The sequence below is a fragment of the Sparus aurata genome, unplaced genomic scaffold (genome assembly GCF_900880675.1).
Source record: "Sparus aurata unplaced genomic scaffold, fSpaAur1.1, whole genome shotgun sequence".
Lineage (NCBI taxonomy): Eukaryota > Metazoa > Chordata > Actinopteri > Spariformes > Sparidae > Sparus > Sparus aurata.
In genome coordinates, this window is record NW_022045148.1 from 1,531 (window position 1) to 73,619 (window position 72,089).

Sequence of the window (72,089 nt, forward strand, 5' to 3'; positions counted from 1 at the left end):
AGTGTCAAGCTTGTTTTGCATCGCCATGGGCTGAGAGGCTGCCATGCAAATAAGAAGCCCCTCGCTCCAGAAAGTTTTGAGCACCTTAAAGCTCGACTGTAGTTTGCTGCTGATCACATGGACAAAGAAAAACCTTCTGGAGGAAAACTCTGTGGTCGGATGAAACAAAAACTGAGTTATCTGGCCGCAATGAGCAGCAATATGAAGGAAGGTCCAAGAAGGACCTGGGTTCATGCTGGGCCAGGGCCTTTCTGTGCACAGTTTGCATGTTCTCCCCGTGCCTGCGTGGGTTCTCTCCAGGCACTCCGGCTTCCGCCCGAGACTTCCTCCAAAGACATGCAAAAAGTTGATCGGTTACTCTAAACTGTCCGTAGGTGTGATAGCACTTTTCCAGTACTCAAAGCACTTTACAGCACTTACCACATTCACACACACATTCATACACTGATGGCAGAGGCTGCCATGCAAGGTGCCAACTGCACATCTGAGCAATTTGGGGTTCAGTATCTTGCTCAAGGACACAGCTCAGCTCAGCCCGGGGGAGCCGGGAATCGAACCAGCGACCTTCCGAAAAATACTAACTACTCATTTCTACATCTGGATAAGTGATAGCGAAGTACTTTTTTGCTATTGTTCGCTTTTAACAATACATAAATACTTCTGTATTTACAGTGTGGTGTGGCTACTTTAACTTCAGGATCTGAATGCCTCCATCACTGATTCGGGCACATAGTAGGACTGTTGACTTCCTACAATGTGACTGACTGTGAAGTAGCTTGGTGGGTGAATGATTAGATTATAAAGGAAACAAACTGTACAATGTCTGTAACTGTTTTCCATGTGTTTATTCGGTTAAAATGGTTGTCTTAAATGCAACAGTCATGCAGTCAGTCAGTCATGCGTCCCACATGTGTCTTCATCTTGGATTTGGGGAAAGGGAACACATTTTACAGTGTAGGAAAAGGGAAAAAAATGTACCGTGATTCATTGGCATAACATTCAGATTAACACACACACACACACACACACACCCATGCATTCTGATATCTTGCAGGTAAACTTTTTCTGATGCCTTACCACATAAAAAACACACTCAGTCAAATAAAGTACACACCAATAGAAAAACTATTAAAAGCTTTTGAAGCCATTTGGCTGTCTCTCTCCATCCCACATTCCAGGGGAGTTCTCTAGCTTGGGGTGAAAAGACACACCCTGTAAGAAAGGAGGACGGGGGAGGGAGGGAGGGAGGGAGGAGGTGCACATGCTCAGTCCTCTACTCAAACACTTCAGTTTGGCTGATGACTGAATCGCTTTCCTCATGTGAACTGAAGAGGAGGAGCGAGGGCTGTAAAATTTGCTCTTTGTCTTTTTGTCTGTTCCCCTTTTGAAATCAACTGTTTTTAATTCATCTCTACAACACAACATGAAACTGTGACAAGTCAGCAGTACACCATCTGCTCCCCTCGTTAGATTCTCCATCTTTATCTTTGGTAATGGTGGAAATACCATTTTCACCATTAAGCCTTTAAGGATAAATCTTTATCTTCTGTTGCCTTTGGGGTTCAGTGTCTTGCTGAAGGTCACGTCAAGAGCAAGGAACCACTAACCATTTAATTATTGCTCCACCTGCTGTACTACTACAGCTACAGCAACGGTTGGATTTTGTGGCTGACAAATATGGATTACTATGCATTTGAGGTAATGCTGTAGCAGTGCAACAAATCTTATGTTTAAAGGAAATTATACTAATTTTCAGGTGTGTAACTTTATTTTTGGTTACTTCTAGAATAGGTTTACAAGTTTTAATGCTCAGTTGTCTCATACTGTCCGTTGCTGCAGCACTGTATTCCTCATTTGTCTGAAATGCTCGGTTTTAACTCCTGTCACTTTAAGGCCCTCCTACTGATAATCAGTCTGCTCTGATTGGTCAGCTCATACACGCCTGAACAAGCACTGCTAAGGGAAAAACAAATAAAGGCAAAATAGGTCTCCTTTGTAACAAAAACAACTTAAACAATGGAACAAGTAGATAGAAAGTTCATGTGTAATAATGTCATTGACAGTGCAGTTACAAAACATATTTTTGGTTTTGTTTTGTATATCAAAACTATTTTAAGCTGCTTTAATAATATTTTCATTTTAACAATCAAATTAATATGTATAATTTGAAAACCTTTCTTGTAAAGACAGAATAATTTGTACAAAATCTTTCATAATATATGAAAAAACAAGGTTTTTTTTGCTGTCTGAAATACACTCCCACACTTAATGACCTCACTTCCAGCATCTTTATTGAAAAACTTACACCCTACATTTTAGTGTTGTCAGCAGTGCTGGAAAGAAAGTTTAATTGCAGTGTAGCTTTTAAAGAGGCGCTTTGTAGTTTGGGAGAAGAAATTCAATATAAGAAGTTTATATAACAATAACAATAGGTAATGATACAAGATAGAGAATATTATATATACACAGTACCAGTCAAAAGTTTGGACATACGTTCTTATTCAATGGTTTTTCTTTATTTGCATTATTTTTTACATTGTGGATTAATACTGAAGACTACTAAACTAAGAAAAACACATATACACATATAAGAACACACATAATATTTATGTATATATATTATATACATATATATATAATATATATTATATATATATATATAATAGATATATATATATATATATATAATATGTATATATATATGTATATATATATACATATATATATTATGTGTGTTCTTTATGTGTATATGTGTTTTTTCTTAGTTTAGTAGTCTTCAGTATTAATCCACAATGTAAAAAATAATGCAAAATAAAGAAAAACCATTGAATAAGAACGTATGTCCAAACTTTTGACTGGTACTGTGTATATATAATATTCTCTATCTTGTATCATTACCTATTGTTATTGTTATATAAACTTCTTATATTGAATTTCTTCTCCCAAACTACAAAGCGCCTCTTTAAAAGCTACACTGCAATTAAACTTCTTTCCAGCACTGCCTGACAACACTAAAAATGTAGGGTGTAAGTTTTTTCAATAAAGATGCTGGAAGTGAGGTCATTAAGTGTGGGGAGGTATTTCAGACAGCAAAAAAAAAAAACACCTTGTTTTTTCATATTATTATGAAGATTTTGTACAAATTATTCTGTCTTTACAAGAAAGGTTTTCAAATTATACATTTAATTTGATTGTTAAAAATGAAAATATTTAGTAAAGCAGCTTAAAATAGTTTGATATACAAAACAAACCAAAAAATATGTTTTGTAACTGCACTGTCAATGACATTATTACACATGAACTTTCTATCTACTTGTTCCATTGTTTAAGTTGTTTTGTTACAAAGGAGACCTATTTTGGCCTTTATTTGTTTTTCCCTTAGCAGTGCTTGTTCAGGCGGGTATGAGCTGACCAATCAGAGCAGACTGATTATTCAGTAGGAGGGCCTTAAAGTGACAGGAGTTAAAACCGAGCATTTCAGACAAATGAGGAATACAGTGCTGCAAGCAACGGACAGTATGAGACAACTGAGCATTAAAACTTGTAAACCTATTCTAGAAGTAACCAAAAATAAAGTTACACACCTGAAAATTAGTATAATTTCCTTGAAACATAAGATTTGTTGCACTGCTACAGCATTACCTCAAATGCATAGTAATCCATATTTGTCAGCCACAAAATCCAACCGTTGCTGTAGCTGTAGTAGTACAGCAGGTGGAGCAATAATTAAATGGTTAGTGGTTCCTTGCTCTTGACGTGACCTTCAGCAAGACACTGAACCCCAAAGGCAACAGAAGATAAAGATTTTATCCTTAAAGGCTTAATGGTGAAAATGGTATTTCCACCATTACCAAAGATAAAGATGGAGAATCTAACGAGGGGAAGCAGATGGTGTACTGCTGACTTGTCACAGTTTCATGTTGTGTTGTAGAGATGAATTAAAAACAGTTGATTTCAAAAGGGGAACAGACAAAAAGACAAAGAGCAAATTTTACAGCCCTCGCTCCTCCTCTTCAGTTCACATGAGGAAAGCGATTCAGTCATCAGCCAACTGAAGTGTTTGAGTAGAGGACTGAAGCATGTGCACCTCCTCCCTCCCTCCCTCCCTCCCCCGTCCTCCTTTCTTACAGGGTGTGTCTTTTCACCCCAAGCTAGAGAACTCCCCTGGAATGTTGGGATGGAGAGAGACAGCCAAATGGCTTCAAAAGCTTTTAATAGTTTTTCTATTGGTGTGTACTTTATTTGACTGAGTGTGTTTTTTTATGTGGTAAGGCATCAGAAAAGTTTACCTGCAAGATATCAGAATGCATGGGTGTGTGTGTGTGTGTGTGTGTGTGTTAATCTGAATGTTATGCCAAATGAATCACGGTACATTTTTTTCCCTTTTTCCTCACACTGTAAAAATGTGTTCCCTTTCCCCAAATCCAAGATGAAGACACATGTGGGACGCATGACTGACTGACTGCATGACTGTTGCATTTAAGACAACCATTTTAACCGAATAAACACATGGAAAACAGTTACAGACATTGTACAGTTTGTTTCCTTTATAATCTAATCATTCACCCACCAAGCTACTTCACAGTCAGTCACATTGTAGGAAGTCAACAGTCCTACTATGTGCCCGAATCAGTGATGGAGGCATTCAGATCCTGAAGTTAAAGTAGCCACACCACACTGTAAATACAGAAGTATTTATGTATTGTTAAAGCGAACAATAGCAAAAAGTACTTCGCTATCACTTATCCAGATGTAGAAATGAGTAGTTAGTATTTTTCGGAAGGTCGCTGGTTCGATTCCCGGCTCCCCCGGGCTGAGCTGAGCTGTGTCCTTGAGCAAGATACTGAACCCCAAATTGCTCAGATGTGCAGTTGGCACCTTGCATGGCAGCCTCTGCCATCAGTGTAGAATGTGTGTGTGAATGTGGTAAGTGCTGTAAGTGCTTTGAGTACTGGAAAAGTGCTATCACAACCTACGGACAGTTTAGAGTAACCGATCAACTTTTTGCATGTCTTTGGAGGAAGTCTCGGGCGGAAGCCGGAGTGCCTGGAGAGAACCCACGCAGGCACGGGGAGAACATGCAAACTGTGCACAGAAAGGCCCTGGCCCAGCATGAACCCAGGTCCTTCTTGGACCTTCCTTCATATTGCTGCTCATTGCGGCCAGGATAACTCAGTTTTTGTTTCATCCGACCACAGAGTTTTCCTCCAGAAGGTTTTTCTTTGTCCATGTGATCAGCAGCAAACTACAGTCGAGCTTTAAGGTGCTCAAAACTTTCTGGAGCGAGGGGCTTCTTATTTGCATGGCAGCCTCTCAGCCCATGGCGATGCAAAAACAAGCTTGACACTGACGCCTGTCTTCCAGCAGCTTCTAACTTGCTTTCTGGTGTTTTTTTGTTGACCATCCTGACCAGTGTTCTCTCAGCAGCAGGTGATAGTTAGTGTTCTCTTCCTGATCGTGTGCAGTGACACAACTGGGCCATGCACTTATACTTACATACTGTTGATTTAGTACCTGTCACTGCTTTGAAATGGCTCCAGGCGACGTTCCTGGCTTGGTCAAATCAGTGATGCACTCTTTCAGATCAATGCTGAGCTGCTCAGACTTTCCCACTGTAGTGTCTGTGGCTGAGTCTAATGGCTGAATCAAACAAGCCTCATTAGAATGGGCCTGGAATAGTCAGCAGCTGTTCAATCAGAATCACTCAAAAGAAGTTAATCAGACATTTTGTCTTTTTATTGTCACATTTAAACGTGTTTCTTCTGTTACTTCAAACAGTTCCAACATTCTATATCCATTGTGAGGCATTTCATCTCGACACGCCTACTCAGAGTAGGCTGTGCGACATGCGGCATGCTTTGTTGTTGTCTGCCACTGGCAGGTTCAGCAGCAGCTAGCTCGCCTATCAAGTGGACATTTGGCTCCTTAAGTTGGATTGAGATACTGTCTCTTACCAGCTGATGCTTCCTATAGAAGATCTGGGAATAAGTAAGGGATAATGCCCGACGAGGTGTCCATAAACAGGAGTTAATGGACGACGCGGAGGCCTAAGAACCGTCCGACGCGCAGCGGAGGACGGTTGCCTCCGCGAAGTCCCACTTATACCATGGTCACTTGCCAAAGAAACGAAATTTGGACCATTACTTTACATTTTCTTGCGTTTTACAGTCAAAATATTAAGTTTTTTACAAGCCGGAACTTAGTTTCCCTGGTAACGCCTGAGGGTTTGACTAATACCTGAAACAATCATTACCCTCCATAAGGTTCTTATGCAACGGAGACGTTGTTCACTCCTCCAGTAAATAGGACGGATCATAGATACGACTTGGCAACGGGAGATATTCTAGTCCGCTCAGCGATGAGCCAGCAAGCTAACGCTATGCTAGCAAGATTCAAAGTCAATAACATTGCGCACGGTTGACAAACAGTAAATATAATGTGACAGTATGCTAGCTAACACGATTAGCTCACTAACCAGTCATGTCATTGTCCCCAAATCAATAGCAAGATTTTCACGAACAAATGACCGGCCGTGTGTAACGTTACTGTGGCCGCAGCCTGAAGTAGAGAGCTGAACAGCGTATTCGCGTAGCAGTAATTTAGAGGGAAGTGAACTTTCTGCAGCTTGTGTGTTACAGTCGCCACCCTGTGGTGTTCAGAGGATAAGACACTGAAGGACTGACAGTCAGACTGCACTCAGTGCTGGAAATAAAATATTAAGATTTGATACGCCAGCTAGCGCATTAATTTACAGCGGTGAACAGTCAATTTGACTGGAACTACTTAGTAGGTGTCCATATATCAGGGGTTAATGGACACCCTGCAGCCAATCAGAATCGAGTATTCCCCCAGACCATGGTATAAAGAAAGATAACTCCCGTTAATAAAATGTGTCTGATGTGATTCACTAAAATAGAATTCAAATAAAGTAATTTTTGATATTGATGTGATTTTTTATTTAAATGCACTCTAGATTCAGACTGCTGCTTCTGTTTCTTTCCTGAACACCCCCCCTTTCTCTCTCTCTCTCTCTCTCATTTGTTTCTTCAATGTCTCTCTGCCTTTCTCAGTCAGCCTGTCTGTGCCTGCCTCCAACATACCTCATACAAGTTCCAGCCCCCTTCTTCTAATAGTTTTCCCCTCTGTCGCTTCCTCTGTTTCGCTGCTCATTTTCTTCCCGTTGGAGTTTAAATGTCTCTCCTGGCTTCATCCAATTCACGAGCAAGTTAAAATGCCACAGCACTCTACAACATTGTCGTGTTAATTTAAATTTGCCTTGAAGACAGACTGGCCACCCAAGCTTTAAAAACTACACACACACCTGTGGGCCCATTGAGTTACACTGGTCTGACCTCTACGTATACAAACACATAGGGACAAGCCTGGACAGGCATGCGCGTCTTGGGTATACGATTACGCACATGCACACCCTTATGCAGGACGTCCTGACACACAGCAGGTTGTCTTCGATATGGAAAAGAGAGAGGTGTGACTGCTTCTTTGAATTGAAAACAACTAGTTAAGATGGCACCAGTCATGACTTCTCCACGCGCTCCTCTTATCATCATCGGTGCTACCCCCGTTTTATATTACTCTGTTAAAGAAGGACACACAATGCCTTCTTAGTCCAAACAGAGCTGTTTGACAAACCGTGCACTCTCCATGTCACACTAGCATTGACACAGTGACTGAGTGGTCGATTATGTTTGGTGTTGACATTTTTATTTCTTGGACTAAGCATAATTGAGTCTTTTAGTTACGCTTATACTCATCAAAGCAGGAAACGCACTGGTGGAATTTATAATATTAATGATTGCTGAATTTCATTGAGCTGAGCTAGTTCTAGGGCTCTGGTACTGAGCATGCCCACTCACTGCTCTCGTCGTCTCCTGAATCCACACACTTTACATATATTATGAACTGTATCAACTTGTAAGTTGTGATTTTGTCGTTCTGTTCTGTGCATGTGACATCTATTGGATGCCTGTCCGTCCTGGGAGAGAGCTCCCTCCTCTGTGGCTCTTCCTGAGGTTTCTTCCACTTTTTTAAAGCTTTTTTTTTTGTCAACATGGCAAGTTTTTCCTCACTCTAACCAAGGTCCTAAGGACAGAGGATGTCCTTCACTGTACAGATTGTAAAGCCCAGTGAGGCGATGTGATTGTGATTTACATGTATTTGATTTGGTTTGAATGAAGCCCTCGTTAACATCATTAGTCACACCTGTGCTTTCCCTGCTTTGACAACTCAAAGTGTCTGCCATGAAAAGGCTGTTTGTCTGTGGCGGTACAAAGCAAAGGAATCAGCGGCAGTGCCCCGGCAAAACAGTGTCGGGAATGATTTGTTTTTGCACACGGGGACTCAAGCCCTGGCATTTAAATGGCTTAATCGCTGCAAAAGAAAAGTTGAGAGCTGCTAGCTTGTTTACTTCGTACCAACACGACCATGTGTGTGGACCGTAGATTTTGAAGAGGCTAACACACAGATAGCAGAAGGAAAAATGTTGTTTCCGTATTATATAAAAAGAGTAATAGCTGAGTATTTAACCAAAAACCTTGTTTAGAAAGTCTGTTGGGGATTTATTACATCCATTAATGGAAATGGGAAAATTCACTCAGTTATTTTTGAAGTTTATTCGCCTAAGTCTTGCCCCCATGGCTTGGATGGGTACCAGTGTCACCTGTCACATCACCTGAAATGCTTGTTATCAGATGTACCAATATGATTGTGCATCCTTAAACGTTGCATTATACATGACAAACTGATCTCCTTTGGTATAACTGTCCTGTTTGTAGGATAGGAAACTCCCCGTACAAGATCATCTGGAACTGGTTTTTGCTTCCTGTTCCCATCTGCAGCTCCATGTAGTCACCGTCCATCCATATCTGTGGAGCAAACAGAACAGATTTAAAGCTTTTTCTTCCTGCTTTGTTTTAAATATCGTAATTTCTGTGCCTTCATTACTTATTCTTTCTTTTTCATGTGAGTCAATGTTTGTTTCTTATAAAAATATTTCTTCTGTGACCAGTTTGAGTTTTTCTGTGCTCCACAGATAAACTTAACTCCTCAACTGTGTTGTTTCACACCTGTGTTTTCCATTGTCTGAGTATAGTTGTTGAGGCGATATAAGCCTTTCTCTGAATGGGCGTTTCTTTGAGACTGGATTTAGCAGCTGGGTCCCTCACAATGTAAAGCTCCCTCTAGTGGATCATCGCGTACACCAACTGGTTATACACGTGTACTGTTTTCTCCAGTTGTGAAGCAGAAAGCTGTAGACTTGGCAAACTAGTCGCCTAGTCACCACAGAAAGGGAGTGCTGTGCATTATGGGAGCTCTCAGCAGTGCGTGGGCCAGACTCTGACCAATCAGGTCACTTGGCTAAAGCTTCAACAGTGTTCTAACTGGATGTGCTGTTGACCTCAGTCATATAAACCCATCCAACAGCAGACCAGCCTCGTGTAATTCTATGTTGCAGTAATCACACACACAGAGAGGTCTACTTTCAGTATTGTGGTTTTTCCGCAAACGGTCGAGTTTTAACTCTTAACTCTGTCTTTCGAGCTTTATTATGCATCCAAACCAAACGAGGCAAAGGGGCACTCACACTGCATGTTATTTCGGATTTCCTTTTCCGTGATCAAATAGATTTTACTCTTCCCTCTGCGAGTTTTATGCATTTCAAAAGAGAGCTTAACATTGCTGTTCCCGATCCAATCTGTGCTCTAAATCGAGATATAATTGCTACAGTACAGCATTACACATATCATTAAAAGACTATGATAAAACCCAGGTTGAACAGCAAGAATTAAACATTCAAATGGAAATCTTCCATGGTGAATGAGCTTATTTCTCATTTGACAACTGAGAATAACCTTGTATAATCCACCACATTGCCTACATTGAGATGTCACATATAACAGCTTATAGTCTATTTCTGAAAAATATTTGTGGCAGTTTTAATTAGCATGGCCATGTGTGGCCATTCACTTAAAAATATCGTTTTGAGTGAATACATTTTCATTTCTTAATCTTCTTAATCTGTTTAATTAGTTAATTCTCAGGACAAAAACATCCATTTTACTGAGATTACCTCAAAAAGGTAAGCATAACTAACTGAACTGTTGGTCAGCAGTGGCAGAAATGCACACGTACATGCAGAGATCTGTGGGAAATACCTCAGATATCAATCTGTCCCATACATTCAGGCATAGGCAGGGCCAGAGAAGTGGCCAAGTCCACCTGAACTCTCCGATGCCCCCACCAACAAGAGTGGAAAGGAAGATAGTTGGCTTATGAGTATCAGAACCTCTGTACGAAGAGATTTCGAGAGACAAAATGAAAAACAAAAATGCAAAAATTAATTATCGGTCTGTTGTCTCAAGTGACAAATAACAGCTAATAATTGATATTAGTTCATATTTGCATATCTAAAGTTGCTAATTTGGTATTCATTTATTACCCTGCATAACTATTATTACCATTGCAATAATCTGTTTATTATTTCCAAGAAGGAGGGCTCAAATGTGAGCTTCAACACATTGTTACTCACAAAAAACAAAACACATTAAATAATGTTTGGTGGTTAGACTAGTGATATAAGTGGATTTTATTGATCCCTGAAGGCAGGCCAAACTGAGGAACTGTGTCTCGAAGCTGTAGGTGATGGAATCTCCACTGAGCAGAAACCACTCTGAGGCAGGAAAAACTGTCATTCCATTGATGGATGATTTGCTGAAGCATCCTAGCGCCTCCTGGCGGCCATGTTGGTAGGTTACAATGCCTCCGTTTGTTTTTTTTAAACCCAAAAGCCTTAATAATTCTCTAATGTCAAAAATTGCAATTGTTGGTGTTGGAGATACCAGACAAGGAAAAATGTCTAACTTGGTGATAATCTTCCGTTTTATTGACTTTGATCCATAAATAAAACTGGATTCATAACATCACATTTCATGAGATCAGAGCAAAAGCATACGGAAAGTATAGTGGAATGTCTAATAAATGCTTAATTTATAGAACATTTATATAGTATGATTTTGTTCTCAACATGTAAATAAAGATCAAAAAAGTTTCATTAAAAGATTTTAATTGATTTACATATTCTAATTTACGTTGGTTCAACATTTCCAAAACACTGAGGGATCAATTTAAATTTACATCATGTTTACTGACAAAATTATTAAATTAGCCATGGAGTATTTATAAAACTACATGCATAAATCAAATATATAATGTGAAATATTGTAGTTGTTACTTAGTCATGGAGCTTGTCATTTTTTCATTGACTTATTTTCCCAAATTCATACATTTTGCAATGTGTTAAAGATTTTTCTTTTTAAAGTAGAGAAAATGTAAACACAGACGCCAAAATGCTGTTTTAAAACTCTCTAAACTTTTTGCATGCTTTTGCACGCATGTTCTCTGCAGCAGAAACATGATCCTGTCCACTCAATAGCTCTCTTTCAGTTGTGTTTACCACAGACGTAAGATATTCACATGTTTTCTTCTGTGACATAAAATACATCATTGAATGTCCTACAATTGAATTATAAAGCGTCTTAAAAACAGCGGTTGCTATCAACCGGCTAAATCAGACTACAGAACTTGTCAGGGACATTAAAGTTTGTTATACCAAACACAGAAACTCATCTACTCACTCGTCCATTACAGGTGGACATTAGTTGCAACCTGTTCTCTAACTCTAACTTTACAACTTGTGGATTGATCAGTTTATATAAAACATGTATAGTAACTGTGTAGTAAGTTAAGTCATGAGCAATGAGCAACAGTTAGCGGTTATCAGTGGCGGTTCTAGACCATTTTTAATAGGGGGGGCCAGGTTGGGGCCGGCTTTTTTGTTAGGGGGCATATAAAACCCGGAAAAAAGGATAAATCCCTCATTCAGACAAAGCAGTGTTTACAATTTCAGCAATTTTGATTGGGTAGTAAACTGCTGAGACACTTTATTTCTGCCTTTCCCTTCAGAATAAAATCATTGCAAGAAATCTGTCATTGTATTATTGATGCAGACTCCCTGTCAGGGGGGCCACAGGGGGGTCCAGACTCAGAGTTACGGGGGCACTGGCCCCTGTTGGCCCCCCCCCCTAGAACCGCTCCTGGCCGTTATGCTAACCAGTTTTCGACCTACCTTGTAATTCTATCCATTTCTTACTAATCAAACAATTTAGAACACATTTGTACTTGATATATGATTCTGGCTCTAGTTTATAGAAGAAAATATGAGCTAAGTTTATAGACATTTATTCTCATCTAAACTTTTGTCTAGTGCTTAACAGTTCACTTAAGAAATATTGCAAAAATTACAGAATCGAAACATGAAACAGGGTGGAAGAAGTGGAGTTTTTGGATGCATGAGATTCAGTGGAAAGATGTGTTTAAGGCTTCTTGTAACAGAGGAAGCTCCTTCGTTTCGTACAGTCTCTTGTTGCGAAAGGTTTGGTGCTGTTCTTCACCAGCGTGCCACAGTGGTCCTTAGGGCATCTGCTCATATTCTCGTAAAGCACTTCTTCTCCACCGACCCACACCCACTGACCAGCCAGGAAGCGTAGGCCTGTCCACACCTGCAAACATTTAGCAGAAAGATGTAAACACAGAGAGGGACAGTAACACATATAACCTGTAGAAAACAGCCATACCGATTGACTGTCAGTCTCTTGCGCCTTCTCTCGAGCAAAGATGTGGTCATCTTCAGTGATCAGGGTGGCCAGGTCATATCGGTGGTTTTGGTAGGCATTGGCTGGCTGGCTTGGGTCCACCGCCTTCAGACCCCTGCAGTGGTGTAACGCCCCCTCCCACGTCTTTCTCTCCTTCACCAGAACCAGCTTCTCATTGTAGCACATGAAAGTATGTTCTTCATCACATGTTTTGCTGCGCCATTCTTCTTCAGACTTGAAAGCACAGTTTTCACCATAGTCGGGATCATCTGCAGTAAGTAGTAGAAGTCTTTTTACATTCATCGGTGCATATTTATGTTTTGTCTGAAGAGACAGTTGAGGATTGAACAGAAATGAGGAGAAAGGGATGGAGGATGATAGCCTGATTTGAACTGGTGAGTCCGACCTTATCCTTTATATCAAGGAATACATGTTAACAACACTGTGTTCCAAATTATCATGGAATTCAATTAAACAAACATTTGATTTTCAGTTGTTCAATGAACGTTTTCAAAATGCTGTTTAGATCACTGACATCAATCTCAGAGTTGTTTGGTAATAAGTTTGCCAGCTGAGCCTAATTAAAGGGAAACTAAGGAGGTTGTTCCACATGAAGTCCCAGGTTTCATGCAATAGGGGGGAAAAAGAAAGATTTTTCGGCAGATGAAAAGCATGCAATAGTGCAGTATCTTGCAAATGGTAATAAAGATTTCACAAAGAATTAAGAGCGAGCATTGTAATGTGAAAAAAGGTGTGTGTGTGTGATTCAGAACGCAGAAGGGTTTGTTCAGATAAAGGTGTATTAAGGAAAGTTTCTGCAAGGCAAATTCATCGTATTAACAGAGCAGCTGTGAAAAAGCCACAGAGAGTCCACCTCTCGATGCCTCCTCCAGAGGCTTGCTGATGTGCATAAAGCTGTATCTCGGCCATCCTTAACTAATGCCCACAAGGAGAAACGATTGCAGTGGGCTCAGGCGGAGTGATGTTATGGGCTGGAATCATGAGAAATTAGTTGGTAGGCCATGGTGTGGCCACCATCATCACCTGACCTCAACCCTATTCAGAACCTGTGGAGCATCCTTAAAAGGAAGCCCTATGCATGTGGGTGGCAGTTTACCATCCTCAAAGCAAGTACAGGCAGAGACTTATATGTACAATAGATGGGAGAGTTGTTAAGGTGATATCAAAGAAGGGCTCCTATGTTAATATGTAACTTGATCTGTAACGATGCTTTTGATTGAAATAGCTTTGATTTTAGAAAAATTACCTCCTATTGCAAACAAAATGTTTCTTTTGCCTGACCAAACCAAGGGGTTTTGAGTACTTTGCCAGGTAGTTATACAGGTATGTCAGTCTGTGGACAGTTCTTGCGAAGGCAATAGCATACACAAGATGGGGCTGAGTTCAAATTTAGGTGTGGTCCAACCCATGAGTAGTCAGTATTTATGGAGTAATGTTAGCCTGTTTCACCCCCAATGCTTAAAGCAACAGTTGTCCTAGGATTGTTTTTTTTTGTTTGTTTGTTTTTTTGATAGGACAGCTCTAAATCAGTTGATGTATATGTTAACGTACATGAATGCCATACATTACGGCACTTAGATTTTCTGAACCAACCAAACCATGACTGTTGGGCCAGTATGGGCGTTTTTGTGCTGGCCATGATAAAAAAATACAAATCAGACATGAATGGTTTCAACATATTTGCTTATGCAAACTAATTGCTATTTGTATGAAGGGATTTTTTTGCAGTTGTGGACAACACTGAACATAAGCCTGCTTTTCTGACGAAAAAATATGTTGTTTTCAATATATTCATCCTGTAAAAAGTAAACCACACATTAAATGAGTGGCAAAAATATTAATATTTTATGATCATCAAGATCAGTCCAACATAAAGTGAGTAATATGAAGAATACTTTTTGTCTGTGATTACCTAGATACAGGGGTGTAGCTCACTTTACGCAATGTCTTGACATACCGTCTTTCCACGTGGTGAAGTTGGCCTTCTCATCTCCTCTGGACCATTTCCAGTCTGAGGTTGAATCGTCTCGGTACAAACCGAGCCAGCCGTGGAAAAAGTCCAAATTCTCTGTCGCATCTCTGATGGTGATCAGGTCAGTGTGGTTCTCCCTGCAGACGGCCTGTGCATCTTCCCAGGACTTCGCTGTATCGTAATATATAAAGGTCTGAGCTCTCAGGTCTCTAAGCTTCACAGGAGGAAGGAGGAGCAGTAGGGGTACGAGAATGCAGACTTTCTTCATCATGTTTTCTACAGGTTGGTGTCCATTCACCTGCAGTCACATGCACATTTTTAATGAGCATTTGATTTTAGTTGAAATACACAGCATTTTCTAAATGGGAATCAAGTGATCCAGCTGGGTTGTGACGTTGGACAGACTGCTGTGATGGACGCAGTGAGGCAGATTGATGCATGTCACTGGTGACAGTGAAGCATGAATATTCACCACATTCCCACTCCCGACTTGGGGAAAAAATGACAGTTTGGTCAGTGGCCTCAATCTTCAGACTATGATGCTCTAACTACTGCTTTGCATGTGAAGGGCTCCACTGTCAAGTTATCAATATGCAACATGTGGTAACACTTTCAAAACAAAGCCTGCTGACTAACAGTTAACACATTCTGACTTTTCAATGTTATTTACGCTGTCACAAAGTCGCAGCTTGGTTAGGGTTTAGGCACCAAAACTGCTTGCATCAAGCTTAGAAGTGTAGGGCCACTGACCAGGCTGCTGTAGTCGGTGTGTTGGGAGTGAGAACAGGCCGGCATATTTCAGCACAAGTACAGAAAATAACAATTATTTTACTTTAGAATTATTTTGTCCAAGAATAATACCTAACACCATTCACAGTCAATAAATTTGAAAATGTAGTTAGGCAAACGACTAAACTGACCTCACCTTTATTCAATGGATGACAGAGCTGATGGGGTTTCTGCACCTGGAGACAATTAAATACACAAAGTTTGGTAACCATTCTGATTTCATTGCATCTCTTTGAGACCAGGTAAGTTGTTCTCTGCATGAGATTGTACTGTTTATATTATTTCTTAATGATATGTTTGGCTTTGTTTCTTTAAAAGCCTCTGACATACAAACATACATGCATACATACATACATACATACATACATACATACATACTTACATACATACATACATACATACATACATACATACATGTATCCCGAGCAGTGTCAATGTCCTGCTGTACTCAACTTGCCAGCCCTGTTTCTACAGACACTCACCTTTGGACCACAGCAGCTGGAAAGCAAACCTCGAACAGCAGGCCAACTTTCTCAGCCAAGGCATAAAGACTCAATGCACAGACCGACTTAACCAATCACAGCTCTGATGGACTCCAAGTGGACCAATCGCAATGATGTGAAAACATCATTACACAGAGTAATCAGTACCACTGATGACATTCACAAGGTCATGAGACACCCATCCATCGTGATCTAACCTGCAGTCCCTGCAGCAGCCATGCAAAGCAGAGCTAATTACGCATTACCTTTTACTCACTGTGAAATTAATTATGTTACTTATTACTAAGCACAAAAAGTGTTTATTTATAAGTTAGTTCACTGTTGTGACTCGGCGCAACTCTGTAATGTAGTAAAACTGGAACGGTGCTCCGTAGAGTGCATACCTGCATCAAAGCCCAACATACCCCTTTAAAACAGGCTACACCGATATCTAACTACATAGCCCTGCATCACATCAGCTTTAAAGCACCAATAGCTGCAAGGTAGGACAGCGCTGTCAGATACAAAAGGAACACAGTATTTAAAATCACAATACATCATTTAGATATACAATTCTTTGCTTAAGGTGTTTAGTATACTGAACCCGTGGGTGAAGAACTACAAAAGCTTCTACAAGGTTTTACTGCTGCAACCAAGCAATAATCAGCCTCTGCCCTTGAACGCACAAAATTGCGAGTTAGCAGTTCCACAAAGTCACATTGAGACTGATGAGAATGTCTGTAACAAAGTTAAACTGCGTCCAATAATTGATGTGTTTCATTCTGAACCAAAAGGATTAACCTTCTGGTGCTGGATGAGAAGTTAGAGTATAATCAAAGTCATTTAAATGAGAGATCATTTAAGTGTAAATCTATATTAATTGGCAATAGCAACACAGAAAGGTATTAATCTTAAGCATCTTCATTAAGTGAAAGACTAAGTAAATAGGTGATGGATCCACTGGGGATTAGGTGTTAGTGGTTGTAAAGTCAGCAGATTCTTGCAGTTCAACCTCTCGGAGCATCCAGAAGGTTCAACTGAGATTGCCATGGTGTCGTCAATGTTTGTTATGGAAAGGAACTTTGAGTGCAAGACATAATAATTGTAATCAAAATCCGACATGTATTCTGTCCTTAAGATCTACCAGATGTACCTGCCTATAACACAGACTGCTGTTTAAACGCACCCACACATTTCCATTCCTCCACGCTTCAGTGATAGACAAAACATTGTATTTAATTAACAAATGTTTTCACTCACCTTGTCTTGTCCTCTGACGGAATGTGAATCTTTTTTGTGTTTGTGTGTGTAACAGTAAGACTGTGAAGGCAGAATGCAACCTGCCTGTCTATGGATGAGGTGTTTGAAACCCATGACAATAACCTGCAAAAACTTTTACTTCTTCAGTGTTTAGTAATTTTGCTTGCTATAACAAACCAGTATCCTCTCAGCAGTTGTCTCAGCACTGCTTGAGGAACCTTCTCACTAAATGGCAGCTTCTTTCCTCAGGCCGTGAGGCTACTGAACTCACCCTCAACACTCCACCATGAATAGTTTCGTGACTTGATCATTTAATCATTAGTTAGTATATTTTCGTTTTTTGAGCGGAGCCTTAGAAACTACAACGGTAGTATTGTAATGTGCAATTTTGTGTCGTGTAGTGACAATGAAATTATTTTCAAATGATTAAATGCAGCAGTGGGTGATCCAACCTCAATGTATATCACTGTATTATTATTTTGTATTTATTCCATAATGGTATTACAAACATAAAAGGTGTGGTTCTCCTTCACTCTATTGGCAGTGTATGGAATTATATATCTTAAGAAATGAAAAAATATTTGATAAGTAGTAATATATTTAAAAGAAAAGCTCAATTTGCATTATGAACCATCACTGGAAACTTTATTATTTTCATACACAGAATTGCTTGCCTGAAGAGAAATTTCACATTCGCACACGTCCTGCAGACCTGCGGTGCAATGTTCCACTGACTTTCCAGGAAAGATTACATGTCATTTGAATTAAATGGAAACACACAATCAAAATGTACAAGGTCATTAACAGATGTTTATATATTTCGAAACAGAAATTGTGAAACATCCCACGCCAGCACTTCAGTCACCGCACAGTCCATGGGAATCAAACATAAGCCCTCCCCCTCAGCCTGTTTCAGAGAGGAGGCAGTCCAGGAAGGTTCATGGTCAGTGTCATCAGGAGTTGGCTCCGGTCCGTGGCCCTCTCATGATGTGGATCTTGGCTTCATCATCCAGCTCCTCCATGATTCTCTCCTGTTTGACAGACAGGATGGTGTAGCTGACTGGACAACTACGTTAAAGGAAAATACGATAACACTTTAAAAACAATGTGTGTTCTTAACTTTTTTGGTTTATAGATGCAAATTGTATTCTATTTTTTATTTCATTCACTGAATCCAAGACTGGAAACTTGACTGAGGTTATAATTCTACATTATGGAAACCATTCCTCTGGAGACAGACCTGTGTTTGTTAAATAATCATATCCTTTTTGGGACCAGATACACAGCCGTGCCGTGGCTGCCTGCAGAGGCGATTTACCAAGACTGATTGAAAACTTTTGTGAAGTATGAATCATTTACACATCAAAACATGTCAATGTCAGGCCGAAGTTTGAAGCAGAATTCTTCTCATCAGAATACCAATGAAATGTGGTGATAGATTACCACAATAACTGTGCAACAAAGCAAATTCAGCACACCCAGTATGTCTTATCTGCACTACCACACTAAGCAGTCCCACGAAACTGGTCATCATCTGAGTCAACCCTAGTTTCAGTGCTCCAACTATAAAACTGAGAAAAATTGAAGTTTTTGACTGTCAAGCCAAATGTGTTATAAATACAGGGTTACAGGATGAACATAAGCTCTGACTGTATGTGCCCGCTGATGAATCTTCCAGAATGATATACATACAGTGTACATGATGGTGATGGACGCGGGCCATTCCAGAATTGAGGATACAGTTTAAGTATAGAAGAAAACTAAAAAAAAATGATAGATTTTTTTCTTGAAACTTTTTAAATCTCATAGAACACACTATGTTCAGTATTTGCCGATCTTAAACATGTGTGGGATTTAAAATATTTCATCTGAATAACAATGTAGAAACTGAAACATCTGTCAACTCTGTTAGAGGCAAATTTCGCCAAATATATTTAATCAACAAATGTACTACAATTCAAAACCCTGTCTTCCCCGAGAGAACTTCTGTCTCTTCATCCATTAATTCAACTTTTAGACTTTTTGTTTTGGCGTACACAAAGTTGCCAAGACAGTGAGCATTTTAACTTAACATTGCATCAAAAATGTATTAAATGCTTTGAAATGAACAACATACTTCTAGGTGCTGTATCATGGACAACTGGGTGATCTGAATGTTGTCACCTGTCTGTGGAGGGCACTCAGTGCTGCAGTGTAGGTTGGTGATGGGTAACAGACAGTAACATCCTGATGAGCCTGCGTCAGTTATAGTAACAGAACTGTAATAATACACCGAAATAACGTTGCTACATTGACTCCAACACACTGCTTCCTGTCTCTGAGCGCCTGAGTGACGGACACTGACACCTTGTGAAGGATACACATGCCCACCACGAACGCTCCGATGGCCAGGCCCGTCAGCAGGTTCCGGCGGCCGAGCCGCGCTGAGTTGTTCTTCCAGTAGTCGAGCTCCTGTCGGCGGCGGCGGAGCAGCTGCTTCTCTGCCGCTGTCGGCAGCGGTTTGCCAGATCCTCCTGCTCCTGTCTCCGCCATGACTTGTTTGGATAATCAGCTGCCTGAACTCTTGAACTGCCCCCGAACCGGAAGAAAAAGTACAAGAAAGAGCACAGCGCCACCTGCTGTACGGGGTGTGTTGAGCTGTTGCATGAAAACCCGAGAGTACAGATCTTATACTGTAGGTCTTACAGGCCCGTGTTACTGATACTATCATTTTTTATTTTTTTTTTAGCCATTATTACTTTGGTAACAGAGCAGGTCATGTTCAGCTCAGCTCTTTGTTTCCCTGTGGCTGGCTGATCTTCTCGTCTGTGGCAGCCCACAGGTCTACGCTTCTATAGCTTCTCAGAACTGCAGCCGCCCACATTTTATCATCATGGCTTTGGGGGAAAATTAGAACAACTACTTACTCGTTTTATAACCTTAAGATAGACACATACCGTGTACGATGCTTATATGTGCAGTCAGACTTTTAAACTTCATCTTTCTGTATTCTTCCTTCTTTGACTGCTCTTATTTTATTCATGTTATCAACTCCTCTCGTGATCTCCATGTATACTTTTCATACTTATGCAATTTAGTCTGATAATTTGTTTCTCTTTAATTGCATTGTTATTTTATGTACATTGTACATACTGTGTATTATCCATTAAATAAGACTGGAAAATATTACACCCGGTTTCCTCTTGTTTAAAGGTTCCCTGCTGAGATTTATTGCAAACTAACCATGTGTATCCTTGAGTTCTCCCGAATGTGTTGAATGCATTTCCTCCCTCATTAAACACTTAAGCGCTCCCACATGCTCGGCCAGCCCCGTCCTGCTCTGCGCTCATTCTCTCTCACTTGGACCTTGTCCACGCGCCTTTGCTTTGGTTTGGTTTTTTACGCTAAACGGCGCACACCTCATAATGCTCTCACATTCACATTTACACCACCGGTAATGCTAAATTACACAAGTTTGTGGTGATTTATTCTTAGTATTTGCTTTATAATAAATCATTTCATTTTCAGTCAATTATTGCGTCCATCTCGTATTTGTCATGGCCTATGAGCCAGGTTATGACAAATTGGGGTCTGGTTCTGGTCGCTTTTCCCAGTTGTTCCACGACTTCGAGGTAAGATTTGTGCACGTGTGATTTATACTTTTGGTATGTTGTACCTGCTAGGGCAGTTTGAACTTGTTTGGCAGGTTAACTGACTTGTGCTTGGCTGTTTTGCAGAGTTTGTAAAGTTGTTTCTTACCTGTATGTTTCTTCAAGAGATTTCTTGTAAGTATTCATGGCCCAGATGACACTCGTGTTTTACCTTGTGCATGATCTTTATAAAGTAATGCAGAGTTTTCACTGGTAGGCTGTAGCGGTGGTCCCCTCTGGTTGCGGCAAGCTGATTTTGGGTAATGTTGTGCCGAACGTGGTCAAAGCATTTGGTTAGTCAGTGAGTTTTATAGGTACATAGCAGGGAAACCATCTAAATACTTGAAATGTCTGATGTTGATCATCGTGCTCCATCACAGGAGGCTCTGGATACGTGCACAAAAGTGCAGTTGCCCATGCTTGCTGATCAATTTTCAGTAGAGGTTGTTGGAGACAGGCATCTCAATATCATCCATAACATCATTGGTTGAACCTGGTGTAATAGCTTCTCTTCCGTGTGGTGTGCCTTGTCTTTTCACACACATGAACTAACTTTCGAACAGTGAAAAGACATATTGATGTTGCAGTTGGAACATGACAGAAATGATTTTGGACAAAATTGACTTGTTTCAAATCAAGTGGATATCTTTTTCATATAAATATCTACAGTATGTATGTTTTACCGGAGAGCTGTTGAGCTGCACCTAAGGAGCAGTAGCAAAAAGAATGACATTTAAATGAGAATTTCACTCGTCAACACATATGGCATGTCATGACAACCAATGGAGGCGCTTAAAGCTTGTAATACAAATTAATCAAATAACGCAGAATACCAAGTACCTTAATATTTTCTCATCTAAAAGCGCAGAATTACACGACCGTAGAGCACTTCTGAAATAACAAATGATAATAGCACTGGTTAATATCAAATACACTCAATTAAGGACACACAACCGCAAATCACAAACCACAACTGCAAACAGGAATACACAACAGCAAAAGCAGAAAGCGTGACATGACGTCTATCAGAAAAAAAGTAGGTGCTTTCTGTTGACAAGGATCGTTTGCTGATTGGACGGACACACTGTTCATCTTTCTAACAGGAAGGAAAGACACCATTTGCACATGCATTATTATGGCAGCCACTGCATTTCTCACATGACCCATCCTACTATGCATGTGATAGGTTGGCTTCTGTGGTTGCATTCCAGTATATCCGCACATCTGTCCTATCCACTTTACCTAACGAGTTCAGAGAGACTCTTGCAGTGAAGGGCGGCTCAGGAGGATGAGTGACCTTGAGAAGAGCAGCAAAAGACCGTCAGAGAGGCTGAAGAGGTCATTGTGTTTACCCACATGACCCTGTATAAGTCATCAAGTCAGAACCGCAAGAAATAGAGACATCACACCCACTGTGTAAGTTAACAGTTTGAGTCATTCCAAGAGAATGCAACCACCAAAGCCAATCAGTCACAGGCGGACGGCTGGTCTTGTGAGAAATTCGATGGGAGCCATAATAGAACATGTGTCAGCATTGTGTCGCACTCTCACCTTCCACCCTCTATATCCTCCTCCTCTCCTCCTCATATCAAAATCAAATAAATTTTATTTATATAGCCCAAAATCACAATCACATTGCCTCAGTGGGCTTTACAATCTGTACAGTGAACAACATCCTCTGTCCTCAGACCCTCGATTCCAGTGAGGAAAAACTTCACATGTTCATGGAAAAAAAAAAACCTTTTAACAGGGTAAAAAAAAACAATGGAAGAAACCTCAGGAAGAGCCACAGAGGAGGGATCCCTCTTCCAGGACGGACAGACATGCAATAGATGTTGCGTGTACAGAAAATCTGATACAAGTTATGTAAAGTTAGTGGATCCAGGAGACGATCGAGCAGGACGAGGCATCACCAAGCGGAGCCCGAGCCAGACGACCTCCTGTCCACCATGATGACCTGGAAGAGGGCAGGACACACAAGATAATTAGTAATAGACAGAGAGAGGCATCAAGGTTAACAGAAATATAGATATGAGGAGATAGTGAAGCAGAGGAGAGCAATGATCCAGCAGAGCCCGGGTTGTGACGATCCAGATCAGTCAGTATTTCAAGGCAGCAGGAGCCCGGAAATGGTAGATGGTCCCAGGGGGCCGTGGTCCATCAGAAGGGAGCCTGAAAGAAAGAGGGGAGGAGGAGAAAGAGAAGGAGGAGAGAGAGGAGGAGGAGGGGGAGGAGAAAGTTATAGAGAGTGACACAGCTTGCAGCTTGTGGGAACAGAAAACAAAAACAAAGGTTAGAGAAATGCAGTATTGATCAGAATAAACAGATTGTTTCTCGTCGGCAGCACAGTGTAACTCTAGTACTATAGGAACTCTGTTTTTGACACCGACCCACTGAAGAAGCTTACAATTGATATCAGGGCTAATTAAAGGCTAAATCGAAGAAGTGAGTTTTGAGTTTGGATTTAAAGGCGTCAACAGAGCCAGATTGTCTGATGTCAGCTGGGAGGTTATTCCAGAGGAAAGGAGCCCGATAGGAAAAAGCCCTGCAGCCAGCTGACTTCTTTTTGATCCTGGGAACCATCAGGAGCCCTGAATTTTGAGAGCATAATGCCCGAGTTGGAATATATGGTGTAATGAGATCTGACATGTACAACGGGGCAAGGCCGTGTACAGTTTTGTATGTCATCAGCAGCACCTTAAAGTCTGATCTTAGATGTACTGGGAGCCAGTGCAGAGATGCTAAGATTGGTGTAATATGATCAAATTTTCTTGTACGTGTTAAGACTCTGGCTGCAGCATTCTGAACCATTTGAAGACTTTTAGTGCTCTCACGTGGAAGACCTGAAAATAAGGCATTGCAGTAATCCAGCCTAGACGAAACAAAGGCGTGAATCAGGATCTCTGCGTCCGCAGTGGACAGGAAGGACCTAATTTTAGCTATATTGCGCAGGTGGTAGAAGGCGATCTTGGTAATTTCTTTGATGTGCTGATTGAAGGAGAGTGTAGAATCAAAAGTAACACCTAGATTCTTGACGGTTGAGCTTTGAGAAATAACACAGTTATTCTCTCACAGTCCTCTCTTTTCATGCAGACTCCCTTCTAATGGACCAGAGCCCCCTGGGAACATTTATTTCCCTGGCTCCTGCTGTCTCACATATTGATGGATCTGGATCATCATACCCTGGGCTCAGCTGGATCATTACTCTCCTCTGTTTTAGTTCACTTCATCTGTATTTCTGTAAAATTTGATGCTTCATCATTCTGATGTTTTCTTTTTATCTATTAATTTTCTCCTGTGGCCTGTCCTCTTCCAGGTCATGACGGTGGAGACAAAGTTTTGTGGCTCAGGTAACGCTTGTCGATGCCTCGGCCTGCTCAGTCTTCCTCCTGGATCTACACACTTCAGATATCGTGTCAAAGCAAATTGTAAATTGTGATTTTGTTGTTCTGTTCTATTCATGCAACATCTATTGCATGTCTTTTTTATCTCTATATGGTTTTTCCTCATACGAAGGGGTCTAAGGATGGAGGGTTTAATGTCGTTCACTGTACAGATTGTAAAGCCCACTGAGGCAATGTGATTTTGATTTTGGCTGATATAGACAAAATTGATTTGGTTTGTTTTGGCTTCATGAGGACATTTTACACATTCAAATGTGTGAAACTGTGTAGAAATGAATACCTTCTTTTAATGTTCAGGTTTTGTTGGTCAAAAAGGTTGCAATTTTATGTTGCATACAATATAAAGATTGTTGCGATACTGAAATTCTGTACTGTGATCATGTCATATAAATATTGCATTGACACAAACAGAATCAGAATCAGTATTCCTTTATTGTTCCACAAACGGGGAAATTTCTTTGCCACAGCAGCAAAAGGACAGTAGTATTTTAAAAACAGTAACAATAGTGAAAAATAAACAAAATAATAAAAAAGGTAAGAAATAGAATAGAAAGAATAAATTCCTATTAACACATGAACATATCTAGTGAACAAAAAATTGAAAAAAAAAAAGTGCATAAAAAAAGATCCTTGTATCAGAAGAGATATAATTTCTGACCATATTTGTACTGTGCTTGATTTTTGTTTCATCTAATAATTTTTAGACATTTTAATACAGAAATCTTTCATAATATATCTTTAATAACAGTACAAGACCATAACTGAACACAAACAACTGGAACAATTTTTACTTGACATCAATCTACACAATAATCTACGCTGTTTAAAGATGCAACATAGTTTGAGAAGGAAAGGAAAGCCAATCGTTTGGTCCTCATCGTCATATTTTAATCACAAATAAAGCTAATTTTCCCTCACTATAGGCCTACTGAGTATTTTTTATATATTACAGTCTATAATAAGACCTGCGCTGTGTGCATAGGCTATAAGAGCAGTTAGAACGTTACTTATTATAATATCTCTGCTTCATTGACAATCTGCATCAGGCCTGCAGGATGCTTTAGGGTATTAAGAGACAAATATCGTCATTTAATATCGTCAATAAACCCACAAACGTAATAAAAATCTGCAGCATTTAATGTTATAAACCCACAAATGGTATACATTTTCCACAAACGTAAGAGCCGCTGCCTACTGCAAACGTAACATGCTATTTCCTACACATGTAATAACTATTACGTTGCAATGGTTTATTTGTGGGGACGTTAAAATCTTTATTTTTATAACTTCCCACAAATGTAATAATACAATGAATAATGGTCGGGGTCACTGTTGTTTGTTTGTTTGCCTATACACCTACTAATACTACTGGCCTTTGCCGCAAAATCCAGCTGCTGACTCTCCGCTGTCACACAGCGGATCCCCTGTGACCAAAGTGTCAGCTGGACTTCAGAAGGGCCAGAATTCAAAACTACTAGAGCGGCCGTAAGCTGTCATTTGGACTGCTAGATTTAAACTCTATAATCTGTCATGTAAATACCCAACTGAGTGATGAATGCATTCATTGTGTCATGATATTTAAAAAAACAAAAAACAAAAACAAAATAACCCCAAAATGAAAATGAACATGTTAACAAGTTTGATTATACATTTATCAATATTCACATCATCGCACATAGTAAACTGTCGACATGGCATATTTACACAAGATTTTAATAGAGAAAACTCATGGAAAATTAACAATTAAAAGTAACTTACTTGACTATGAAACATTTTATTTTAACACTTAAAGGTTGAATATGTAATATGCTCATTAAAAGCTATATTTTTTCAAATCTTTTTGTCTAGTAATGCGTTTCCTTGAAAAATGATCCGGCATTGCGGGTTGCCAATTTCGCAACCTCGGCAAAGCTCGGCAAAGCTCCGCACAGCTAGGCTGACACTGGGTAAAATGGCGGAGTCTGCAAGCTCTTCAGAGCCCCAGCGAACGGTGCGTTATCTGTCCCAGCAGCTGAGTGACCGGAGAAGAGCAAAAACCAGAGTAAATATCGGTGAAGCATACGCTCGATGGACTCAGGTAAAGGATTTCCACGGCATCAAAACACACACGGAAATGGCGAACTTTCTCCTGGATCGGTAAGCTAACTCGCTTGCTAACTTAGCTAACGCTTACCTGTCGGTCAAACTCCTCTGCTATACTTATTTTCATTATATCACGTTGATCCTAGATATGAGAATACTGATCGTGACCCATCGACCTCCACACCCAGTAAACGGAGGAAACGGCAACCCGACCACTGGAATTACTTTTTTCTTGTCGCAACTACGATTTTGAGACACTAGTTGGCGGCATTCAGCTCATATTCCATATTTCACCTTAAGTATATAAAAAAACAATAATAGTAATATTAATCGAAAAAGCTGGAAATGAGCTGATCTAAACCAAACAAAGAGCCGTTGTGCTCACTGGTCACATCTCCGCAGATTACCTCTGCTCTCCTCACAGTCACCACACAAGGAATTGGTGTTTGGTTCCGTTTGCAGCTCTTTTGGACCGGCACTTTAACTGTGTTAAAATAAAATGCTTCGTAATCAAATAAGTTACTTTTAATTGTTTTTTCTCGTTCTGAGTTTTCTCTATTAAAATCTTGTGTACATAGCAATAATAACGGTTTACTATGATATCAATAAATGTATAATTAAACTTGTTAAAATGTACACTTTGCTGTTATTTAGTTTTTTTTTTAAATATCATGACACAATGAATGCATTCATCAGTTGGGTATTTACATGAGACATTATAGGGTTTAAATCCGGTGGTCCAAATGACCGCTTACGGCCATTCCCTGCGCACTCGCCCAGCTGCTGGCTGCGCATAGTGATCGATGTTGTCCGTCGAGCTCGGAGGACAGCTTATTTTAGTAAAAAATCGGGGTTTTGGTCCTTGTAGCTCGTAGTCTATGCTGTTATTGTGGGACAGAGGCATCATTTGTGTTTGAAAAACGTTTCACTTCGCGGGCAAACTCTTTGCGAGATCCCACAAACCTTTGCAAGATCCCGCAAAGATGACATCTTTTTTTTTTTTTCCCCCCCCTGTCCCTTAAGGGGCTCTGTAGTTTATCTTTCCATGTACGGCATGCATATAATCTTTTGATTTATCTCACTGAATCATCTTTCACTGTTTCTTGTCTATAGTGGAGCTGTATTAACTTACTGCTGATGCAAAATTAACACCCCTAAAAGTCACCCTGAACTGGGTTTGTTATATCTGAAACAATTCTTCTGGAGATTTAGAACCTTTAGTCCTCTAATAGCATCAGAAAACACCAATCTTTCCGACACAGAGACAGTGAGGAACCAACGCATGGCATTCTCACCCCACCAGTCCTAAGCTCAAGGCCAAACCCAGGGTAAAGGGGTTCAGTGAATCTGGAGTAGACAGTGTAGACGTGTACCAGTGTGTCAGAGTCGACTCTGTAGAAGGACAGAGAGCCAGCAGGCCAGTCTAGATACACTGCTACTTTTGTACTGTCTTTGTGAGCTTGATGTATCTCTGTTTCTGTGTTATTGTGACAAAGAGTGAGCCCGTTGTAGACCTGCAGACTCCAGGACTTGTCATTCCTCCCAAATTTGCAATCACAACCACGTCCTCTCCTGCTGATTCCCCTGTAAGTCACTGCTATGTCAATCGGTCCCTTAATCTCTATTTCCCAGTAACAGCGACCAGCCAAAGCGTTTCTACACATCAGCTGTTTGAAGCAATTAAATCTCTCTGGATGAAAGGGATAAAACTGTTCCTTCACATTTCTCACTCGTTTGTGGTCCTCAGACAGTTTAAGCTGTCTGTGTGCTGTGTTTGGGTCCAGTGTGAGTTCAAAGTGATCTGATGGAAAGAATAAGACACGATAAAGCTACAGAACATGCTCGTTATAATGTTTAGTGAACAATATACAGTGGACACATACACTTAAAATGTAATTTTGTGTTATGAACAATCACTTCCATCTTCCATCACCCCAAATAGATACGACACGATAAAGCTACAGAGCACACTCGTTATAGTTTCATGTTTACAATATACAGTGCACACATACACATAGTGTAATGTTGTGTTATGAACAGGCACAAAGCAGTCACTTCCAACTCTATCACTCCAAATAGACACCTTGGTAATATATGTGACAATATGTTAATATTTCATATGAATCAATTGACCAAACGTGTAATGTATTATATAAAAGAGTGTATTTTAGAGACCATTATTTGTGTTACTGTATGTTTGTGTGCAATATATACTATAATTTATATAGTCAATGGCAGTCATTAAAATACATACACTTCTGCAGGCCATGGTGTAACCTCTGCTCTCCTCCATGGTCTACTCTGAAAGAATGGAAAATGATCAAAAACAAATCTGCTGAGGCCCTGAGGTGCAGACACAATGACCACTAAGAAACAGCATTGTGTGTGTGTTCCTCAAATATCTCTGCGGATCAGGGTCGGACTGACCTGAGAGTTTCAACATGGCTGCTGCTTGGTTTCCCTTAGCAAAAAGTAGTATACTTGAAGTTCATTTTATTAAGTATGCTTGAGTATAAGTATAAGTATAGCTAGTATACTATGGACCATGTACTTGTAGCATACTAGAAAGTATACTAATCTAATACCTCTTCGGACTAAATTGGAACATTTTAAGTTTATAAAAGTATACTTTAAGTATACTTTATAAGGACATTTTAAGTTTACAGAAGTACACTTTCAGGTATACATCAAGTACACTCATCTATATACTACTAGTGTACTAAGTATATACTTCTAGTCCACATTTTAGTTTATTAACATGCAAGTTGAGGGGTAATACCTCAAAGCAAATGTGTGTAGTGAAAACATTTATTTTCTGCTAAATTAAATATAAGCACAACTCAATGACTCAACCTTTTTCTGTACTTACATCAAAATATTGTAAGTGTTAGCACTTGTAATATATCTCTCTAGCAAGAGATTCACCATTTATTATCATACATGCCCACTGCTTAACAGACGGGATGTCTCTCCCAGAAAACACCCCTTCACTCACGGTGCCAACATTTTTATCATCTTTGTTAATTCGACACAATTTAACCACAGAACAAGGATGTGAATTAACCCGCAAACATCTTACACATCATCTTATTCACAAACACATTCAGGAACCATAATTACACTAACAACAACAGAATACCCAAGAGTCTTTGCGCCACAGTCCACAGTATACTAAAGTACAAGTATAAGCTTTAGTATTAAAGTATAAGTCTAAGTATTAATGTACTTAGTCTTAAACTATTCTTTATACTTTTCAGTATAAGCCAAGTATACTTCACTATACTTTTCTTAAGTATATAAAATGTAGTATATAAAAAGTACACTTCAAGTATACTGCCTCAGTTTTAGTATAAAATAAGTATACTTGTAGTACACTTGAATAAACTACTTTTTGCTAAGGGTTAAGGGTGTGCGACGTCGGATTTGTTTGGACTGCAATGATACCTCTCCAATTCCGCTAGCATTGTCAACCGTAGCCACCATAGCCACGTGCGCACCAGAGCCAATCACTGCAGAGCTCAAGCCCACGACACACCTGAAGAAACCAGCAGATTTATACCTGGACCGGGATTTTGCCGGGGGTTCAGTCCCGTTCTGTGCATCTAAACTGACTGTTGTCCTTGCGTATCCGGATCTCCTCCTCAACAAAGTGGAATCTGAATCTGTGGATGTTCGTGTGTAGCTAGCTGCTAGCCCACCCACACGGCCCACCTCCAGAGGCGACAGACCGGACGTACCAGCACGTCCAAAACAGGACATAGGGTAAATGAGGTCCGCCACGCTTTTTCGCAAACATTGCCGTCACGTTTGCTTTGTGTCTGGTGTGGGAAGAAACGGTTAAAACTGGCTTTTGTCAAGAAAGTGTCCAAGCAGCAAGTTTGGTTGTTGAGGAACAGGAAGTTGTGGGAGGGACGCCGGCGGTGATACAGACAGCGACAGAGATGGCGAGTTTTGAGAGTTGAGAGATTTGTGACGTATGGCGTGTTTGGAGTGTATAGTTAGTATGTTATAAAGTGTTTAGTGTAGTGTGTTCAGTGTGTAGTGGAGCCTTTTTTTTGTGTTGTGAGTCAAAACAATGAGGAGACTGTTGAATGTGGAACAGGCAGTGCAGCTCTTCATTGAGCTGAGGAGCCTGAGGCATTGCCTGCATTTAAATGTAAATAGTTACATATAACTTTGTAAATTTCAAAAACTTATGCACATATTTAGTAAACAACAATTTATATTTGCATTATAACTAATGCAATTGGTTCATTAAACATATTTGTGGTTTTCAAAGTAAAAAAATCTAACTTTTTCCTACTCTGATTTTTTTGTTATTTTGGGATTTTAGGTCCATAGTGTTAATATAATATGTCAAAATGAAAAAATAACTGTACAGTCACACAAGTGAGGTTGTGCTGAAAATAATGACACCAACCAAGGGAAGGTAAATAGTTTGTAGTGTGACATATAATGGTATAATCAAAAGTAGTCAAAAACAGCCAATTATATCCCTGACGTCCCACCTTCAAACACAGCCTCATTTGGCCATCCATGAAAAAGCTACTTAACCTCCCACTTTTCTACAGGAACACATGCTTCCTACGGGCAATGCACTAGTTTAAAAAAACACAACAACATACTGTTGGGTTTTTGGATTTGATGTTGTGTGTTCTAAAATGCTGTTGTATGGTTTTGTTGTTTTCTGAGGTTTATTTGTTTCTGCTAATGTCATTGTGTTTTTGCACTTGAGGGCAACCAGAATACTGTCTGTGACTGTATAAATAAGAGCATTATAGATACTTCATCATCTTCCAACATGAGTTAAAATTAGTGCGTAATAACTTAGAGTCATATTATAAATTGTTGCAGACTTTTCTATCAGTCATAATAACAACATTTTCACCAAAGTCACAGTATATGAGCAATAAATTTACATTTTACCTGTTTACTCCCCAAAGGTTTGTCTGGTGGTTTCCAATGATTGTTCCCAATTTAAAATCAATGTAATAACTGTTCCATGTAACATCTGAATTATGGTCTAACATTTCTCAGCCCCTGCCAAGGACCAGGCGTAAGCTATCAGCCCTAAATAAGCCATACTTTAGAGTTTCCAGTCTCCACTGTGGATCCTCCAGTCCAGCAGAGAGGAGTGCCACCCCTGTGTCTCCTGGATGATTGTAGCTCAGGTCCAGCTCTCTCAGATGGGAGGGGTTGGAGCTCAGAGCTGAGGCCAGAGAACAACAGCCTTCCTCTGTGACCAGGCAGCCTGACAGCCTAGTAACATTGATGCACAGTTAGTTATTTGTTGTTTACCATATTTTTAGATGGTCTTTCATGCTTTTAGGTTGTAGAGAGTCATTTTTGTAAATAGATGTTATATTAAAGGCATGGTTTGCAAAAACTACAACAACAAAACAATATGTGGACAAGGAGAATCAAATGCTTTACAGTGATTCAAAAAGACTGACAATCAAAAGTACAGAACGAGAAAAAGATGCCTAGCAGCGGTTGAATGGGAATCTGACAAATCACCAGTCACTGGTAAAATAAAATGTCCTTGCAGAATTAAACAGGAATAGGAACAGTCAGTGTCAAGTGTACAATACTGCCCATAACAAGCTAGAACAACTAGAAATGTGTTGTTTGATACTGACGTCAGGGTTGGAAAGTTATTCTCAAAGCATTTTTGTTTAATTTGTAGAAACTTAAATTATGATAGTAATCAGTAAACTACATTTCCCGACAAATAAAAGAGAAAAAACGAGTAACTCTGGCAGTTGCAGGACTCTAATAAGCCCATCCAATAGTCTTATTCAGCTTATATAAAACAAATGGACAGACTACCTCTCTGTCTGCATGCATGCTACAGTTAGCGCTCACACTTATTGCATATGACCGGAGTGTTCCTTAGAGCTAGGCTAATGTATTGCTAAAGCTATAGCAAGCTGGTGGCACAAGAATGACAGAGAAGGTACTGACACAATAGCTTAACAACAGTGAATATTAATAATGGCCCTAACAGAGTAGCACAAGCACAGAATCCCTGAACCCAGTAAAAGAGCTGCAGGGGGTAGCAACACACTCGTGGTACAACTGACATTACAGCACACAGCACCTAAACCGAGCCAAGTTGACCTTGCTTTTGTTGGTTTCTACAGTCTTACCCATTCCAGCTCTAAGACAATGATATAATTTTTTTGCACAAACATTTTTTTGGTTAATGTAGTAGTAATGATAAGTGGGCAGCAGACCTGCTATATTGTCCTTCTTTTGAACACCAACCATGGCCCGTAGTGTTAATTTATCTGTAAAGAAAGCATTTAGTGGGACTTTCCTTCTGGGCTTCTCTCCTTTAAATGCATTCCTCACAGCTCACTGTTTCCCATTTTTCTTGTTACCTCTTTGACCTAAGCTGATTTTCTTGCCCCCCTGTAGTCATGCAGTGACTGAAGGTGGCCTTGATGTGTACCTGCATGCGGCTGAGCATCAAATTCTATGTAGATCCAAACAGGAACAGATCCTTCTTCAGTGTCATTAGCAGTGATGCCAGTAACATGTTACTTAGTAATGCATTACTCTAATCTCACCACTTTTTTCAGTAACGAGTCGTCTTGCGTATCGGGGAGAGATGTCACATATGCAGCAAGTCACGTTTTCCAGTATGAGGACAACTCACGTGTAACACCACGCAGCAACACAAACACAAACAACAGTGGAGGGAGGAGAGAGATGCACGTTTTCTTAGCTGGAAATACAGTCATTATTTTGAGTTTGTGTCAGCTAAAAACGAGGTTCGTCGCTCTGTGCTGCATTTGGAGTCGCAGCACTACGGTGGCCGACAAGGGCAAACGCGCAGCAATGGCCAAACGCTGCATATAAACGATGCAGAACCAAAGACTCAGAAAACACATGCAACAACCAAATGCTGCAAATACAGAAACGATGCAAGCACACAAAACACATGCAATAGAGAAAAACACATGCAACATCTAAATGCTGCAAATACAGAAACGATGCAAACACACAAAACACATGCAATAGAGAAATGCTGCATATTGAGTCCGCAACGGAAGTGTCCACACAACGGAAGTGTCACACAACGGAAGTGTCACACAACGGAAGTGTTAAATAACGGAAAAAGTTAAGTTTACAGAGCAAGTCCAACCAGGTGGTGTTAAGCAGAGAGCTGCGAGCAAAGCCATGGCCTCGACTTCTGCAAGAGGTCCCCCACCACCCAAACAACAAACCCTGGACTTCGGTGCAAAACAAGTAAGTGGGAGAGAGTTGAAGAAGTTGGTTGGGTGGTACCCCTAGCCCAGGGATTTTGAACTGCTGCTACTTGGTACTTTGACTTTGAAACTGAATTTTACTTGGGGCCTGACTTTCTAAAGCTCAACACATTAGTCCATAATACTGCTTGATCGCATTTTGTCCAGGATCCACGCTGTAACATTCCAACTATCCAGCTAGATCCCTCTCCTTTTTAACATATGCTCACATCTCATACTGGTTTTAAACTTGCCAGATAGGCCTGACTTTCAGTGTGTTTACATGCACAGCTTAGTCGGATTACAGCCATAGTTCATGCCATAGCATGTCATACCCTGGTACGCTAGGTGGCGCTGTACCCATTTCAACTAGTGGTAACACAAACACCTCTGGCTGACCTCTTTACGTCACCAGCTGCCTCGGCATTCAAGAAAGATGGTGTACGAAGAGCGAGATGAATCTACATCTTTGTACTTTTCATATATGGTGTACATGTTAATTACACAAACGAGGGGCAAAATGGCTCTCTTTCTTGCGGTGATTTTGAAGGAAAGACGCCGCCGCCGCCGCCGCCGCCGCCGCCGCCGGCCATCTACTTCCGGCTCACAGCCCCGGGGAAAAAATCTTGTGCCTGCGCAGAATGCAAAATCCGATCCGATCCGATGGAACGTACATGCAGGAGTAATGCGACTATCAATCGAATAATCTGGGTGCTTTAATTCGACTGACAAATCCGATCCGGTCCGATTTTAGTCAGACTAAGGTGTATACATGCATCTTAAAGCTCCGACCATAGTCGGAGTAACACAGTAATTCGGTTTTCTTGAGTGTCATGTAAACGTACTGTTTGATTCTCAAACTGAATTGGTTTTAGGGTTAGATGTCCAGCACACGGGCCATGTAGTACATTTGGTGTCTGAATTTTAGTTTTCTTCAATGTTAAATAATCATTATAATTGAAGAAAAGAAGGAAAACATCAGTGATTCTAATCTTATGAACAGTGATGTGTGTCACGGATGCTTTGTGTGTTCATGGCAATCTAACCTGAGAGTTTCCAGTCTACACTGAGGACTCTCAAGTCCAACAGAAAGAAGCTTCACTCCTGAGTCCTGCAGGTCATTGCTACTCAGATCCAACTCTTTCAAACTGGAGGGCTGAGAGCTGAGAGCTGAGGCCAGAGATTCACAACTTCTCTCTGACAGCAGACAGTGACCCAACCTGGATAAGAATAAATGATGATGATATAAAAACAGGGTGGACCTGCAGACACAACTATTGTTGTAAGATATCACCATCTCTAAAGATACCGCACACATCACTCTGCTGACCTGAGACATTCCAGGGTACAGTGTGGACTCTGCAGTCCTGCAGAAAGGAACTTCGCTCCTGAATCCTCTAGACTGTTGTTGGTCAAGTCCAGCACTCGCAAGCTGGAGGTCTGGAGGGTGAGAGACGAGGCCAGAGTTTCACAGCTTTTTCCTGCCAGGTCACACGCTCTTATCCTAAATAGGAAGGAGTTATAAACAAAAATCTTAAAAATTAAAGTTGTGATACTTAAAATATTGATAAATCAGCAAATACTATTTAAGATGGAAGAATGTTGATGCAGCCCTCATACAGGAGTCACATTTACGTGAAATAGATGTTAACCGTTTATAAAATAAACGCAGAGAGGTTGTACCTTCTTCTCTACACGTCATCATACTCATTCCCATACCGATTATCTTTTGTGCTCAAGTGATCTTATGCCTTTGTTCAAATCAATAAAAACAGGAACAGCCGTTCGGCTATCTGATCATAATCTGCTCAGAACTACATTTGAGTGTAGGTCATTAGGTGAAAGATCCAAACGCCGGAAATGTAATACTTTCTTTCTAAGCACTGCAGTGAGAGAGGTATTCGTGCTCTTCAGCACGTATTCAAACTCAGACAGTCTATTTGGGGGCCCTGAGAGCTCGTCTTGATGTCCCAAAGACTTCTCTTTTCTTGTATCTACGTTTACGCTCTGCACATAAGAGTTCCACAGAGGAAAGGTGTTGAGGCACACCCAGTCATTAATTGGAACGATTATTCCCCCTGCAGAGGTCTAGTGTCTAGGATTTATGCCAGTCTGAGAGATGCATCTGTAGGAGAAAAATAGGAGAAGAGGAAGAGGAAAATAGGAAGAGGATCTGACCTCTGATTCATAAAAGCCATTCCCAACCTCTACTTCTTTTCCTGCCAGCCTCAACAAGTTGATACATTCTTACATATTGCCCGGAATGTGAAATGTTGCATGAATTTTGGGATGAAACAACCTCAGTAATATCTCATATGATTGGGGATAAAATCCCTGTTGACCCAATTATTTTGTTACTTAATGATGATTCTAAATTAAACTTGTGTGATAAACAGAGGAAAATTGGAAGGGCACTGTGTGGGTGGTTTGTGGATGGGCAAGTATATACGTCAGTGGTGGGTGGGGGAAGGACTTTTCATACCTTCAGATAGCTACTCTGTATCAGTACTGTACCTGTATTGAATGAATGGTGTCAAAAAAAAATCACAAAAAAAACAGCAAAAAAACTCTTTGATATTGCTTCTTGAGAAATGACGGCACACTCTACACACTACATGACTAAGTAATGTTCTTTGTTTTAGTAGCTGTGACAGCTGCACATGCATCTTGGTGCATTTGAGTATCTTTCCATCCTCCTTACATCCCTTTTTCAACATGGCAGTCAAGTGAGAACTTTGAGAAACCTGCTGACCTGAGAGTTTCTAATTTACAGTGTGGACTCTCCAGTCCACCACGGAACACCTGCACTCCTGAATCCTGCAGTTTGTTCATACTAAGGTCCAGCTGTTTCAGACAAGATGACTGGGAGTTAAGGAAAAAGGCCACAGCATCGCAGCTCTTCCATGTCAGTCCACAGCCAATCAATCTAAAAAATAGGAAGTGTTAGAGACAAATATCACATGTTAAAATGACATAGCATGATGGCTTCAAACACATTTAAGTGTTCAGTAATAGGGTTGGCTGACGTGAGGGTTTCCAGTCTACAGTGTGGACTCTCCAATCCCGCAGAGAGCAGCTCCACTCCTGAATCCATCAGATGGTTGTTAGTAAGGTCCAGCCTTCTAAGACTCGAAGACTGGCACCTGAGGATTGAAGACAGAGCTCCACATCCCTCGGGTTCCAGTTTACAGCTACTTAGCCTGAAGAAAAATAAAAGATGAAGATGGGCAATTTTATTTTTATTTACACATAGGGCGCTGACTTTCACTGCCTTCATACTTCTAGGCGGACTTGATAGCTTTCTGCTCCTAACCATGCAAAGCAGCTGGATTTGCAGATTATGTGATCTCTCATATACATCCTGTAGGGCAGGCTTTCGTTGAACACACAGTAATTCAGATCAAAGGGTATCCAATGAGCAACTACTAGCAGCTACTGGCATGGTTGAGATGTGATGACCAGTTTAAAGTAGAAGCTGCTATAGCCTCAGTTATATCAGAACTATAGAGGAAAGAACATAAAACTGCACAGAGTGCTTTTTTTAATAGAAAAGATGTTTTTGCTCTTCATCCGGGCTGATGGTGTTTACAGTATTTTTTTGTCACGATTTTCAGTAAATCATTGCAGCCCGATTAAATAGTGACTTGTCCTTTGAGGATGCTGAACACCTGTTACATAAATCACGGCAGATAATATTTCAGATAATACACGCTTAGAGTCACACCACTATCATTGCTAAAAGTCTATAAAGTGTAACATATATATATTTTAAATACCCACAAAACCTTAACAAGAGAAGTAAAATGTTATTTCGTCAATAAAGCAAGCAGACCTGAGAGTCTCCAGTTTACATTGTGGATCCGTCAACCCCATTATGATCGCCTCGAAATAACGATTCACCGCAGGGTTGTAACTCAGGTCCAGTTCTCTCAGATTAGAAGATTTGGAGCCAAGAACTGAGGCCAGAGCTTCACAGCTTCTCAAAGACAGATTACAGCCACTCAGACTAAAGATGTCATAACCAAAGAAAGAATGAGCAAGAACCTAAAAATAGAACATAATATTACAGTATTTAATATGTGCTAAATTGCAAACCCACATAGCTAGACGGGAAGCCTGAACCACTGGCTGCAATCTCAGAAAACCTTCCTCTGAAGCAGAGAATTTCTTCAGGTCGAACACCTCAAACTCATTCTCTGATGACAGTAAGATGAAGACCAGAGCTGACCACTGAGCAGGAGACAGTTTGTTTGAGGACAAACATCCTGAACTGAGGTACTGTTGGATCTCCTCAACTAGAGACTGATCCTTCAGTTCATTCAGACAGTGAAACAGGTTGATGCATCGCTCTGGACAGGGATTCTCCCTGATCTTCTGTTTGATATACTGGACTGTGTCTTGATTGCACTGCAGGCTACTTCCTGATTGTTTCAATAGTTCTTGGAGTAGCTCTTGATTGTTTTGTAGTGAGAGACCACTGAGAAAGCGAAGGAACAAGTCCAAGTGTCCATTGGAACTCTGCATAGCCTTGTTGACCGCTGACTGGTAGAGTTGGTTTACTGCTGATTGCTCTGTGGTGAGCACAGACTGTTTGGAGGTTGATTGTTCTTCAGACAAGAGGTTGATACGTGAGTTGATGAATGACACTATGACATGAATAGTAGCCAGGAACTCCTGAAAACTCAAATGGACAAAGGAAAATTGCCTGTCCTGGTTCAGCCCTCGATTCTCTTTAGAGATCTCTGAGATTACCTCTGAGTACTTGGATGCGGCCCTAATGTCAGTGCCACACTCCACGAGATCTTCTTCGTAGAAGATTAGGTTTCCTTTTTGTAGCTGCTCAAAAGCCAGTTTCCCCAGGGACAGAATCATCGTGCTGGTCTCTGTGCTCCAGATTGGATCTGTCTCAGATCTTCCATGATGTTTGACATTTGCCAGTTTGGACTGAACTAGCAGGAAGTGTATGTACATCTCAGTCAGAGTCTTGGGAAGATTTCCTCTGTCATCTGTTTTCAACACATCTTCCAGAACTGAGGCAGTGATCCAACAGAAGACAGGGATTTGGCACATGATGTGCAGGCTTCGTGATGTCTTGATCTGGGAGATGATTCTGCTGGCCAGTTCTTTATTCCTGAATCTCTTCCTGATGTACTCTTCCTGCTTTGGATGAGAGAATCCTCTCAACTCTGTCACCATGTCAATGGACTCTCGAGGGATTCGACCGGCTGCCTCAGGAGTTGTGGTTATCCAGACGTGGGCAGACGGGAACAGTTTCCCCATAATGAGGTTTGTCAGCAGCACGTCCACCGAAGCTGAGTCTGTGACATCAGTCAGGATCTCGTTGTTGTGGAAGTCCAAAGCAAGTTGACACTCATCCAGACCATCAAGGATAAACATAGTCGGGAATTTGTCGAAACTGCATGTTCCTGCTCCTTTGGTGTCAGCAAAGAAGTGATGAATTAGATCCAGCCAGCAGTATTTCTTCCCCTTCAGCAAATTCAACTCTCGGAATGTGAATGGAAATATGAACAGTGTATTGCTGTTAACTTTGTCTTCAGCCCAATCCAGGGCAAACTTCTGTGTTGTGACTGTTTTCCCAATACCAGACACTCCTTTCATCATTAATGTTCTAAGTGATCCATCTTGACCAGGTAAGAGTTCAAGTAAATTTCCTATATTGACAGTGCGTTCCAAATTTTCATCTGTGATATGGAGCTCAGTGTAGATCTCATTCATCAACATCTGCTTCCCAGATTTTGTGGACTGAACAAACAAATGCTGAAACTTTTTCCTCAGGTCAACTTTGAGTTTGCGCTGGCAATCCGTGAGAGCCTCTGAAAGAATAAACAACAGATATACAAATGGAGTTATGCAATATTTCCAGATAAATCGACACAATCAACACTGACATACTGTATTCACATTTGTATTCCAAACATCTAGCCAAAGAAACAATGTATGAAGTTTGATGAGGCCTTGTGCCCCATAGGAATTACCTGGGTGTGTCACCTTGCTTGTAATGTATTTTAATTTTAGCCATCAACTTACATCCTTTAGGGCCCAGACATGAGATCAAAGGGCTCGCAAAGGCCGACTGTTGTGCAGCCTCACATAGCCTGTGTCTTAGCCAAAAAGCTGCACTCATACAAGTCTCTCAGAAACCAGTCAAAAGTTTGTAACCTGGACTTTCCAGTAGAAAAGGGAAACTGTAAGTCTCATTTATGTGGATATACAAACTGTTGTTATGATAAAGCAGCATTTTTTCACACCACTATGGCATACCCTCAGCCTCTGTACATGGGGCATATGCTTTACAATAAAAAGATAAGCTACAGCTATCAAGTTAGTTAAGATGGCATATTAACTGAGGTGTCCGGATGGTGCAAGGAAATTCTTTATTCAGTGGTAGTGGTATTATAAGTGGTAGGGATAACCCGTGGGAAGTTGGTGAGAGATCATGTCATTGTCAGTGCACTTGCTTAGTGACTGCTGATGGCTGGTCTAATGATACTGTCTCCATTAACACAGAGGTGCTGGTGGAAGAATTGGTAGACATGAGCCGTGTTATTCCATGGATGGTGCAAGTTGTATCTTAATTATGGTCACAGGTTGTTACCCAGTGGTGACATTTGAGAAAAAGGGAGGGATGGTGTTTATTATGCTGTAAATAAAATTATACATTCAAGATTAATGACCTATAATTCAACTAGTGGTAGGAACGTATCCCTACTTAAAAGCTGTTTTCTGCTCACATAAACACCCCTGGCTCTTACTCTTGGCTTACATTAATAATGTTAGCCAATTAAGACAATGAGGAAAATACATTATTAAACTACATTATTACATTATTTCAAATGTTCCCAACCATCTCCATACTCTTCTTACTTTACTGGATTTGTTTAATTTAATCGTACTTACCTTTGGATGTTGAGTTGATATTTGATAAACGCTGCACCAAGTCATTCCTTTTGATTTCCTTCAAAACTTTGATGGTGACCTCCACTGCATTTTTGTCATAGGTGTCAGTGATTTTATCCACTGTGTCCATCCTGTCTGCATTCACTAAATCGCTCTTTGGAATCACTGGGAAGTCTTCTAAGATGTCAGCCTGCTGCAGGTACCATTTGAACTCTTTAAACTCATCATCTGCCAAATCCTTTAAGGTTGCCAGCAGCTCTGCAGGTGTTGCCATGGTTTCCTTTCGCTGCAATACCAATTAACCTTGGTACTAGATTAGGACAAGGGTGCAATCAATAACATCATTTTATTCATGGATGTATGTTATGTTATTAAAGCTATACAATAGTACGGGCACAGTTACCAACTCTGGTATTAATGTATGAACATTACATTATAGAATCTAAACTTGTTAATAGTTATTGATGATGTGTGTATTTACGAAACAATCCAGCTATATTAATAATTAGTCTATAAAGAGACTTTACAAAAGAATGGCGAAAATTACATAGTCTGAGTCATAGTATTTAGTTACTTTCAAATAACAAAGCCCACTTTTTTTAAAATTGAGGAACACTTGAAATCATTAGTATTGGATACTGACCACCTGTAGGCTTGAATGGTGACTGAAAAGTTTATAGCTTGCTTCTATGTAGTTGTAGTCACTTTGAAATTACAGCCATTAGCGACTATCAAATATCAAATTCTAAACAGCCAATGTAAAATAACTTAATAAAATATAAAACATATTTTGCAAATAATTAACTAGTACCTGCATCTCTCTGGCTTAGTAACTATGTGTCCATTGGAAGTTTTACCAGTCTTTTCTTGAATATCTTTGATCTCTTGTCTTTTTTCCTGCTGACACCTTGGCGTGTCGGACTGAGGTGTTTCCTCTTTATGTAAGATTTAAGATTGGCTTTACTTATCCCACAACGGGGAAATTAACTTGTTACAACAGCTCGAGATGCAACAACAAAAAACGATACCACGGTGGAAAACTAAAACATCTTCAAAAGTAAGGGAATAAAATATTAGATGATAGAGTATAGAACTTAAAATGATTTTTTTCTTTTAATTAATTAAAACACTTAAACTTTAAAAGTCAAAATGAAAATATATATTTTTGTAAAATATGTTTCAGTGTTTCAATACTATTATTATTATTATTATCATTATTATTTCAGTTTGATAGGTAACTTAGCTGCCAATGTGGTTACAAGCATCTCTGTATCAAAGAAGACAAGTGTCTTCTTGATTTGTTCATTTGTCTTGTCTTGTTTGCTCTCTTATTAAATAACCTGATTTTCCATTAAAAGCTCAGTGCTTGTAGTAGAAAAAAATAAACAGCATATGAACTACAATTTTATTCAGCATAAAAATAATGAACATAAATAACATTAACTGTAAGTCTAGCATTTATAAAATAAGATAATACTTTATTCGTCATACAAAGGGGAAATTTGCAATTTGCATTTCATGTTGATAAAGTTCAAACCCTGGATTTTTATCCTGCATCATTAGTGCACTAAAGTACAACACAAATGACCCAGACCTGGTGGAGGTCTGTGCTCTAATCAGACCATTTTTCTAATAATATAAATTACAATATATATTATAGTTATTAGTAAAAAATGTACATGCTATGATTAGACTACTAGTACTGATTGACTTAAAATAGATAATTTATAAGTGGTGTTGGTGCTGATCAGCATATTTTTTTACACCAGCGCATGTTATGGTAAAGTTCATAGTACCAGTGTGAATGTTGCGTTTGCATACAGGGACGTGTGGAACCACTTCGGACTGTTAAACAGTTAGCTTTACTCCTGACTGCTTCGCGCAACTCTGATGGTGAAAAAATTAGCTTGTCACAAAAAAAACTTGGTTGACTTGCACCCGGGGGATATTTATGTTATCTGTGGCTAACCTGCAGCTCTTTGAACACTTTGAACAAGTCTGAACAAGTTGACCCAAGCACACAGTAGGACTTGAAAGTGTTGTATAAATAAGATAATAACTTTAAGAACTCTTTATTGTCACATACAATCGTACTCAGGTAATGTCATATCCTTCTCAGAAACCTTTCCATTGTATATGACATATCTGAACAACGCTGAAATACAAAAGAAGACAGCATCCTTTCATATGAGTTGTGTTTGCAATAGCTGTTCTGTATTTGTGAAAAGTCTTAAGTACAATTTTAAGTCATTTGCCTCTGGTTTACTAAAATAAAAGAGTTTAAAATAAAAACAAAACAATTCCTTGAAAGAAATAAATGGATTGCAAATGGGAGAGAGTTGACAGGGCTGCAGTCAATGAAGGTAAAAATCATCTAGAAGCCACTGGATGACAGCTTTACTTAAGTAGGAAACCACGTAGTCTGTCTACTGTCAAAACCAATAGTTTCAGTTATACAGGTTGTTCAGGACGAGTCACCAAATAGTTAGATTCCTGTGAACAAAACTTAAACCATCACACGCACATGGAACTTTACTGAGCCTAAGAACCAAAACATAGCTTGTGATTTTATAGAAATACTTCAGTTCTTACCTTTTGCTGTTGCCTATGTTCAAGTCTGGTCCCATGCCAATACAGTACACTGAACAACTAACCCTCCCATGATGAGCATTGGGTTAGGCAGGCAGCCTGATACGCTGACATACCTGTTTTTCAAAGACTGACTTTAAGGTGTGGCTGATAATGACATACAGCAGGGGTATTCAAATGACGGCCCCCGGGCCGGGCTCGGCCCCTGAGGAATTTTGTCCTGGTCCTTGGTGTGAAGTGTACACTCTAAAAATTGCTGGGTTAATTTATCAACCCAACCGCTGAGTTATGAAATCGTTGACCCATTATGGGTTACAATAATGCGGTTCGGGGTTATTTTGTGCAACTCATGTGCTGGGTTAAAATCAATCAAACCCAACACAGATTTTTAAACTCAGTACATGGGTTGTTGTGGCCACTGTTAGGTTGTCAACAGGTCCGTGCGTCATTTCCGTCGCTTCCGTCTTCTCTTTCTGCGACAAAGAAGAACAGAAGTGGTGCTCTGGCTGTCTGACGCAATACAGGTTTGTGCTTATTTGCGTTACATATGTAATTCACATGACAGTGCGGCCTCAACTGAAGATAATGTTATCCACAGAAAAAATTGCTCACGCGAGTGGACTCGCTAGCTAAACTTTGTATTACGTGGCTCGCTACTTTTGGCGCGCATAAAACACGCTCGCGCCCATGGGATCATTAAAGTAATTCTATACAAGGACCACGCCGCAGCCAGCAACACAGAATATTTTGCTTGCTCGAACGCGTTTTACGCCGGCGAACCACATCAGCTATCTAAATGCTACTTCGTAACAACGTAGCTCGGTAGCGTAACACACTGCCCTGCTTACCTGAATATTATGTGCAGTTATATCTTCTCTCAGTGGTAAGGTTAGACAGGACACAACGCATGTACAGTAGTGTGTTGGAGCAGTGCTAACCGCCCCTAACTCTGACTTTGTGTCACTATTTTCGTAGTACAAGGTCGCAGAACGTACATAGAGACCAACATCCCAAGAGCTGATGTCTCAGACAGAACGGCCCATAGAAGATGCATGTGTGTTATGTTTGATACCATTTGAAGGGAAACATGTTTTAGCAGTACTTAAAATCTATTTTGACTCTGCTGGTAATTTCATGTTTGTATTTACAGTCCTACTGCTGAAACCAAAACAGCCCTGGCGAAGGCTTTGATCGAGGCATTTCCATTCTTAAAAGATGACTCAAGTAGCGGCCATGTGAGTAATAACATTTTACAGAGGAATTGATGCTACATAGTCAGTCGGACAGTGGACAAGGTATAACTCATCTCCCAGCACTAGATTGCTGTGCTGTTTGATGCCTGGTGTTGTCAGACAGATGCATGAACATCACCTGTTCAGCCACATCAGGTGGCCATGCTGTCAAAATCAAAATGTGACTAATCTCTTTTTAACAAAGATTTTTTCGTTTCATGACAGGCAACTTGGTACACCCCTGGACGGAGCAAATACCCAGCCACTGGATTTCTTGAAGAGAGACTTCTGAACATCAGAAAAAGGCTGAGATCAAAGAGCAGAGGGCCACGGAGCACGGAGCCAAGAGCAGCACAAAGTGATGAAGGCGGTGTTTGAAGTACACGCATACCAGGTAATCGTTTCTACTGAACAATTTGTTGAAGCAATAGAGCCATTTTACCGATTGGTAATATACTTATGCGTACTTTTTATAGACTGCACCATAACAGAAGAAAGAGCCATACAGCTCAAAGAATGGCTAAGAAACAATGCGCAGCCTCTCAGCCAGGTGGAGCAACACATGCTCGACACAGCAGTGTACAGGTCAGTAGGAATACACTGAGGACACTAGCTGCATCAATCATCCAATGTAATTTGCCTATGCATGTGTCTCATTACTTTCATCAGCAAAGTCAGTAAAATCTGAACTACAGACCTCTCAAAACAACTGACTTAACCCTTGTTCATTATACTATTATTATTGCACCCCATTTTTTCCAACTGTTGCAAGGTGTGTGTGTGTGTGTAATGATCTATGTAAAGTACCTTGGATAAAGGTGATATATATAAATGCCCCTTTATATTTTTTTAATCAAACAGAGCCAAGTTGATAAGAGAGAACAGGTGGGACATTGAGGAGATCTGTGCTGAGTTCCCCCATCTCACCACTCCAGGCATGGTATGTTGGGAAGGAGTATACGTTAACAAATGAGAATGCATCGTTAATAACAACAGTCTTTATTAGTATGTCAGCTGCTGCCACATTGAATTCGTTTTTACTCAATTTTTTTAGATTGCACAAGACTTCATGGTCTTACATGGGGAGGCTGGTCCAAAGCTTTTCGAGACCTGGCTGCCCATTTTCGCAGAAAAGATACTGTACCTGGCGAGACGGGAGGGGAACTGATCTCTCCGGTGGATGGCTTATCACCCGGTGATACATTACAGTTGTTGTACAGCAGACTCTGTAAAGGGTGTTTTATTTTGCTACTAACTGACCATGTCACATGGGATTCTTTTTCGCAGGTGTTTTGCTCTGGTGGCCAGGGTTATATAACTAAACCTAACTCTTACCCTAACCTTAACCTTGGTAAGACTATGCCTATTTCTAGCTCTAACAGAAATGTCCAACTTCTGAGCTGAATGACTCAGTGAAGGTCGCCAGAGCTGCCTACTCTGCTGATCTTCTCTCTCACAGTAAGAACAATCCCAAGATGTTCAAGATCATCAACACTATTGTCTCCCCTCCTTCTCCTCCTCTTTCTGTGTTTTCTAAAGAAGACTGTGGCGGCTTTCTAACATTGTCTGTTGAAAAAGTTGTTGAGTATGAGATCTAACATCATTGCTTCCTCCTTCCTTCATGTCCGGTTCCTCCTCCACAGCTGAGCAGTTTCTGTCCTGTCACTCTTAAGGACCCGAGAGACAGGGTCAGCTCCATGAAAACGTCCTTTTGACTTTCTTGCTACTTCTGCACGAATTTTTTTTTTGGTTTCACCCAGTCCTAAAGCCCTTCCCACTGCAGCAGGTTCTGGGAAGGGTATTGCCAAGGAGGCAGTCTTCAGCAAGTGGTTCATCCCCTAACCAATCACAATAGTAGCATTCCACATAATAATATCCAATTGTCTTCCTACAGATTCTTTAGGGAAACTGGCCCTGAGCCAGCTACCATCACTGCTTCCACCAACAGGGTATAAAGTTGGGCGAAAAGTCTGCTGCCACACGATCGAGGAGTCCAGCCAGGCCTTCATTGACCACAAGCCTGTAAGTCTGCCTTCATATCTAAAGTGAAATATTGATTGTAACCACATGAACCCAGCATCCATAATTATGGGGTGGTGTAGGAAATTATTTTTCCTTTGCATGTTCAAATTACGCCAGGAGTCGTTCCACAAAGTGTGGAGTCTCATTTTCACCATTTATTGAGCAGAAACACATGACACTGGGAACATCAGATCTTTGTTACTCTTTGCTTGATTAATTTATCTCGTCTTTTTTCCCGTTTCTCAGGTTGGAACAAACTTGGTGGAGTACCTCCAGGAAGTGAGGGCATCAAGGCCATTCCCCCATGTCCTGGCGCTGGCAAATGACTCCTGGAACTCATCTCAATCATTCGTCATTCTGTGTGGGCAGGCGTTGGAACAGAACACTCTGCTTCAGGCAGTCAATCTCTTCTTGTGCTGCTCTTTCATTTTTTTCCCTTTTATATATACATATATGTAACATTTACAGTGTATATATGTTCCCATTTTTATAGTTATGTATAGTTGTTATGCTGCTATAATTTTTTAGATTGTTGGACCAGTTTTTGATAACATTTTCACTGTAAATTATTGTTGAAGGTTTTGCACAATTTTAGAAATTCAAAATAAATACTTTAAAGGTCCCATATTATGAAAAACTGACTTTTTCTGGGATTTGGGTTGTTATTGTGGGTCTATGGTGCTGCCACACACCTAGAAACTTTGAAAAAAGACAATCCTTGCTTTTTTGAGTGAGATACAGATATCTAAAGGGGTCTTGCCTGCAGTTTCCAGATACACCAATCAAATTTCCTGCTGCTGTCGACGTCGACGGCAGCTAATTTGCATATGGCTACCCCACTGCCCTTCCCTTCACCGCACGGTGTCTCCACCCACCAGGTACAGCTACCGTCTGGGAGATCCGCCATTACGCTATTGAAATCACCATGTCCAAGCTCAAGGAGAAGTGCGCTGTTGTTGTTTGCAAGGACCAGCACAAAACACTCCATCGTCTCCCAGCTACAGAGGACAAAAGAGCTGCATGGATTGAATTTATTTTTGAGGCCAATGTCCCAGCTGAAGTTGGCAAAAAACTGTTGGTGTGTGCGAACCACTTTGACGCTGACTGTTTCACCAACTTGAGCCAGTACAAGGCAGGAGTAGTCGGCTAACTTCTACTCAAAGGAATACTTGCAGACCAAGGACATGTAAGTATACAAATAATGTGCTGTGTGTTCCTGTAGATAAGGCTGAACTCGTGTGTGATGTACTGTGTGTTTTGCCATTGAGAACAAGGTATGGTTAGCAGCTAACCGCTAACGTTAGCTTCTCTGACCACACAAGTTAGTGCTACAGCAGAATCATTCTGTGTATTACATTTCTGATCTTGCACATTATGTAATGCGCGTCCTAGGTAAATGTCTGCATGTGCAAGTATTTAGCTGTGTTATTTAGCAATTTTACACGAACTAACCAAGCAGCGTCACATAGTACCAGCTAATGCTAACCGCGAGCTTCCAGTTCTCGATCAACAGTCTCCACATGCAAACCCAGAGACCCGAGGGCTGTACTGCGAAGCCAGTTTAGTGGGTTAGCGAGGTATGTTGAGTCTAAAGCCAGGCTTTCCTGTACTACGAAGGTGGCTCTCTTTTAACCCGGCTAGATCACCATGGTAACTTATGCTTAGCTCATAACCTGGTCCCGACCAGGTTATGTTCAGAGTTTCAGCTTAAAATCGGCTATAAAAGCGCCGCTGTTTCACTGTGTAACTCATTCGGAGATGGCGTCACCATTCATTGAGAACCCGGTGGACCTGGGAGCAAGAATAATTCGGGCAGCACTACGACGTGAGCGGCTTCTTCGAGATCGCGCTGATCCGCAGGCATTTCCTGATGAAATTCTCTATGAGCGATATAGATTTTCAGCCGAGGGAATACGGTACATTTGCTCACTTATTGAGCCGAGTGTCAGGAATGCCACTGGAAGAAGCTGTGCGCTCACTGTCGGGCAAACTGTTTGTGTAGCCCTTCGTCTTTTTTGCCACGGGAACCTACTTACATTCAGTTGGTGATGCAGAAAATCTGAGCAAGAACACACACTGACAAAATGATGGGGCAGCTTGGCTACATACCACTTTGAATGATGTTTTTGTATTTGGCTCTAACTTGCTGCCATGTCCAACTGCTGCTTCCACATCTTAATAAAATGAAATATGAAATATTAATTAGGCCAACCTAGTATTTATTTGTCACAGATAATGAGTAAAGTTAATTATTTCTTTGATGTGGCCATGAATAAACTGATGAACTGATCAATGTTTCACCCGTTGTAGGGCAGTGTAAGCCCAAACACAAATCTTACATCTTGAGCTATTTTCACTATCAAAAAGGTCTTTATTGTAATTGTACAGGGACAGTAGCTACATTTGCTTGTTCATCCCGACACAGTGATAAAAAAACAAAAAACAAAACACTGAACATTTATAGCCTACACACTCAGCCTCGCTTTCAATAAAACACACGCGCGCATTCTATAACTGAGATCAGTAAAATGTGAAAACAATATAGACATCATTCAAAAATGAAAAAAGATAGTTGTTGCTTCAGTGTATTTATTTTTTAAATGGATGAGGGTTAATATGTAAAAGTTGCACAATGTTGAGCTTTCAGAAATCAAAACACCAAGGGCTTAATATAATATTGATCATAATATTAATCATTGTTAACTTACGCATTTACACGGTCAGCACTTTTCTGCCAGCAGCCCTCCCTCGCTCTGTTGGCGGCGACAGTGTTACTTTTTGCCGTGATGGTTTCTTTGAATTCTTTATAGCCTTGCATAATAAGAATCTGCTCATCTTGAGTAAAATATGTGGCCCGGGATCGATCCATTTTCGCACGGAAGTAGAATAATATGACGCCAAACGCCCCCTTTTATGTGTACGCGCGCAGAGCACAAAGCAGAGAACCGGACTTGACAAAGTAAGTTGATAACCACCGTCGCAGTACCGTTTAACTCTGTTTGGGGACTTGGGGCTTTGTTGAGCTGCATCATGAGCACAAAGCCTGGCTATGTTGAGCCCCCTTCGCAGTACAGGCCTCTGGTCGGTAAAGCGGTATACACACACCCTCCACCGGGTCTAAGTTTTCAGGATTTTGTGAAATAATGCATTTGAAACGTTTTCTAAGTTGGAATATGTTGGCATAGGCCGGGGCAAAACGAGTGTACTGCTGAATGCTACACAGAGTTTAACGTTTAACGTACGACCCCGCCGCTATCCCCGGCCGGGACAGGCTGGGCTGGGCTGGGCCCTTGCCCAAGTAATCCTGATTTTTTTTATTTTAATAACTCAAAATAATGACCATATTTCCAGCTAGAAAACGCGCATCTCTCTCCTCCCTCCATTTTTGTGTTGCTGCGTGGTGTTACACATGAGTTATCCTCATGGTAAAAACGTGACTTGAGACGTACGTGACATCACTCCCCGAGACGCAAGAAGAAAGCAAGAATATATATTTTTACTAAGGAAAATGATAAAAATAATTGTAATGCACAGTGACTTGAATAAATAACTTTAATCTGATCACTGGTTTGGAAATGTTAGATCACTCGTTACAGAAATAAAGAGGTCAGGTTAGAGTAACGTAACGCGATGCAGCCTTTAGTGTTTGAATTATACTGCAACAGTGCTGTCATGTGTTACTCCTGTGATTACTTGTACAGATGTTTCTTACAATAAAACATCTTTCCTAACTGTTCTGTGTTTTCATTGTTTGATAAGTAATTTTCATGGTAATAAGTAAAAGATAAACTATAAGCAATGTAAGATAGAGGAATCAGTTATGTACTTTTCATCATAACACTTTTGCGATAAATGAATAGTATTTATGGGACCAAAAGCTTACTGCACTATTCCCCTCAAACGTAAAGGTCCATAGTCTGTCCGATAAATGTAAAGTGCATTCTGCAGTACAGATACATTCAGGCAGACAGGTTACAGGCCAGGAGGGTCCACCATGCATGATGGTGGCTCAGGATGCTGCTGTAGTCTTCGTGTAACCTAGAAATTATGAAAGGTAAGTGAGTGACAATAGATTAGAGAAAAGAGAGACAGAAAAATGACAACCATGTTTGCCCAGTGTTCACACTTAATTGTGGTATTTCCATGCAGCAGATATTCTCAGGTTCTGTAGACATTTGTACACAGTTGCCACAGGAACACCTGCTTTTATGCAGAATTTTTATTATTCATTGTAAACTATAATCGCTAATCACGTCGCATTGTTTCTTTGGTAACATAACTAAAGTTTATAAACCGTTGTAACTGGTTAAAAAACAATTCTACTGTTAGAGAGGTGATGGGAGGCAACTGTGGCTTACTGAAAACTACAGTTGTTGAAAATTGCTGGCAGTAGCTAATTACAGGTCGTCACTACAAACAAGAACAGGTTCTCAATCAACTTACCTGGCTACATAAAGGTAAATAATAATATGGGGTTACGCTTTGTCTTGTAACGGCTATTGCTAAATTGCATCCGCGTTACAACAACTGGACAGCAGTAAACACCAGCCGAGGTCTGGCTAAGCTTTATGATGTAAACACTGGAGGCAGGAGAAGGGGGCTGTTATCTGTAACTATGCGGGGCAGACGGCCAGTAAGCTCGTAAGACTTTCGTTAGTCTGCAGTTACATAAAAGTAATGTCGAGGTAAAAAAAACTTAACTACTAACCACTGAGAAACATCATTGTTCATTCTTGGCTGCTTACTTTCTTCTGGAGCCTTTTGTTCTGGGTCCGACCGCAGTCTGTTGTCCAGCGGCCATTACTTCCTGAAACTCCGCCGTTGCCATGGTCACATGATGCCGTCCTCACGTCTTCCGCAGGCAGGAAGAGGTGGGCGGTACCGTGGGCGGCGCGCAGTAGCTCATTAGCATTTAAAGGGAAAGGCACTGAAACAGGCCACCTGGAGCAGGGCTGTGAAACTGGTGTTTCAAGAACCCTGCTGTGCTCAATCCTTTAGCTTATTTCGACCAAAGCATGTTACTAACATTCCATTTAGACTTCAAGGAACCATGTTAAGAGGCAGAAATTACCATAATATGGGACCTTTAAACATTGTTTACAAGTGTATTATTGCATATTATATTATTTTCATGACCAAGTATAGGTTGAATTTTAGAAGGGTTTATAATTTTGCTGTTTACAAGATATGGCTATTGTATTAATTTAATTAATTTTTTGATTTTTTTTTTTTTTTTTTTGAAGATTAAACAAATGTGTGTAGTTGAATTAACATAGAATTGAAGTTAATTTGACCCAGAATTTTATGGAGTAAGATCGCTGTCAATAAGACGTGTCCATGATTCTAACATTCGTATTCGTAATGTTAAACATTTGTGTGCAAATAAAATTGTTGTACACAAAATTCTACTGTCATATACACAAGTCTGAGAAATTGTCTGGGTTAGGATTGTTTTTGTGTGAGTATGAATCTAAAAGCTGTGAGTGCAAAGTCTTGTGAGTACAACTCTCATTTCTACGACTACGAAGTCCTCACTGTGAACACGAATTCAAGTTTTTGGGTATGAGTAGAAAAGTGTTGAAATGACGTCACGTAGGTCACAGGCAGGTCACAGGAAAAGTAATCGAACTCCGATTACTCCAAACGCACATGCGCCAAAGCCTTAGCTAACAGCAGTGTGGACCGGGTGGAGTCGAGATGCCAGCATAGGTGAAGCATCACAGGTAAAGTCTATAACGTGTATGTCCAGTATTTACTCATAAAATTGTACTGTTTTAAATAATATGCAGTTCATGGACTTACAGACTTACTGCTTTAGCTTGCAAGCTAACGACATGTAGGTGATGCGTAATTAGTGCTACTATTACTAGCATTAGAAGTTGGCTTGTGCTAGTTAATTAGCACTGACCTGCAAAATGTTACATAATCAATTTGAGACATAATGTTGATCAAAATACGACTTTATCGATATGTTGTGTCAATTTCTGTAAAACAGACAGTTGCTATAGACGCCGCTCTGATCAGAGGAGCACAGATGGAAAGAGGCTAAAAATGAACTATGCGGGACATTTGCCTTATGGTTCATTTTTGCGCTAATTAAACAGCTTCAGAGTAATAGTGCTGATTAAATTAACGACTTGTAACTTGTTACATGGAGAATGGAGCCTCTGACCCGGTGTCCCATCTCTCATCTCTGCAGCACCGCGACACAAACACGCCCTGTAACCCGTAATCTCTTGTTTATGACAGATACGACTGCACAACATACACGTCATAATGTGTGTATGATAATCCATCGATCCACTGATTGGTTTCCCGCTGGCTTCCTTGTAGACAAATGCACATGACCGAGAGGAGGGTTAGCAAAGAGGAACAGAAACCGAACTTATATGATGGACAGATTTATGTCAATTTAGCTTGCAAGCTAAAGCAGTAAGTCTGTAAATCCATGAACTGTATATTATTTGAAATGGTACCATTTTATGAAATAAATATTGGATATGTACGTTAATGACTTTACCTGTGATGCTTCACCTGAGCTGGCAGCTCCACCCACAGTGCCAGCCCTGAGTAATTTGGTGCCCTAGGCAAGATCTTAGCCGTCAGTTTCACAATCAGTGTTCATACACTCACACAGAAACTGCATGTATGTATTCAAGATTTTATTTATTTTAAATATCACACCAAATAAAAACCGACAAAAGAAACAAGTGATAAGAATACAATATAAATAAGGCACTGTGCAAACATATTATTTCTCAGCCTCAGAGTGCCATCTCTCTCTTATCTATTGTCAGCCACTTTACAAAACGACCTCCAACTCCTCCATGTTGCCATGTGGGTATTGTGCTCCTGGCTATCCTCATGAACCTTCAACAAGTGGCTTACATTTTACTAGTCCTGTAGTCCTTCCTTATTAAGTCTGTATTTTTTTGGAGAAAACATTTAGCAGCAGAAACAGTGCAAGCTATCAGTCCTGTTTGAGTACATCAGCCAGCTTCTTTTGATTTTTTCAGCATTGACTAAGACTCTGTTACAAAAGTCATGTTGACACTCTCCCATCTTTGTTTTTGGAAAATGTGTAACTGCTTTTTATTTGAACTGGTCCTCTGTGAACTAGTCAGAAGAGATGTCCAGTCAGCCTTTAGTCCTGATGCTGTCACTGGGCTGTGCTGAGGTAGAGGACAGGAGCACCTGATGCTGTGTCACTGGGCTGGTGAAATATTTTAAAACTGCATCTGAAGAGAGAAGAGAAGTATATGTGACCACTGCATGTTACATTTTAATAAAAAAACAAAAACAAAAACAGATGCTTTATGGGTGCTATACATAAGACTAATAATGAACATGTGATGAGATTCATTCAGTTTATTGTCATTGCAATACAATTAAGTCTAATCAGAGTACAAGTGCAGTGTATATCTATATCTATATCTATATCTACATATTCATTTGCCTATGAATGATATGGTTAAGCTAAGATGTGGAGTATTAACAGTAATACACTTTAACACTGATGTAAACTTTAACAAACATAAACTAAACTATGACACAATAAACCAAAAGCTTACATCTACCCTGTTACAAAGGGGATGGAAAACGACTAGCATTTTAACTGACATACTAGCAGTAAAGGCACCTGTAAAATAACACCTGAACAGGTCTAACGTTAACTTTCCAAATGTCCCTGATGAATTTAAGGTGGAGTAACATTAACACACGTCGACTCAGCTATTTATTGATTATTAAACAATGCTGCTATCGTCCGAAGTAAGCTAGCAAGCTAACACTCTGCTCCAACAACGGTAACTACGATCGTTAAACTATTAATTTACTTTCTCTTCATCATATTGACGTTACTGTACCTCTATCTTCTTCACGTCTTCCTCTTCTTTCCTTCTTTTCCTTCACTGGGTGCCGGATGGTTTGTCTTTTGGACCTTGTGGTTCCGCTACAGTTTCAGTAAGTCTCTCTCTTGGTGTTGGGGTCTCGGTCCGGTCAGATTCAGGCAGCTCGCCTCTCGACCCGCCCCCCTCACAGAGGACAGGTACAATGCACCGTTTTGAGTGATCGAGGTTCGTTTACTTTTCCTGTGACCTGCCTGTGACCTACGTGACGTCATTTCAACACTTTTCTACTCGTACCCAAAAACTTGAATTCGTGTTCACAGTGAGGACTTTGTAGTCGTAGAAATGAGAGTTGTGCTCACAAGACTTTGCACTCACAGCTTTTAGATTCATACTCACATAAAAACAATCCTAACCCAGACAATTTCTCAGACTTGTGTATATGACAGTAGAATTTTGTGTACAACATTTTTATTTGCACACAAAAGTTTAAGATTACGAATACGAATGTTAGAATCATGGACACGTCTTATTGACAGCGATCTTACTCCATAGAATTTTGGCACATTTAACCAGTTCATATTGTAGAATTGACCCAGGGCTGAAATTAATCTGACCCAATATTGGATTAAATAGGGGTACAACATTTAACCCATTCATTAGTTGAATTGACCCAGGGCTGAAATTAATTTGACCCAACATTTGGGTTAAATATGAGCACAATATTCAACCCAATCATATGGTAGAATCGACCCAGGGCTGAAATTGATTGGACCCAACAATTGGATTAAATTTGTGAACCCATCCATTGGGTTAAAAGTGACCAACACATTTTGTTGGTTAAAAATAACTACTGTTGGGCTGGTCCAATATTGATTAAGGTGTTGTGTTAAAAAATAAACCAAATTGGGTTATTTTTAACCCATCATTTTTTAGGATGTAGTTATTACATATGGGTAGTCTCATACAGTGCATGACTGTGGTTAATTGTACATTCTATTATGCAGTAGGAGGTGGTACACATCCCTTTAAACCATAATGGCAAAAGAGTTAGGATATCTACCTGTTTTGGCTTAACATATATTTTGGGGGACCACACTTGACCAATCAGAGTGCCCCATTCGCGCTCTAGTGCTGCGCTCTGACCGCTCTGACTTGTTTCTTTTAAGCCAAGCACAAAGTTTGGCTAACAAGAAAAAATGTCTCTCTCTACCTTGAAAAACAGAAACGAGGACTCAGAGAACAGGCAGTTCAACAGTGAATGGACAGAGAAATACGGGTTTATTGCCGTTGATGCAAATCCTGTGTGCTTGATCTGCAATGAGTGCCTCGCATGTGCAAAGAGTATAATTTGAGAAGGCATTTCAAGACAATGCATGCTAACTTCGATGCTACTTTCCCACCGGGCTCTGCTGCTCGGAGGCAGAAGATGACAGGGCTTACATCTTGTTATGAGCAAAGACATCACATTGTGTCTCAGGCCTGTAGGGATCAAACGAGTGGCATGGATATTGGGCAAAAAGAAAAAGCTGGGTACAGACTCAGAGACACTCAAGGAGGGTGTGTTGGCATCCATTGAGGAGTTGGTAACAGATGAGAAAACCCGAAAAAAGCATTATGGATTCGATCAAGCAAATTCCAATTTCTGACACGTCAAATATGAGGAGAGTCGAGTCCCTTGCATTGGACGTTTTCGAGATGCTTTTGGACAAGCTGAGGAAGGCCAAGGTGATGTCTTTGGCCGTGGATGAGTTGACTGATAACAGTGATGTTGCACAGCTGTGCCTCTATGTGCGATTTTTTGATGGGGAATGTTTTCGTGAGGATCTGCTTGGACTAATTCCCATGGAGGGGCACACTACTGGTGAGATTCTCTTCACCAAAATTGCTTTATTCATTGAGGAGAACAACTTGAATTTGGCGCGCGTCAATATGTTGGTGACGGATGGTGCACCCTCGATGGTGGGCAGGGATCAGTGGCTCGCCAGGAGGATGGCAGCCGCAGCTCCTCAGGTGAGATCTCTACATTGCCTCATCCACCAAAGCCTCCTGTGAGCCAAGCTCAGTGGTGAGTTAAAAGAGACCATGGACTCTGTCATGGCAATTATAAACTTTATCTGCTGTACCTCCAGTTTACAGCACCACCTTTTCTGCAAGCTGTTTGTTCATTCACAATGACTTGTTGTTAAATGAATGAAATTCTAAACAACTGATATGGCTCACCTAAACTGAGTGATACAATTTGAAATGCATTGCCTTGATAAAATACTGCACACCGTTATGTTGTTTTAATTCTATTATGTACCCTACTGTACACTTTGGTTTTATTTTTGTTGGTGGAGACACATTTGATGTTGCCTGTCACTCAGATGAGTGCGATCTTACATATCTGTAATATGGCTGACCTAGACTGATTGTTAAGGGGTCTGATTTATGTTCAAAATGGACAAAAGTGAGTACAGTAGTAGTCCATGTGTGGATTTATGTTGCAGTCTATTTTATTTTTTTAGAAAGAAAAAAGTATTTTACCAAGTTACCAGTTCGCTGCATTTCTGTTTTTAGCCAGTTGTAATTTATTTATTTGTTACCATAATAACTCATATATTACCAGTGTTGGGAAGATTACTTTGGAAATGTAGTTGGTTACAATTACAAGTTACCCTGTTGAAAATGTAATAGTAGTGTAACTATTTCAATTACTTTCTCAAAGTAATGTAACTAATTACATTTAATTACATTATGATTACTTTTCTTAATTTTGAATGAAATCTCTCAACTGCTAACCATTTTCACATTTTAAGACCTATAGTGTGATAAGCCTTTCAGTTCAAAGGTTTAACCATATATTATGAGTCTGACCTTAGGCCTGTACTGCGAAGGAGGCTCACTTCCTCACTAAATGGAGCGACAACGGGCTGATTTCAGCCAAGAGGAGCAGGTTGCATATGACAAGAGGAGGCTGATTTTAATTTCTGACAGCTCTACATTGAGCTGCTTTTAAATATGAAGCTTTAGAGCAACAACAACTGTTGTTTTAAACTGTTTTATATTGTTTTCATATATTTCACTGATCGCAATTATAAAATGCCAGTGTGTGTTTTATTGAAAGCGAGGCTGGTGTGCGTATGAAAATAGGTTACAGTGGGTTTTTTAGGTGCTGTAGCTACAAGCAAATCTCATGTTGTCTCTGTACAAAGACCTTTTTAAATGTGAGAAAACAGAGTAGACCTACTCAAGATTTGCGTTTGGGCAACAGGCGGAACAATTAATATATTCATGGCCACATTAAGTTAAAGTATCTGTCCTGCTGCGAGCGCACAACTTCTTTCAGTGGTGACTGTATATAAAAGTAAATAGGCTATAGCCTAATACATGACCTCCTGACGCCAGTCGGATCAACAGCTGATCAGCTAAACATCTGTAGGCGGAGACGCTCAGAGAGAAAGTAAACAGCAGCGGATCAGCGCGATCTCTCCCTCCGTACAAATGCTCCGTTCTGATCCAGCTCCACTGGACTTTCAAAGTAAAGGTCACGCCAGTTGTAAATGAGTTAAATAGTGAAACAGCGGCGCTTTTCTAGCCGATTTTATGATTAAACTCTGAACAGAACCTGGTCGGGACCAGGTTATGAGCTAAGCATAAGTTACCATGGTGATCTAGCCGGGTTAAAAGAGAGCCACCTTTGTAATACAGGGAAGCCTGGCTTCTGTCTGTATGAAGTGTTTTTTGTATTTCCAGCCCAGGAACATCTTGTGCGCCGCCGACACTGTTGCTGCTGAGTCTGACTGCCGCCGTACGGTTTGTCGGTTGAGTCGAATGGCACATGACCAGAGAGAGCCAATCACAAGCGTCAGTTTTGGAAGGAGCATGTTGATATGAAAAAAACTAAAAACAAACATGAATCCAGGGGGGCGAAAAACTATTTGATAAATCCAAGCTTTTGCGGCGATTTTTCAAATGTAACTTAAGTTGTAATCATTGACATTTCCAAAAGCAACTGTAATTTAATTACATATTTTCTCCCAGTAATGTAACGGATTACAATTACGTAAATTTTGTAATTAAATTACGTAACGTCGTTACATGTAATTCTTTACTCCCCAACACTGTATATTACTCCCTTATTTTGCCTCAGTTTCATGAACTGGCCCCAATTCCAAATGAACTGAATAGCCCTGACATACAGCCTTGCCCCGTCGTTGTTGGTTAAAAAGGTTGCAATTTTATGTTACATACAATATAAAGATTGTTGCGATACTGAAATTCTGTACTGTGATCATGTCATATAAATATTGCATTGACACAAACAGAATCAGAATCAGTATTCCTTTATTGTTCCACAAATGGGGAAATTTCTTTGTCACAGCAGCAAAAGGACAGTAGTATTTTAAAAAACAGTAACAATAGTGAAAAATAAACAAAATAATCAAAAAGGTAAGAAATAGAATAGAAAGAATAAATTCCTATTTACACATGAACAAAAAGTGTGTAAAAAAAGATCATTGTATCAAAAGAGATACAATTTCTTCCGTGCTTGTTTTTTCTTTCATTCAATAATTTTTTTTACATTTTAATACAGAAATCTCTCATAATATATCTTTAACAACAGTACAAGACCATAACTGAAGATAAAACAACTGGAACAATTTTTACTGGGCATCAACCTACGAAATAACACGTTACCTTTATTGATTTCACTTTTCTGCTATATTGTGTAACATTAGTCTTAAACCCATGTGATGCTGTGTTATTTGCTGTATCATTACCTCCAGCCCTAGCTCACCTGATACCTGAAATATTTATTTTATTTTATTATTTTTTTTTTTTTTTTTCTGCAAAAGCCCTTTAATGTATATACAATAAGTAATTACCACTGGTTAGTAATTTTCATTGCAAGAAGTATAGTTCCCCATTCTTCTGCTGAATTTGGTATATCTTTCCATGTACGGCATGCATATAATCCATTGATTTATCTCACTGAATCATCTTTCACTGTTTCATGTCTGTAGCGGAGCTATATTAACTTACTGCTCATGCAAAATTAACACCCCTAAAAGTCACCCTGAACTGGGTTTGTTTATCTGAAACAATTCTTCTGGAGATTTAGAGCGGATAACACCCCTAATAGCATCAGAATTCTGCACTCACTGTCTGATGGATTCTGTTCCCTCATCTTTCTGACACAGAGACAGTGACGAACCACTGCATGACAAGCTTATCCCACCAGACCTATACTCAAAGCCAAACCCAGGGTAAAGGGGTTCAGTGAATCTGGAGTAGATAGAGCAGACGTGTACCAGTGTGTCAGAGTTGACTTTGTAGAAGGACAGAGAGCCAGCAGGCCAGTCTAGATACACTGCTACTTTTGTACTGTTTTTACTGTGAGGGTGACATATATCTGTTTCTGTGTTATTGTGGCAAAGAGTGAGCCAGTTGTAGACCTGCAGACTCCAGGACTTGTCATTCCCCCCAAATTTGCAATCATAACCACGTCCTCTCCTGCTGATTCCCCTGTAAGTCACTGCTATGTCAAACTTTCCCTTAGGCTCAATTTCCCAGTAACAGCGACCAGTCAAAGCGTTTCTACACAGCGCTTGTTTGAAGCAATCATATCTCTCTGGATGAAAGGGATAAGACTGTTCCTCCAATACATATTCCACTTGTTTGTGGTCCTCAGACAGTTTAAGCTGTCTGTGTGCTGTGTTTGGGTCCAGTGTGAGTTCACAGTGATCTGATGGAAAGAATAAGACACGATAAAGCTACAGAACATGCTCGTTATAATGTTTAGTGAACAATATACAGTGGACACATACACTTAGAATGTAAAGTTGTGTTATGAACAGTCACTTCCAGCTTCCATCACCCCAAATAGATACCTTGGTAATATATGTGACAATATGCTAATATTTCATATGAATCCATTGACAAAACATGTAATGTATTATCTTTAACAGAATGTAATGACGAGACCATCATTTGTCATACTGTATGTTTGTGTGCAATATGCTATAATTTATATAGTCAATGGGATTAAAATACGTACACTTCTGCAGGCCACGTTGTAACCTCTGCTCTCCACCATGGTCCACGCTGTAAGAATGGAAAAATGATCAAAAACAAATCTGCTGAGGCCCTGAGGTGCAGACACAATGACCACTAAGAAACAGCGTTCCACGAACCCAACAACATTACAGAATACACAACTACATTTCTTAAAGCACAACAGCAAAACAGTGAACACACCATTTAAAAAACACAACAACATACTGTTGGGTTTTCGGATTTGATGTTTTGTTTTCTAAAATGCAGTTTTATGGTTTTGTTAATTCTTAGATGTTTTTGTTTCTGCCAATGTCATTGTGATTTTGCACTTGAGGGCAACAACAATATTGTAGGTGATCTTTTTAAAATAAGAGCATTACAGATCCTTCTTCAGGAAAAAAAAAAATCTTCTAAAATAAGCTACAATTAGTGCGAAACAACTTGTATTATATAAGTTGATGCAGACGTTTCTATCAATTATAATAACACTGTTCTCACCAAAGTCACAGTATATAAGCAATCATTTTTACATTTTGCCTGTTTTCTCCCCAAAGGTTTGTCTGGTGGTTTCCAATGATTGTTCCCAATTTAAAATCAATGTAATAACTGTTCCATGTAACATCTGAATTATGGTCTAACATTTCTCAGCCCCTGTCAAGGACCGGCGTAAGCTATCAGCCCTCAATAAGCCATACTTTAGAGTTTCCAGTCTCCACTGTGGATCCTCCAGTCCAGCAGAGAGGAGTGCCACCCCTGTGTCTCCTGGATGATTGTAGCTCAGGTCCAGCTCTCTCAGATGGGAGGGGTTGGAGCTCAGAGCTGAGGCCAGAGAACAACAGCCTTCCTCTGTGACCAGGCAGCCTGACAGCCTAGTAACATTGATGCACAGTTAGTTATTTGTTGTTTACCATATTTTTAAATGGTCTTTCATGCTTTGAGGTTGTAGAAAGCCATCTTTGTAAATAGATGTTATATTGTATGAATGGTTTGCAAAAACCACAACAACAAAACAATATGTGGACAAGGAGAATCAAATGCTTTACAGTGATTCAAATAGACTGACATCAAACGTACAGAATGAGACAAAGATGTCTATGAGTAGCAGTTGAATCAGATTCTGACAAATCACTAGTCACTGGTAAAAGAAAATGTCTTTGCAGATTTAAACAGGAACAGATTGCTGTATCAGTGTCAAGTGTACAATACTACCATTGACAAGCTAGAAAAACTAGAAATGTGTTGTTTGGTACTGTTTGAAAGTTATTCTCAAAGCATTTTTGTTATAATTGTAGAAAATCTCTTAAATTCTGACAACAATCAATAAACCAAATTTCCTGACAAATAAAAGATAAAAAAAAATAAGTAACTCTGGCAGTTGCAGGACTAATATGCCCATCCAATCATCTTATTCAGCGTATATGAAACAAATGGACAGACTACCTCTCTGTCTGCATGCACTCTCCAGTTTCAGGGCTAGGCCAATGTACTGCTAAAGATATAGCAAGCTAGGCACAAGCATGGCAGAGAAGGTACTAACATAATAATGTTAATAATCATAATAATAATAATAATAATGATAATAATAATACAGTAAATGTATGTATTGTTTAAATTGATCATTATAATATTGCTTGATAACTCTTGAGCACACAGCCCTTGTGCTGAAGAACTGTTGTTCTGGCCCTAACAGAGTACCACAAGCACAGAATCCCTGAACCCAGTAAAAGACCTGCAGGGGCAGCAACACACTCGTGGTACAGCTAACATTTGCATAAAGCGCACACCACCTAAGCCGAGCCAAGTTGACCTTGCTTTTGTTGGTTTCTACAGTCTTACCCACCCAAACTCTAAGACAATGAATAGAATTTTTTTGCAGAAACTATTTTCTGGTTAATGTAGCAGTAATGATATGTGGGCGACATGCTATATTTTCTTTCTTTTGAACCCGAACATCACCTGTAATGTGAAGATATCTGTAATTTTACAGCATTTAGTGGCACTTTCCTTCTGGGTTTCTCTCCTTTAAATGCACTCCTCACAGCTAACTGTTTCCCATTTTTCTCGTTCTCTCTTTGACCTAAACTGTCATGCAGTGACTGAAGGTGGCCTTGATGTGTACCTGCATGCAATTGAGCATCAAATTCTATGTAGAGCCAGGAACGGGTCCCTCTTTCAGTGTCATTAGGTCAATACTGCCAGCTGGATTTAACAGGGGGTGTTGCTTAAAACTTCAAAACTTCAAAATAGAAATAGAAGGTTAGTCCAGGGTTACCACTGTGTTTATATCTATTCAATCCGACCACAGGGTAAACTGCAGAGGGACCCAAAGAAAAAGCTGGTTCCCAAAATATTTAGAGCCTAGTTCCACCATTGTGGTTCAATAATAATCTAGGGTCACTTAGGACTGGTAAACAAATTTGTCATAAAGTTGCTTGTATCCTCTTGTGAAGAACCAATACACATCATCAGTGATCATTCCTGAGGTCTGTGACATATTCTACAGAAAAGACATTAAAACTGAAAGATAACATTGGTGTGATGTTGACATGACTGTCTACATGTCGTTTTCAGATCTATTTTTGCAGAGAACTGCGCGTGTCGTGGTAAAAATAGGCCAGACTCTGAATCTCTAGGTTATACGCCACTACAGCCTCGCTTGACACGCGCATGAAACACACCAGTCACGCAAGCAATGTGGCTGCTCAGACCTGTTAACATGCATGCTGAAATGAATAGAAAGATGTTGTGATCCTGCTTCAGGACTGCTCAATCCACTGAGACGGCCTTCCTCACCGTGACTGAGTCACTCGTTGCTGCCCGAGCCTCATCTCACTCATCATTCTCCTCGACTTCTGCTTTTCAGTCAACCACCAAATCCTCCTCTCCACCTTGGCTGAACTCAGTAATACTGACTCTGCTCTAACCTTGTTCACATACCTGACAAATCGCACCTTTCAGGTCATATAGAATGGCTCCTTTTCTAAACCCAGCTTTCTGAATTCTGGTGTCCCTCAAGGATCAGTATTGGAACCACTTCTGTTTTCACTATACACTAGATGATTAGGCTTCGCAATCACATCACATAGATTCTCTTACCACTGTTGTGCAGATGACACCCAGCTGTCCCTCTATTTTCCCCCATCATCCTCCAACACCCTCGTTGCAACACGCACCTCAGGATGTCTGGCATTCCAGGGAAAGACTGCCCACCCATGGACCTATCAGTCGACTGTCAAGAATGTCATGGTATCGCCTTCGTCAACTGCGAGGAACCTGGGCGTAATCCTGGACGATAGACTGTTGCGTGCCCCCAACATCACTTCTGTGGCCCTATCCTGTAGATTTGCCCACGGTATCTGGTCTTTCCTCACAAAGGACGCTACACAACTCCAGATCCAAGCACTGGTCATCTCCCACCTGGACTACTGCAATTAGCTCTCAACTGGATGCTGCAGTGAATCCGGAATGCTACAGCGTGCCTTGTTTTCAATCTACCCAAATTCTCCCATGTGACCCCCGTCCTCCTTGAGCTCTGCCACATTGTGGTCATGCAGCCAGGGTGTCCAGCAACTGAATGCCTTGCTTTGAGGCTTTCAGCACAATGCTTCATAGATAAGCACAATAATGGGCCTCATTCACCAATATCTTCTTAAGAATCTTCTTAGATTCTTTCTTAAGTTGTTCTTAAGAGGTTCCTTAAGAAAACCCTACATCAGATTCACCAACTCGTTCGTAAGCCTCAGAATTGTTCCCAGCTGTGTTCTTACATTGACGAAAGCCGCAGGAGCAATATATACAAGGCCGGATTATCCATAGACTGGACTGGGCAAGTGCCCAGGGGCACCAACCATTTACAGCCAGTGGGGGGCACCTCATGATACAAGCTTTAAAAATGTTTTACTTAAATGTTTATATTATTCACTGGAAATTGTGGAAAGACCATACGTTACTCGTTTATGAATATCAATTTCATAACAATAACAACAATAATAATAAATCAGGATTACATGACCCCATCACTCGTGTCTCCCCCCCACAATCGGTCAGAGTTGGGTTGGTCCACAAAGCAGGAAGAAGAACTGCGGTCACTAGCAGGTGCAGTGCTGACGAAACCAAAGCTAACTGTGGAGACGATACCAGATGCACAGTTACCACACACGGGCTTGTGGCGTGTCATGTGTCCGACATTTGGTTCCGTTTGCAGCTTTTTCGGACCGGCACTGCCTCCGTCTCCGTGTCTGCTGCTGCTGCGATGGTTGCCTCCGCTGCTGCCCACCTTGTGCCGACTGCCGTGGCCGCTTTCCCCTTCATGTATTCTGCCCTCAGCTCCTCTGCCAGCTGCTGCAGGACTTTCCTTGAATAAGATGCAGAAATTGATCCCAGCCAGGTCGAGGATGTTATACAAGACCGCCACTGGCCATCTTCCTCTGACGGAGTACGCCCTCGCCATCTGGTCCGGGACATCCACGCCGTACTTGGTGTTGTTGTAGTACATTACAGACTCTGGTTTTGTCTTCGCCCCACTAAAGCTGCCCACACCTGTGTGCAGGTGCTCAGGATGCAGACATTCTTCCTCGGATTTCCCTGCTACACAGTCAGAGTCGCATCACCACACTTTAGTGTTGAACAGCTCGTCGTGCTGTTTCACGGAGGGGTTTTTGTTTGCCCATGGTGCCAACCAGGATATAATATGACTCACTTACAAGTAAATTCACAAAGAAACACAGCTGGAGACCACAAACAAAGTCAGAGAAGAGAGACAATGAAAATAGCAAACCCTGCGAAATGATGTGTGGTCAATATGACCGCTTATGGCCGAAATAGGTAATAGGTATATAAAAACTGTTCTAAATTAAAATACAGACACTTTCAGGAAAAGTCATGTAACAGCAGTATTGCATTTTTTTTCATTCAACAAAATTATTGCACATAAATTTGAATCTTGGCCGTTCTAGTGCTGGCTACTCTTCGAGGTTCTTGGTGCTTTAGCAATATTGTTGTTGTGGCATTCATGCCAATGAAGCGAATTTGAATAAAATTGAATTAATAAACCTTTAGATTCTTGCCTATAGACTGGTAAGTGTCGTGTTTACAAATGAGAAATACATCCAGATTTCTTCAAATCTGTATTGCCAATGGGAATTTAAATTTAAATGTCAGGCGATGTTTTCCTCACGGATTTTATTTTTTTTTTCAAGCTAGTTATCTCCCTCTGTCAACCACAATCTGTCTCCTCTGTCAATAAACTCTATTCAGCTCTGTTAAATAACGGGTATTAAAACCCTTAGGTAACGTTGGGTTGGAGAAAACCCCTCCGACCTAACGTTACTAAACTAATTCCTAAACTACAGCTTATCATTTGAATGTTGGCTAGGGTCTATATATTAAACTTGAGATTAATTCTGAAACACATATACAACCAAAACAGCCCAAAATTCATTTTCTTCATTTAAGACCACGTCTAGGATCGGGCTGCTGCTTCCGACTCATTTGGATGTAACATATTCACACAGGTAGTGATGCGCAGCATGCAGACAGCCGTGAGAGAGAGAGATGATCCTCATTAACAAAAAGCATTTGCTTATGCAAAGAAATAAATCTGTTTAAGCTAGATATTTATATGCCACAAAACAATATTGAGTGAGAAAGAGAGATATGATCCATTACGTGATAGTGGAGCGGAGAGTCAGCAGGATTTTGCACCCACAGTCAGTAGTATTAGTAGGTGTATAGGCAAACAAACAAGCAACAACCACTAAGATCATTATTCATTGTACTATTACATTTGTGGAAAGTTATTACAATACAGACGTTCACGTCCCCACAAACGTAATAGTTATTACGTAATAGTGATTGTTATTCCTTTTTTTGGGAAATTGTGTGTTACATTTGCAGTAGGCAGCGGCTAATACGCTTATGGAAAATGTATTACATTTGTGGGTTTATTACATTAAATGCTGCTGATTTTTATTACGTTTGCGGTCATTATTACTTTGGGGGGGCACTTGAGGTATAGTGCCCAGGGGCACCAAATGGGGTTAATACGGGCCTGATGATTAGCGGAGATACGCAGAAACTTTACCTCGTAGGGGTCACCCTCAACACACTGACACTGGCTAAGAATACCAAGCCTAGTCTTTGGGGAGAGCCAGACATCTTCTGGTGAAAAGTTGATTACTTGAACTGGAAAAATTTGATTGTTGGATGAAATCACTGTAGGAACAACTATCAACCCACCAGGAAGTGGAACATTCCCCGGTTCAAACAACATGACGCCCCCACCCTCTGTCTGGGTTTTACGGCCTCTTACATAGACGGTGGAAACAGCAGGTACATGTACTTTGTGTTTGCCAGCTACACGAGTCACAGACATCTTCTCAATGAGCTCTGCCTCTTGCACCCGGTTGAAGGCTTCTCTCCACACAGAGTCCAGCTCACCCCGCAGAGTTGTGGCAAACTCTGAGAGCATTAACTGCCTGCACCGTTTAGCAATGTTCATTCCAATGATGCCAGGTAGAGAAGAGTCTGGTTCGGTTGTGTCATTGTCTTTGATTATTAGGATGCCACACTCTGGGATGGTAAGCCCCACCACCTGTATGTCAAGCTCAACATAGCCTAAGTATGGCAGCGGTAACTTGTTTGCAGTTGTCAATTTAAGCCATTTAGCAGTGCAGTGCATGTCATCTTCTTCTCCATGGAGATGGTCTCTGAAAAAAACTTTCTGTCAAAGTGCTAACATTACTTCCTGTGTCTAACAGGCATCTAAGAGGGACACCATCTATCTGAATGTCTACCTCAGGGCACTCACCTACAGCATTCTTAAAAAAACGCTCTTTGGTCAAAGTGTCGGCTGAGCCTTCTGACTTGCCTCGCATTGCCCGGCTCATGGCAATGGAGGGACCTCGTTTCCCTGCGCTGCAGGAGGAAGAGTAGCATTAGGCTTGCTCTCTGGTTTACGTGGTGTAGTGCAATTCCTAGCAATATGCCCCACCCCTTGACAGCGTAAACAGATTGGCTGGCCATCGCTTGTGTATTTAGGCTGAACTTTGGGTCTACTACTCTTGCTATTACCACCTGAACTGAGGTTCTGGGTAGTGAGCTCGCGGACTGCATTGGTTAGCTCACCAATAGCTTTACCCTGCTGTGCAATTATCTTAACTACTTCCTGCAGAGTCAGTCTCAAGTCAGTCGGTGAGTCAGCGGTCTGTTCTGTAACCTCATTGGGGCTAGCACCAACTAGATTTCTGCTTCTTGCTACATTTGAACTCCGAGGACAGTCTTCCAGAGCCCACATGATCGCTTCTTCACGGACATCAAACAAACTAGACTGAGGTTTCTCTCTAACGAGCCTTCGGAGTTCACGTCGGAGGGCGGAGTCAAGCACACCTTCAATGAACTGGTCTCTAAGTGCTAGTTGCGCGTCCGCTACTGCATCAGAGGACTGTTGGAGAGCGGAGTTAAGCAGCTGTGAGAGAGCATGAGAGTAATCTCTTAGGTCTTCTCCCTCTAACTGTCTACGGGCATAGAAAGCATGCAATAACTGTGGGGTACTACGCTTTTCCCTGAAGGCTCCCCTAAGGCATCCGAATAGATCACTGGGTTCCCACACCTGTCCCCTCATGCACAACTTGATTTCTTCTAAGGCCAGACCCCTTAACGGTGAAAGGACAAAGTCTGCTTGATCTTGATTGCGTAGACCCCTCGCTCTCATTGCCCTCTCTACCTCCTCTATGAACTCATCTACAGTGTAGACATCTTTCCCTGGTTCACCACTAAATGGTACCATGTGTTTTTCTCTTGGAATGTAAACAATAGATCTTGTTTGAACATCACCCAAATTAGCAATACTGGACATAACTTCATCATGTTTCTTACTCAGTTCCAGGACCTGTGACTGCAGCTGTTCCAAAGGGTTACCTACATCCCCCTGTGCAGAAGCAGTGGCGCTGGATTCTGGTCCAGAAGCAGCCGCTCCCTTGTCTTCTTCTGACATTTTGAAAAGTCTCTTATAGTGTCTTTATTGCAGGGAAATAACACAGTCAGTAGCAAGTTCAATGTCTCTCAGAAGAACAGTCTCAGAGACGCGGACACCAGACGAGCAGCTCCTCCAGCGATCCACGTCAGCGATGCAGACACCTCTCTCATCTTGGATTACCAGCCTTGCACAGCCACTTCAGGAACACCACACGCTGGTCCAGTCTTCACCATTACTGTTGTTTGTTTGCTCGATGTAATTTCTCTATCTGACTAAGATCTCAAAATTAAACAGGGCATCCCACTTCTGACACCAATTAGTGTGGCCAGGTCAAAGAAGGAGGGGACCGGACACAAAAATATTTCTTTCTGTAGGATCTTTAATACCCCGACTGCCCTCAAACGAGCACAGCATTAATTCTCTAATTTTGAGAGATTTGCTTGTAACAGTCAAATAAAAAAAAGTAAAACAAATTCCTTTCTACAAAACCAGCTAAACAAACCAAAAACACAGGCAAAACGAAAAACAGCAGTGGCCTATTCTCTAGCTTATAGCTTGAGAGCCTCACCCCGCACCTGGATGCAGCTCACACGCACACACGGCTCTCTGTCTCCCCTGCTGACCCGTGGTCGTCTAGATGGCTCCCGACACACTGAAGACAACAAACAAACCCTCGACCGACGAGAAATAAACATGAAGTCTTCAGTCACATATGTCCGCCAGACGGCTCAGTTACCGGTCCGCTCTAACCCTTTTACTCGGTCACGTACTTCCGCTGTGATACACGGTTCCAACAGTTCAACTCTTCACACTCTCTCACAGACAAGAAATACACATCTCCACCATTGTTTGCGTCAGGAAGACGACGGTTCGCGGGTGTTATCATGTCTCATGTGATTTCCTGATTCTCGCGAGATTCTCTACCTGGCTGGCCTTAAAGTGACAGTACACATTTTATTAGGGCACAGCCAACACAAAAAAAAACACAGTAACCCCGGTTCACTTGGCTACACAAAAGAAGGTAATTTCGCACTTGCCTACATTTTCAAAATAAAAGTTTGCTCAAAAGCAAAAATCATCACTTGAAAGAATATGCAACCAGTGTTTCAGATTCTTCCGAGTAGGTTGCAAAACTAATCAAGGCACGGAGTCAAATGTTGAAAAATAAAAGAGTTACACGGCATAGCAAAAAGTATAGACGTAAGAAAAACAAGGGAAAAACACGATCGTAAAAATGAGAAAACAAGGGAACAAGAGCGAGAGCGAGAGCAAGGGTAAGAGTCAAAAGTAAGAGTAAAAAGTAAGAGTAAAAAGTAAGAGCGAGAGGGACACGATGTGTCCGTCTTTTAAGGCTTAGTAGTAGGCGGGTCCGAGGAGCGGCTTGGCCAGTCGCTCCCTTCGGTGATGTCACAGATCTAATCACGGACTTATCAATTATTGCTGAATTAAACTATCCTTCTGAAAGTTTTAAGATCGCGGTTGACTGTTCACCTAAATCCACCATGGTTTTTACATAAACCTTTCGGTTACATGAATAAAAGCAAATAAACGAAATTGCTTTATAGGAAAAAGGAATAATCAGTTATAATATATGAAACACATGGAAACATAACCTCCACCAGCATTGATGGCTCAAACCTGTTTCATACAGTGCTGATTTATACATTCAAAATATATATCGGAGGAAAGAGAAAAGTATAGATAAAGATTATGGATTACATTGCTTATTCAGGTATTAATTCAGGAATTTATAACTTGGGTTAGGATTACATCAGGAAGATTATAAACATATTAAACGTAGGTCTGGTCCTCCTGTGGAAAAATATATCATTAAGGCAAAGGTTAGACCATAGCTTGGTATCTTTCTTGGATTAGGAAACAGATCAGGACTCTTTTCACTTCTGCTGGTATAGAAATGTTTATGGCTCTCTTTTACGATCCTTGATTTCACGGTGACATGGGACCGTCAGATGCTGGTGGTTATCTTTGACGCAGGCTCTTGTCCTTCTAACCAGAAGTTGGGTGAAGGGAAAGTTAGTCCACAGATAGGCCTTTGATGGGAAGTCACTGTTTATAATATAAAAGATGATTTTGTCATGAGGTTGAGAGGGGAGAGTATTAGAAAAGGGGAAGCAGACCCTCGTGATGAAGGACACAAAATGTTCATGAGGAGGGGGAAGGTCACGCAGACCCACAGCCGGGCCTCCTGCTAGGAAACAGCATGGGCCGGGTTCCTACAGCTAAATCAAATGAAATGAAAAAAAGACAAAAGGATGGGGGAAGTTAAAGAAACGCAACAGAACTGTCCCATAAAACAGCTTTGCTGAGGAACTCTCCCCACCCTACTAAAGTGGAAACCTTTGTAGGACCTGTTGATTAAATAGTGTGGATGTAAGGATACCAAAAACTCACTGTACAAAATCATCACGATATTGATAAAAAAGAATAGAAAAAGATGACCCTAACTTTAATAATTAATGTAACATGTACAATTTTTTTTCATATGTTTGCAATCTATGTTTACTTTTTACTCAAGGTCCTTCTGCTTTTCTTCTACAACATAATAAAAGCAGTAGGGCCTGACTTGAGTGTGAAAATTAGCCATTGGTATTTACAACTGCAAAACAAAAGAGTAACTAGTAGGAATCCATCCTCCCTCTGGATGTTCCAGGGCACACAGGGGGTGTGACACAGGAGGACAGCAAAGAACAGGCACATCCACAGATCCCACCAATGTCCCTCACTTTTATTGTCCAGCAGTGGACCAGGGCCACAAAATATTTTCCCATCTGTATGTTCAGTGGTTGTCGGGTCTTTATGGGTAGACATGTTTTTTCTCATGGTTGCCATGGAGCAGAGCAGAGAGACTGCTGAGGCGTGCTGTGGCGCAGCAGGTGAACAGCCACAATCAGCTCTGCTGAAGGCATCACGTCCATAATGTGGCCATAGAGTAATGTGGACAACTAAAAACTCAATGACATATATACCCGATAAAGTGTAACAATATATTTTAAATACCTACAGAACCTTAACAAACAGAAGTAAATTGTTATTACGTCGATAAAGCAAGCAGACCTGAGAGTCTCCAGTTTACATTGTGGATCCGTCAACCCCCTTGTGAGCTCCTTGAAACCTCGATTCACCACAGGGTTGTAACTCAGGACCAGTTCTCTCAGATTAGAAGACTTGGAGCCAAGAACTGAGGCCAGAGCTTCACAGCTTCTCAAAGACAGTTTACAGCCACTCAGTCTAAGGATGTTGTAACCAAAGAAAGAATGAGCAAGAACCTAAAAATAGAACATAATATAACAGTATTTAATATGTGCTAAATTGCAAACCCACATAGCTAGACAGGAAGCCTGAACCACTGGCAGCAATCTCAGAAAACCTTCCTCTGAAGCAGAGAATTTCTTCAGGTCGAACACCTCAAACTCATTCTCTGATGACAGTAAGATGAAGACCAGAGCTGACCACTGAGCAGGAGACAGTTTGTTTGAGGACAAACATCCTGAACTGAGGTACTGTTGGATCTCCTCAACTAGAGACTGATCCTTCAGTTCATTCAGACAGTGAAAGAGGTTGATGCATCGCTCTGGACAGGGATTCTCCCTGATCTTCTGTTTGATATACTGGACTGTGTCTTGATTGCACTGCAGGCTACTTCCTGATTGTTTCAAAAGGTCTTGGAGTAGCTCTTGATTGTTTTGTAGTGAGAAACCACTGAGAAAGCGAAGGAACAAGTCCAAGTGTCCATTGGAACTCTGCATAGCCTTGTTGACTGCTGACTGGTAGAGTTGGTTAACTGATGATTGCTCTGTGGTGAGCACAGACTGTTTGGAGGTTGATTGTTCTTCAGACAAGAGGTTGATACCTGAGTTGATGAATGACACTATGACATGAATAG

General features: G+C 40.6%; 2 protein-coding genes across 2 annotated transcripts; both read right to left on the reverse strand.

Moving 5' to 3' along the window:
- Nucleotides 1-17,809: 17,809 nt before the first annotated feature.
- LOC115578007 (cytochrome c oxidase assembly factor 3 homolog, mitochondrial-like) lies at nucleotides 17,810-19,786 on the reverse strand. The gene is made up of 2 exons (XM_030410868.1): nucleotides 19,553-19,786; nucleotides 17,810-18,252 (listed from the first exon to the last, which is right to left on the reverse strand). The coding sequence occupies exons 1-2, from the start codon at nucleotides 19,722-19,724 to the stop codon at nucleotides 18,146-18,148; spliced, it is 279 nt and encodes a 92-aa protein (XP_030266728.1). The 5' UTR covers nucleotides 19,725-19,786; the 3' UTR covers nucleotides 17,810-18,145.
- A 7,227-nt stretch (nucleotides 19,787-27,013) lies between these two features.
- LOC115578008 (NACHT, LRR and PYD domains-containing protein 12-like) lies at nucleotides 27,014-43,127 on the reverse strand. The gene is made up of 11 exons (XM_030410869.1): nucleotides 43,071-43,127; nucleotides 40,479-40,788; nucleotides 37,660-39,394; nucleotides 37,393-37,566; nucleotides 36,587-36,760; nucleotides 36,313-36,486; nucleotides 34,891-35,064; nucleotides 34,607-34,780; nucleotides 31,393-31,566; nucleotides 28,562-28,608; nucleotides 27,014-28,108 (listed from the first exon to the last, which is right to left on the reverse strand). The coding sequence occupies exons 2-11, from the start codon at nucleotides 40,750-40,752 to the stop codon at nucleotides 27,525-27,527; spliced, it is 3,684 nt and encodes a 1,227-aa protein (XP_030266729.1). The 5' UTR covers nucleotides 40,753-40,788; nucleotides 43,071-43,127; the 3' UTR covers nucleotides 27,014-27,524.
- Between the last annotated feature and the right edge of the window lie 28,962 nt (nucleotides 43,128-72,089).

What these genes read in the sequence shown, in the direction of transcription:
- LOC115578008 (XM_030410869.1), bottom strand. Translation starts at nt 40,752, where the DNA reads ATGGCAACACCTGCAGAGCTGCTGGCAACCTTAAAGGATTTGGCAGAT. An exon ending in CAGGCTTCCCGTCTAGCTAT is followed by an intron (nt 37,567 to 37,659) that starts GTGGGTTTGCAA and finishes TGACATCTTTAG; the next exon opens with TCTGAGTGGCTGTAATCTGT. An exon ending in TGTAGACTGGAAACTCTCAG is followed by an intron (nt 31,567 to 34,606) that starts GTTAGATTGCCA and finishes CAATGTTACTAG; the next exon opens with GCTGTCAGGCTGCCTGGTCA.
- LOC115578007 (XM_030410868.1), bottom strand. Translation starts at nt 19,724, where the DNA reads ATGGCGGAGACAGGAGCAGGAGGATCTGGCAAACCGCTGCCGACAGCG. An exon ending in AGCGTTCGTGGTGGGCATGT is followed by an intron (nt 18,253 to 19,552) that starts GTATCCTTCACA and finishes GTAGTTGTCCAG; the next exon opens with TCAGCTACACCATCCTGTCT.